This window comes from Pteronotus mesoamericanus, unplaced genomic scaffold (genome assembly GCF_021234165.1).
Source record: "Pteronotus mesoamericanus isolate MK-2021 breed Mesoamerican mustached bat unplaced genomic scaffold, CSHL_Meso_final scaffold_507, whole genome shotgun sequence".
NCBI classification, from domain to species: Eukaryota; Metazoa; Chordata; class Mammalia; order Chiroptera; family Mormoopidae; genus Pteronotus; species Pteronotus mesoamericanus.
The window spans coordinates 16,741,050-16,813,138 of NW_026555319.1; the positions used below are offsets into that span (position 1 = coordinate 16,741,050).

A 72,089-nucleotide genomic window follows, 5' to 3' on the forward strand; every position below is an offset into this window, starting at 1 on the left:
GCCTCAGTGGAAAATGCATGTTCCTTGGGAGCTCTGCCTCCGGTAGCCTACCCAGCTATTGAAACTGCTCTTGGAACCAAGGTCGATGTGGCCTCTTGGTTCCATCTCCAACACAGGCCGAACCCTCCAGTGGCATCCTGAGAATGTTTCAGGTATCTTGGTGACTGCCAAGAAATCCCTTAAAGCCTGAGCCAGCGGCAGAATAACCTTCCAATAGGGACAAGTAGCCAGTGGAGGCACCACCCACTTAGGCCAAACCTTGTGTTTTATGTAAATGGCAAGTTTGAGATTCATCAGCCTTAAACACTTATGGGTCCTAGAGCTGTGAACTCTCGACCAACACAGCTTGAACCACAGGTTTGAAACATGTAGACTTAGGGAACTGGAGGCAAGAGGAACCAGAAAGCACTGTCATTCAGATGAATATAAAGGAGGTACGAGAAGTTTTTCTCAGCCTGTTATAAACCCATGCCTTCCTTTGGTAAGCAAAGCATCAAAAACCCTGTCCTGATCTGGTAATAAACAGTTTCAACTCTGAAGTGGGGTTTTTAATTTTAATCCCAACCCATGGGCCATTTTGGTTTTGTTTTGATACAATTCTTTTGTAGAGTCCCTAACCAAGATACAGAATTACAGTCTATACAAGAAGAAAACCAACTTGGTCAATGAAGACGCTCCATCTCACTTAAACTAGTTCAAAACAACTCAAATATCCATCACTTTTCACCTTTCAGATTAGTAAAGAAGAGACTGCATGCTGGCAAGTGGGTGGGGGAAATACATTGTTGGTAGGAGTTGAAATTGGAAGTCTTTTCTGCAATGCATCTTAAAATTTTTTAATACATCCACCATCTGACAGCCATTTCTCTTTGGAATTTACCCTATATGCAGACAGATGAGTTAATGAATATATACACATTCATCATGGCATTTTTCATAAATGTTAAAGATAGAAATGTTTATAAACGGGACTATTCAGTGACAGTACATCCAAGTCATTGAAGTGCTATATGGTTGTTCAGAATGACATAGATCCATATGGGCAATTCTGAAACAGGTTCCAAGATACACTAAGTGGGAAACAGAACAAAATGGGTGCATATTTCTGTGCTCAGGATGGATACTGTCTCGAGAAAGATGGGGATCAGAATAGAAGGAAACCTTGCTTTCAAGATCCAGCCTTTTGTACTGCTAGAATTTTTACGTGTCACTTAAAAAAAAAAAAGACTAAAGAAAAACTCACATCCCGCCTACTCCTTAAGGGTTACTGCACTCATTCCTGTTTGCTGCCTTGAACTAAGTAGCTAACTTCCAGCCATAGACCAGCCACACCACCTCCCTCCTCCCAGGCAGGTCAAGCTATTCCAAGACCAAGCAAAGGAAGGGACATTTTATCTTCCCACCGAAAATGGCAGGAACTGTCCTGGTTGCAGTCAGCACAGTGGTCACATCCAGAAGTTGAAAATAAAACATTAAAGAAATTCAGTATTTCCGTTTTTGTGGGTGTTGAAGATGAAGATAGAAAACAATGAAGATGGTAGAGATGAAGAATTTGAAGACAGTTTAAAGATATCATGGTGGAAACAATGAGGAAAAGGAAGGTGCTGGATTTTACTAAGAGAAGAAATCAGACTGAGTTCAGGAGTCTTACCAGTAAAAGTTTATAGTATTGCATTTTGATAACAGGTGTGTAAATAAAAAACTTTTGAGTATTACCCTCTGATAAAAATGCAAAACCAACTTCCTTTTAAACAGGTTTGGGGGCAAAAATGGACCACATACTGCCTGGGATGGAGAGAGCAAGCTGGACAGGGGAGGAATCACCAGTTCAAAACACCCCAAGACTCTTAACCTCTCAGAGGAAGCAGTCAGGGTCGGTCTCGGCGGTATTTCCCCCTGACAACCCTCTCCCAGGGACTTTTGTTTAGGGAAGTCCAAAATCCACATGCCGTAGGTGCCTCGGGCCATGTGCACAAGTGGATGAAGTCTCCTGATTCTAGTGTGGCCTGCTTTCCTCTCCATTGCTTCCTAGTCTTATGCAGACCTCACAGGGCAGCATGTGGGCCACTGCTGTACAAGGCCTTCAGAAAGCCACAGTCCCCAAATAAAAGACAGGAGAGAAGAGAGTTGGGGGAAACCAAACCAGAACTTTTCCAATAGCTATTAAAGCAACTCTTGCTTTTGTATTTGACCCTGAGAAGTCGCTTGAGGGACACAGCTGTTAGGAGGCTGTGACTGGACAGGAGAAAAGGCATCTTATGCCTCAGGAGAACCCGGAGGCCACCTCCTGTGCCTGTGGGTGAGTGTGGCTCAGAGACTCCCTTCCATCTGCCCCACAGCAGGGACCTTGACTGGGTGTGGTGGTGCAGAACAGAGAGGAAGCAGTATAAGAAAAAGCAACAGGCCCTCTAGACCCTGCCACACCGTGGACCGAGGGCACCACCACACCAGTATCAGGGGCTCTCTCACACACAGTGTCCGTTCCTAAAAGAAATCCTCTGTAATTCAAAGATTCGGTGTAATATCCAGGTCAACAGTCTGACCAGTGTCAGATCTTTCTACTCCTCAACCTCGAGTTATTGAGGCAGGAAACCTCACTGTCAATGCTTAACTGAGGAGATCACTCCAGCAGTGAGAACTTCAGTGGTGGATGGCGAGGCTGAGTAAGAGGATCTTTCTTCTCCAAGCTATTTAAATCCCCTGACCTGAGACAGGAGCCACTCATTACCAAGCCTCCTTCTGACCCGTGGCCCCTTTGGGTGTCCCCTGGGTCAGAACACCTAGAGGAGCATTACTCCAGAGGGCTCTCTCCTTCCCCATCCTTCAGATCCCAACATTATTCATATCATCTCAGAGAGAAACCAGCCCTGCCCCTAGAGCCTCTCCAACTTCTGGATGGTGCCGGACTTGCCACATCTTGAGGAGCCAGGAGCTGAGAGAAGCGGCTCAAGCTTGACATTCTGGTTCTCTGTCCTTTGCCCCAGAGTCACAAAAAAAAAAAGAGTATAGTCTCACAGCAGGCACAGCATCTTGTTTCTTTTAAAAAATAAATATTTATAAACTTAGGGAGGAAGATTCAAAGAATCAGAGTATTTTTCCCTCCAAAAGCACAAATGTCCCATGTGTGTCAAACTAAGTCCACCAACCCACTAATGAAACAGCCCCCCCGCACCCGGGAGCTCTGCCTTGAGGAGCAGCGGAGCTGATCTCTGGCTCCAAGCCCCTTAGTCCCCCTTGGTGATCAGGTCCTCGATGTAGGCATCCAGCTCATCATCGGTATTGATGTCAATGTCCTGAAACAGAGCAGCGCAGTCAGTTGGGGATCATAAGGTGGTGGGAGGCCTGCCTCCCCACCCTTCCTGTAGCCTATGGGGCTGAGCCAAGTGCCTTCCTCTCCCTCCACTCCTTCCCGCCCCCAGCTGTTAGCCCTGTCCCCTTAATCATCCCCCTCCCACCCCAATCCTCTGCACACAGATGACGCCCAGATTTTTGCCTCTGCCCTGACTCTACCCCAAGTTTCAGGTTGCCTTAGATGTTCTGCAGGCTTCTCAGACTCAGCACATCCAAAAGAGCACACCTAGACCACCCTGTCCCAAGCTGTTCCCCATCTCAGAAAAGGCCACCACCTTCCCTCCACCCATAGGCTCAAGACAAACCACAAGAATCACCCTTGTTTCCTCGCTTTCCCTCAGATATTACAGGTCTGCCTACTTTCCACCCTCCTATCACCATCCAAGGTTAAGGCCACCAGAATCTCTTGCCCAGACAAACGTGGGAACCTCACTGGAGTTCCAGGTTCTAACCTCTGCCTCCTCCAGGCTCTCCTACAACCAACCAGAGTTAAGTGTCTTAGATTATAAACTGGATGATGCCAAACCCCTCTAGTAACGTCCCATCTCGTACAGGCCCCACAACTTCTACAGTCCCCATCTCCCTGCCTTAGGTCTAGGGTCCTGCTCTTCTCTCTGCCAGAAGCATTCACACTCACTCTCGTATGATTGGTTCCATTCCCAGCTCAAATACCTCCTCAGAGACACCACCCCTGAGCATTCTAGTAAAGCAGCCTCCCCTTTTCCAGTCTCTCATTCCATCTACTTCATGGCACTTCCCACCACCAATAATTCTATCTCCTCCACTGGAGTGTCAGACTGTGAGAACAGGGACTATTTCTTGCCTCTCTGGTTCACTGGGTATCCACAGGACAGGCACAGAGCAGGCCCCCAGTGTTTACTGCCTGAAGGAAGGACTGAGACCCTACAGGGCATTCCCCACTTTGGGGCCACCCAATCCCATCTGGGCGTCATCTGGAAAAGTGAGAACTTCTATTTTATGGCTTGAAGGATTCTCAAATCAGGTTGTACATCAAAATGTCTAAAACAAGGGCAAAAGTCTGATACCGTGGGTCTGGCTGGGATGAGGCCCAGGCAGCCGCACCACCTCCAGCCCGCCTGGTCAGGATGCTGTGCAGCCAAGGTTGGAACCACAGATTCCTGTGAGTGGGAGAAGGGAGCGAGAGGTGCCCAAGCCCCCTCCCTTAGAGACCAGGTGGTCCAGCTGCAATGAGAGGGCTGCCTGGCTCACCTCCTGCACCTTTTGCAGGAGCGCCACGATGTTGGTCCTCAGCTTCTGCAGCTTCTCCTCTGTTTCACGGAGCTTCCTCTCAGAGGCACGTAGGCTTTCCTCAGATGCCTTGGCCCGTGAGTCAGCACGACTCTGGTAGGAATGGCATAGGTTCTGAAGCCCCACTTCATACTGCCTGAAGTACTCCTTCTGTAAGGAGGGAAGCCAGAGGGTTGGTGCATGAGTCTTACCAACTCCAGCGTTTATTTACTTCTATGAGGATGTATGAGCCACCTAGCACCAGGCAGCTCCTGACTACTATTTTTAAAAGTGTTACTGCAAGTATTTAACTGTGTGTCATTTACCTTACAATTCAGAATGTTATCCCATTAAACCAAGATGGCAAAAGAAACTTCAAGTTCTACGCTTGAACTATAAAAAAATAATTATTTTGGCAGCACAAAATCAATGTTCGAACGTGCTCCAAAGTATTAAAATTTAGTATACGATGTCTTGAACCTGACTGGGATTTATATTAGTTTTTTTTTAAATAAAATTTTTTTATTTTAAAATAATTATACATTCATAAGCAGTTCTTCGTGTGTGTGTGTGTGTACATATATGGATGTATTTTTTTTTAATCTAGTATTTGCCAGATCCCTCTGGACTTTATGCAACTCCTGGTCCAACATTGTGGGAAAAAAGGTGATCATTTAGGCTGACAAAGACATAATGAACACTAGACTCTCTTGTGTCCCTGATGTTAAAAAAAAGTAAAGTTTGAGTTATTTTAAACACTACAATCAGGAGGGCATGAAGTTGATGCATAGGTGATATACCTCCTTTTACAAGAAAAGCTAACAGGCTGTTTTAGGCTCAGAAGCTCCTATGTTTCGGTTTGAGCAGTTGAGCCCACTGCAGAGATCCCAAAGCCTCCAGGCTTTTGCCTTGAGTTTGGCAACTACTTTAAGCTAAAGCAACAAATCTGACTGATAAGAAAATGCCAGGCCACCCCAGCCAGCCTATCAGCTGTTTGTTCCTGGGGTCTGCAGGGCAAGAGTTAAGGCGTGGAGCTTTCCAAGAAGCTTTAGTAAGTGTCACCATCTTCTAGCTTCCCCAGTATACACCACCCCTCTTATCTCACAGGGATTCGAGATGACACCAAGGAGTTCTAAGGAGGGACTGGGTTCAAATCTGTGCTCTATCACAATAGACTCTACCTCTCAGAGGCTTAGTGTCTTCCATTCCTAGCCTCATTTCCTTTTTTTAAAGTGGAATGGAGATAAAACCCCATGTTTTTCTCTCTGGAAAAGCTTATCAAGAGTGTAACTGCCAAAAGAGGGTCCAGCATCTTGAATATACAATCTTGCAGTTTCAATTTCATTTCTCTTCTCTAGAAAAACCACCCTAGAAAACTTAGCTATTCCTACCATAAACACATCCCACTTTAAGCGGGGATGATTCCCAGATCCCCATCTCCAGCCTGACCTTCCCACCCCCAAGTACTAGTCCCCACTCAACACCTGCCCATTGGACATCACCAGAAATTTAGTGCCAGTACTTCCAGCCTGACACAATTAAATCTCAACTAACCATCTTTCTCTGATGAAAACTCTGCTTTCGCTCCCAGTTAATAGCTTTGTCATGAACCTTCAATTCCCTCAGGCTTGAGACACAAAGAAGTACGTGGCCTCCGCCTCCTCCCCCACCACTTGCCTACAGTCAATGACCATCTTGTCCACAACCTCTGACATGGCCCTTTCACCTTCCAGTCCACTCCTACCGTTCTGGCTTCCATTCTCAGTCCCTCACCTCTGATCTTTTACAACTGGACTTGCCTCCTTGTCCCTCTATCTCCCATTGACCCATCCCACCCAAACATGCTGCTATGAGAGTTACCCTCTTAGGGGCAGGGTCAGCACACTATGGCCCATGGGCCAAATCAGCTTGTTGCCTGTTTTTGTAAATAAAGCTTTATTGGAACACAGCCACATCCTTTCCTTCATGTAATGTCTATGGTGGCTTTCAGGCTACAATAGAGGAAATGAGTAGTTGCTGGAGACTATGTAGCCCACAAAGGCGAAAATATTTGCTAACTGGCCTGCTACAGAAAAACTTTGTTGACCCCTGCCCTAGACATGGTTCAGACTGACAATTCCATCAGCTCAAACATTTTGCTGCCTCTCCCATTTCATACAGAGTATTAAGTCACTGCGCTTAAGACTGGAGATTTACAATGAATCGTATCTTAGCGCTCTGGCCCCCTTCTTGCCTAAATATTCACCCCCTACCCGCTGTCTTGACTTCTCCTACATGCCCTTTCATCCTTCTGAGACTTTATTCACATGAGAAGAGCCTGCCACCCTCTCCTCTTCTCCCAGGCTGCCCACTTTCCACAGTGCTTACTGCTCTCCAACTCACATCCAGCTACCTGGTAAAAATTCAGTTTCTACTGATTCTTAAGCCCCTTGGAAGCAGGACTTTTGGTGCTCCCTACCAGCAGAGGGCCTGCTCAGGGCAGGTACCACGTCAGCATTTGCTGGGTTAAATTAAGTAAGACTCAGGGCCCATTTTCACAAATCACGAGCTTCTCTATATAAAAGTCCCTCTGAGAGACAAGTTTTAGGAACTTTGAGACTAAGTTCTTCACTGTTGCCTGGGGTAAAGGAAAAAAGATGTATTTATTGTAAAATGTCAAACTAGGCCTACTGTCCCTAAGTGAGGACTCAGGCCCAGGGTCTCATGGGTCTGAGACGCTTCTTTTTCCACAACAGAAAGTCTTTTCTTCCATTCTCTCATCGTAAGAAAGGGAAGCTGGCTGGGAGGCACACAGCTGAGAGCTGGCAAACACAACAAGCTCCAAAGAGGGCATACAGAGTGCAAATTTAAAGGTCAGGCCAGACTCACCAGGGGAAATGATATTAGTTCATCTGAATTCATAGCACTCAGCTCCTTCTTGGAGATAGGGAAGCTTGGAGGCAGGAAGTACCGTAAACAATTCCTAAACAAGAAAGAAGAGGATAGGGATAGGGAATCAGAATGGAATAGAGGGGTAGAGAGCCGCTGCTGGCCTCGGAGCAGGATGACAAACCCACCGGAGGATCTGGACGAGCAGGTCGATGGTCTCATGGTTGGAGCTTGGGGCGGTAGTGTCAGGCTCAATGCGGACGCAATCAGAAGTGGAGGGGGCTGTCACGACCACAGCCTGCTGGACCACTGTGGACTCAGCCTCCTCTCCACCTTCCTGCTGAGTGTCAGGACTCTGGTACTCCGGGGAAGGAGGCTTCATCAGCCGCACATCCTCACTGTCTTTTTCCACCCTAGAGAGGATACAGTGCTTCTGTCACATGTATCCCCAGCTCCCCAGATGGCATACAGCTTCCCCCTGCCTTGGCCAGCTCTGTCAACCCAGCCTCTTAAAGCAGACATTACCAGCGGTCTCTTGGTGTTGTGTCTGTGGGCACGTAGTCAAACTTCACCTTCCACCGCACTACATGCTTGCCCACCTCCACAGCTGTGACACGGCCTGTGTACCACTCCCTGTTCACACGCACCTCCACGTGCAGTCCTTTATCTGAGAATGGGGATGAGGTAGAAATCAGAAAACTAGAGTCCTTTGCTCAGTCAGGGACATCTAGAGAAAGGCTGTCCCAGGGTTTCCAGGGACAAGAACCCCTAGGTGCTTGCCTGCACTATGCCAGGGACATGAAGCCCAGAGACCCTAGAATCCAAAGAGCATCAAGATGTGTGACTGCCAGAGGTGAACACCAAGGAATTAAGTGCTAAAAATACACACAAGGGTGTGCTTTCTGCAGAATTCTCAGGATTAGACTTGGAACCACTGTAGCACAGAAGCCCAAGGCCAGCAAAGCCTCCATAAGCCTTCAGGATAAGCTGACCTGCTGGCTGAGATGCCCCACTTCCGCCACAGACTGCCAGGTACATCCCAGAACTCACCTTTCTGAGCCTTCTTGAAGTCAGCTGAGTCTTCTTCCTCAGCACTGTCTGAGAGCTACAAGGAGAACAGTCTGTCAGAGGCATTCCCCAGGGTCCCCAAAGAGGAGAAATTTGCATGACTGGCTTCCCAGGGTCATCGGCTGTCACCTTTGTGCTGAGTTACACAGCAGTTTAAATCACCATGCCTGGCTGACAGCCACTCCTTAAACCACTACCTTAGGTATCTACCCTTCTGTAACTTTTATAAACAAGATAGCAGGCAAGGGGCAGATGTCACAGACACAGGAAGCAAGGGGTGTCAAGCCTCCCTGTTCTGCACCAATGTGACCTCAGACCTGTGACTAGAGCCAGAGGCCACTCTCGCTCAGGATCCTACCCAGCATGTTTCCAGTCTTCTTTGTGACCAAGAGTCCTTCAAAGGTGAACTAGGCTTCTGGAGGGCTCATGTCACAGAGCACAAATGGAGCTGGCACAGACTGCGGGTAGGCGGTGGATACCCTGGGGAAGGAGGATCTGAGACCCTCACTTTGACCACCTACCTCATTCAAGTCTTTCTTTTCCTCTTTCACAGCAATTTTGCCCCGTTTGGACCTCTCCTTCCTCCTCTCAGCCTCTTCCTCAGCCTCTTCCTCATCAGAAACCTCAAGAGTCCGCTTCCGACCAGGGGTGGCCTAGAGCAATAGCAGAAATATTAAGGAGCCAAGTCAGCCCTTGAAGTGCAAGAAGATCCCATCTGGCCTAAAGCAGCTTCAGAGAGAAGCCTGTAAGCCGATGTCAGGGCTGAGCACCCCAACCTTACTCAGTATTCAGCCATCTCCGGGCCCGTGCCCACGAGGACCTTTGCTCAAAGCTCTCACAGGGGAAGTCTCTTAGTTCACTCCATACTTGGCCTGCCTGCCCAGCCAGCTGTGAGCTCCCTGAGACACACCAATCACTACTGCAGCCTGGCAAGGATGTCTGTCACCAGACTACCAACCTATGCCCATGAAATGAGTGGAGGCACTTCAAGTTTGCGGCAAACCAAACCTCAGAGGAGCAGTAAAAAGTTCCCTGGATAAAGAATCAAACTGCTCTACGCCCCCGATCACGGCCCTTCGGCTCTCTAGACTTCCCCCCAGCAGGGGCAGCAGGTGATCTCCTCCCGGGCTCCCCCAGCACAGCTTGAACACTGCCCAACTCCACTCTTACAGCACTAGGGATGGGCTGGGGCTGCAGAAGGAAAGGCATCTCACCAGGGGAAGTTTACTAGGTGGCTCGGGCTTCTTGACCACTGGAGTCTTGATGGTTCTCGGGGCAGGGACCTCCCGAGCGCTCTTGGAGTTGGGCAGTAGAGATGGTGACAGTGGCTGCACTGGAGGCGCGGGCCGAGGCGCAGTCTTGACTGCAGTGTTAGCAGGCTTTCGGGGTGCTTCAGGTGGCTGGAGAAGCCTGGATGTACAGGCCTCCTCCCGGGCTGCCAGGACAGGAGGCTTGGGGGTGCTGCTGATGACAGAAGCCTTTCTGGGTTGGCTGGTTGGCCTGGGAGTTTGCAGGGAAGGGGGTCTGCTCGGGGCATTCTTGATCACAGCAGGTAAAGGAGGTGACCGAGGACGCTGAGGTCTACGTGCAGGTTCCTAAAAGAGGTCCAGAAAGAGTGAAAACACTGATGCTAGAACAAGACACCTGAAGAAAAAGCTCCTTTCCAGCCCCTGGGCTTTACCTCAGTGGTAGGTCTGGTGGTTACTTCCAAAGGCAATTTCTTCAGGTCAGCTTGGGAGCGGATGGGTGTGGTTTTCTGCAGGGAAAACATGATGATGAGGTTATTTGCCTATCTTGGTACAATAAGGCAAACTCTTTTTGGAACCCGCTGTCTAGGACAGTGGACAAATAAAAAATAAACAAACAAACCTGGGCCACAGTCCTACTGTTACAAGCCTCCCATTCTAACTGGGAAAACAAAACAAAACAAAAAAATACCCACAGACTACACCATTAGCAAATGACAGGATTCTATGTGATTACCCCAGCAATTGAAAGACTGGCCTAAATTCCCATAAGAAGCCCAAATGAGGTGGGAAAAGCCTAATGAACAAGGTCAACAAAGGAAAGGTAGGATTCAGCAAACAGGGAGGCATGCATAAGATGTCTGAGTCAGTGAGAGCATCTACACAGACACAGAAGCCAGAAAGCAATAAGCTTTTGTAATACAAACAACAAAGGGATGATACCACAAATAGATCTTAAAAAGGAAAAGACAAAACAAAAAAAACACCCTGACAAAGGGGAAACAAAAACAGAAATAAGAGAAGCAATTCTAAAAGAAATGTAAAAAGACACGTGAAAAATTGTCCAATTTTAGAACTATTACATTCAAATTATAAGATGTACACCTCTGCCAATCAAATTTGTAGAAACATTTAAAAACAAATGTACTGCTGGTGAAAAATAAAAATTAATCGATCTTCGGGAGGGTAATTTGGAAATAGTTTTTAAAAGCTAAAGAATTTTACAAAACCTTTTTAGTCTTTCAAATTCACTTTTAGAAATTATCCCAAAGAAAATAATTATGTACTAAAAATACATTATCTAAAAAGATATATACATGTATGTATCATATGACGTCATGATCCCCATATTTGTAAAAAAAAAAAAAATATATATATATATATATATATATATATATATATTTATGTATATGCAGGCAGTCATAAAAAACGGGAGAATATATAGTTAATGGTGGTTACCTCCAAGGTATGATATTCATTTTCTGGAGTTTTCAAACATTCATAAATTAATTGGACCACTTTTTAATATATAAACAAAATACTCTGTCTTTTTAAAAGAATCATCAGACACACTTGAGTACCAGCGTGCCTGGAGATTGGAGTTGGAAATCTCTGGTAGTACTTATGGGTGACACTGAGCCTGCAGGAAAAAGGGAGCCACTAAGAGTCCCTGTCCCATCCCAGAAAGACCACTGACACGGCCTGGCTCTGCCCACTGCCCATGCCTGCGCACCTGCAAGGCTTCCAGCTTCTCCTGCTGTTGGCGAATTTTCTCTGTCAGCTGCTTCTGCTTTTCTTCCTGTGTCTTCAGGTCTTTCTTGAATGTCCCTAGGGGAACCTTCTGCTTCTGCTCAGAAGCCTCACACCTGTACAGAGAAGGTGCTAAGGAGGCTGTGGCAAAACAGGGCTCTAGGTAGGGCAGGGTCCTTCCTCTTCAGGCAGCCCATACTGTCTTTCACGAGAGCAACCACCTCAGAATTCCCAGTGCATGGAATTAATACTCACTGCAGGACACAAATATTCTTATTTCCAGGACAGTTATTATGTGCAGCAAGACAGATGTAAAGATGTGAGCACTGACCTCAAGAAGCATAGTAAGTTATTTGCCCAAGGAGTGGAAAAAACACGGTGGGCAGATGGAGATACCCACAATCTCCTTGTTAGAAGAAAGTGCTCACCGGTCCTGCTCGGGATCAGGATTCATGGAGCAAACCCAGGTGTCAGGATAATCTTTTTCCACAGAATTCAGCTGGAAGGGGAGTGTCCGCCACTTCAGGCACAAATCTGTGACACAGAAATCAGCCCCCAAAGTCAGCCACGCCTACCAACAATACCTACATTCAGGATGCTCTCAGCTAGGCCCAAGGCAAAGATGCCCCTCTGACTTTCCATGCAAAGACCTTCACTCTGGTTCTAATTGTGCCTCTCTTACAGAACAGTAATTCTTCTCTGGGACAGTGATGCCAGCAAGGATAGAATGCTCCTAGCCCCTCCCCATCCTCCAGTAGGACCCTGGCTCAGTCATCACTCACACTATAAACAATGTAGTACCAAACCAAGTGAAGCCTGGCAGGTTAGATGACTTTCTGCCTCAATCAGGAGGGACCAGGGAAACTCAGCACGGCCCTATGACTGAGCTTCCAGGGCCATCACCAAACAGACTCATATCCCTAGTGGGACCCTGAGTTCATAAACATCAGTCCAGTCAGAAGGCCAGCATGGGGATGCAGAGAAAAAAATGGTTATGGACTATGATGGGAAGGAGTCAGAAGAAGGTTCTGACCACCAACTCACCACACTGGATGGTGATTGGGATTTCCATGGCTCTTCGGCGTTTGTAACGCAGATCACTGGATGGGGGCTGGTTCCAGTTAGCAGACAGGTAGCCAAACTCATCCCAGAACTTGATGATTCCCCGCTGGGCTGGAAGGCAAACACCCACACATCTTGTTAGAAGACAGCCTCTCCCTCTTCCCAATTTCACTCCCTCAGGCAGTGAGTGACAGTAGCATAAGGCTGGAGGTGAAGGGAAATGGCATTACCAATGGCAATGTCCTTCCAGTACTGTGCCAGGTGCTCCCCCATAGCTCGCAGTAGGTGCCGGTACTCCTTGGCATCGGCAAAGTCCTGCTTGTTGTGTGTAGGCTCCAGGACCAGGTAGGGAACATCGACAACTCCAACAACCCCACCACATGCCCTACATGGAGAAAGAAGACATAGCTCTGTCATTCCACTGGCTGAAATCCTCCCACCATTTGCCCTGGGCTGGGAAGCTCTCCTTGAGCAGTACTCACATGCCCCCTTCCAGCTGTGGGCCCACTTTCTCATACATCTTGATCAGACGGCTACAGTTGTAGATGAACATGCCATCCAGATCCCGGTGTTCAATGTTGACCCCAAAAACAAAATTTAGTTCTTTAGGTTCTTTAAGTGCTCTGAGAAGACAAAAGATAAATTCTAGTAGATCAACCCATTAACACACGAATACCATGGTATTTAAAATGTGTTAAGCTTAAAGTTGAGACATGTTTAGCAAAAGGTTTTTTATCAGTATGTAACCTGTTAGACCTGACAGGGATAGACACTGTGCAGTGACTCTAAGCACCCCTAATTAAAAGCATACAACTTTGGCTTCAAATACAAATCAGAGTTGTATTCAGTTATGAAGGGGATGCTATGACACTGCTGCATTCTGTGAATTACGTGGTAAATAAACAAAAGGTTTTCTGCATACCTACTTCACTAATGTGACAGTAATTTTGAAAAGGCAAAAATTCACAACAATGAACATGTATGTGATAGAAGAGACAATCATGTGATAAATGTCAACAAAATCATGGAAACTAAAAAACAGATGGATAAGCAATGGACTGACTCCAATGGAAGAAACCTGAAACCTATGCTTGTGACAAGGAGGCCACAAGCAAGCCAGGAATTCAAGGTCCAGATCCCAGAGAGGCTCCACACATAGAGGTGGGACAGGGAGATACTTTAATGAGCCAGGACAAACACCCATTCTAGATGAAAAAGGTCCAAAACTCAAGCTATGGCATTATTCCACAACTGTCGCCAGAGATTTAAAAAAAAAGAAAAAAAGTATGTATCACCAGGTGACAGAATTATATCCAAATTAAAAATTTTTTACATGTTCTATATTTTATAAGCTTTATGCAATGAACATTTTATAGTCCTTATAAAGAAAGAGAGGAAAGGCAGGGAGGGAATGGGGAGGAGAAAAAAAAGAGGAGAGAGAGAGGAAAAGGGTGGAGAGAAGGGAGGAAAGATACACAAATAGACAGATGCCAGTGAAAAAGGTATGGTGTTCAACTCCAGGCATTGGCACTGCCCTGCCTTTTCCTAGCTTAAGAAAGAACTGAGCTAGGAAAAAACTGTTCTACAGTAGACATTTGACCAGCATTTGGGATTACAGCTTAAATGGCTTTCTCAAAGCAATGTCTGTGACAGACTGGCAAACTTGCAGGGTGAGGAGGAATTCCTCAAACTCTGTCAAAAATCAACATAAAAGCTCCATAATTTTAAAAGATCAGCGACTAGCCCTGGCACTCACCGCTGCTTGGCATCCTTGATCCGCTTCTTGACATCAGCTTCTCTACGCAGGGTAATGGCTGTGTTTTGGACTTGCCTCAGCATCACCTGGAAACAAATGTCAGCACCCAGTGAGGGCAGGTGCTCTAGGCCATAGCAGGGAATATTACAACATATCTAAAACTTTCTTACTTTAAATCACATGGAAGCAAAACAACACCTGGAGATTTACTTCTTTTCTACAGAAAATGGGGACAAACTCAAAAGCTGTGTTTTGCTTGACCAGACTTACTGAAACCACAGGCTACGGAGGTGTGCGTCAGACTGAGAGGGTCAGCAAATTGCTCTGACCCTTACCACTGTGTGGCCTGGGGCAAGTAATACTTTTCGCTTCTATTTCTCTTTCTATAAACTAAGGATACTAACAGTGTTCATACCTCATATGGTTATTGGGATGCTGAAATGATTAGCCAAGACTGTGCCATACAGTGTGTTCAACAGTGATTAGGGAAACACCAAACCACCCCATTTTTCAGCTTTCAGGCAACGGCTTCATAACCGTTTTGGGGCTGAGGCAAGCCAGCTCTTGGATCCTACTGCCAGAAATGCTGGAGAAGAGCTGTACAGGTCTGGATCCTTACCCTGGAGTCCCGTGTGAGGTCTCCACCTAAGCGTAGTTCTAATGTCCGAGCTTTGGTCTCTGCCTCGCGGGCCTTCTCTTCAGCTGAAACCCAGAAGAAACTATGATAAGGAATTCAAAGGTTCAAAAGTCTCGGCAATCCCCGCTTGGATCCCACAGTGCAGCCCCTACTTAGGACAAGGTCAGTGGTGCGTGTGCGTGTGCGTGTGCGTGTGTGTGTGCGTGTGTGTGTACATGTACACACACTATCAAGGCACAGGTGAGCTGGTAAGCAACCTTCCTGCTTGGACTGCACATTCAGTTCAAAAAGGAAAATCAAGCAGGGTAGAAGGAAACTGGCACAATTATACCTGAGGCATGCTTTTCAAACTTTACAAATGAATCAAAACAGGTCAAAAACTGCCAAAGGCAACCCAAACTAAACCCTCAGCAGGAGCTGCGAGTTATCAAAATCTTCAGCCAATCATTCTCCATTAAGCAACCAAGAAGTCCTATTATCATGACAGACCTTGAGATTTTTGCCCTGGAGTCATAAAAACCAATTTCACAACTACATGGGCCAAAGGACAGTGTGGGATTCTTCACTCTGGGCAGGCCCAGCAGTTGACATTGTTTTAGGTAAGTTCCTACAAATGGCTGAAGAGAAAAGAGTCAGAAGACAAAATGCTAGTATTTGCCAGAGCAGGGAGGGGTGCAGGAGGAACTGCCTCAGGATATTGGATGGAGCTTTTTCCTGGATCTCACTTTGGCCACAAGCTGTGTACCCAGGCGACCCCCATCTAAGCCCTCCTACACAAGGGCAACATTACCAATCCGTGCTACGTGCTCAGCTTTCTTCACCTCCTGCTCTGCCCGAGTCTTGAAACGGCTTGATGTGTACTTGTACATCCTGAATAGGGGAAAAGCAACCTAAGGACCCAAACAGTAGGGGGCAGGGCGACGACCCAAGCAGCTCAGGAAGCACCCTGACTTCTGGCCTCCTCCCGAGTTGCTCTGTCCTGGGCCTCTCATGCTAAGTCAGAGCCAAGCTTATTTCAGTGAAAAGACTCAACTCATTCTACTTGCCCTCTGCCTCCTGATACAGTTTGAAAAGCAACCTCACTACTCACAAAGTGTCATTAACCCTACAGCATAAACAAACCTCAGTAATTAGCCAGGGCCTTTGCTTTGCTTTGCTTTGCCAGGAGGTTTGGACAGCTAACTGTGCCAGGCAGGGCGCTCTTCACATCACAGAGGGCTCTGACACTCTATCAGGTTCACCAGCCAATCTCTACAGCCCACTGACCCCCTCCGTCCCTCCCCTCAAGAGTCAGATGTTCCCCACAGTAAATCACAGGCAGCTTAAAGGTCCTAATGCAGTCAACACTGTTAGAGCATCTTGTCTAGCACCACTCCAACAGTGCCCTAGAGAAGTGTGGCCAGGCTCTGTCCTCGGCCCAAGGGAAACAGCAGGCCAGGGTGGGCAGGCCCCTACCTGGGCTTATACAGGCAGCAGGAGAGCCTCTTGGTCTGCACCTTGTGGCCGTGGATGAAGATCCTCATCCGGGGATCAATATAGAGAACGGCAGCGTAGGCTCGGAATGAGCGCCGCTCAGGTTTTCTGGAGGTGACAAGAACAAAGGGGTGCCATCACCCGCCCCACAACCAGCCTCATCAAGGATACAGTAGGACAGCCTTCCTGCAGGTCCTCCACCTTTCCGCCTTGCATCTTGGCCTCTCCTGCCACACTAAAAGTGTACTCCCACAGTGTGGGCACCACATCCTGCCCCCTCTCATGTCCCCAGCACAGGTGCCCCACAGACACCTGACCCAGCCCCCACCATTGACCTGGTAATTCTCTCCCCTCTCTAGGTCCTCAGTTTCTTCTGTCAAATCAAGGAGTTGGCGCAAGGGATCATTAGTCTTTTCTTTTGGCTTAGCTGAAGATCTACTGTCCTATTTATCCCTCTGCTCTGAGCCAAGATGTAGAGTTCTCAGCTCCATAAACTCTAATACTAGGAAATCCGGGGAATGAACTCTCCCCTCTCTCCTTAAGTCACCTCCTGAGCTTCTCCCAACTGAGAGAATGGATACCACTTCCAGGGCTTCCCTCCCTTCCCAGCCACACTCACGTGCCCTCTGGGGAAGTCTCTGCCATCTGGATATCTCTCGGATTTGAGATTATGTCTAGCTCTGGCTCTCCGTTATCCATGAGTTTGAGATTAAAGATGATCACCAGTGTTCCTAGAGAATAGAAATCCTTCCTTTGTGCCAGGCATCCCCAGCCCCTTCCCACATCACTTGTGGCTTTGGAGCTCCAGATTCCAAGCGACAAAAGCTCAAACCTACTTACCACTGTCCCCGGGAATCTTCATGAACTGAGTCATCACTTCCTCCTCATTGCGGAAGGGAGAATACTTGTAGATGAGCTCTGTCTCAATGGAGAACTTTTCCATGTTGTCTGTGACAGGCTCCCGGGTCCGAGCACTCCAGGTGGGCAATGGGACTATCACCTTTGGAGTAAACAAAGGTGGACACGTCCCCTAAAATGTACATTCATCTTATCCCTCCCCACAGTGGCTCCACACTGCCCTGGAAGTGAGGCCCAAGCTCCACAAGCCTGGCACCAGAGGCTCTGTGACTTCTGCCCCTTCCCAAGATTCAGCCTCACATCACTAGGTCCTGTGGCATATGCTGGGTTATGCCCTGGGAGCCCCTGCAAAAGGAGCTCCCTGCTCGGAATGTCCCTGGCCATTTTCTTAGTTTGGTAATAGCTTTATTTTTTCCACTAAGGAAAGTATATTTGCAATTATCTAGTGAAGCTGAAAATACACATTCACACCACTTACAACTCAGTAATTCTACTCCCAGATATACATCCAAGGAGAAACTTTTGTATACACAAGGTCTGGCAGAAGTAATGCCTACTTGAGTGTGGATGGTAGGGTAATAATATGTGCGTAATAATTTATAGTTTTAATTTGAACATTTCACTTAAAATGTCGTATGGAATGTTTACGTGTAACATTGTTATGTTACAGAATTACATGCTTATGATTTTGTAATAAAAAAGCGGTGTTATTTGTGCCAGACCCTGTATATACCAGCAAACAGGTAAGAACAGCAAAATATCCACTACGAAGTGGATAAATTAAACTGTAGTATATTTATACAACGGAATATTGTGCAGTGATGAAAATGAACAAACTATAATAGCTACTAGCATCAACACAGATGAGCCTCACAAAGTTACAGGGCAGAAGCAAAATTTTTAAAAAACTTACGTTGAGTCCATTTATATAAAATTAGTAAGTATGCAAAACTAAACTATTCATGAATGCATACCTAAATGACAAAATTATAAAGAAAAACAAGAAAATAATCATCACAAAGTCATCTGAAGGTAGTTCCGTCAGAGCTGCAATAAGCAATCTGATTGGTGAAGGGCACACTGGGGACTTCTAGCATCAATCTGTGATGGTGTCTACCAGGGTATTTGCTTTGTAACTATTCACTAAACTGTACATACATTTTAATACACTCTTCATTATGTGTGGAATTAAATCTTACATCTAAGTAATGTTTAAAAAAAATCCTGCCCTTGTTAAATAAGCCTCAAAAAAGCTGGGAAAAAATCCTACTCTTTCATTAAAAACCCTACCTCCTCGAATGCCACTCCCCCAGAAGCCTCAGTGTGCTTCGTCCCATCCTCACACAGCTTTCTCAGGGAGCCCTGCAGATGGCTGCCTGCTGGTATTCCCTCAGAAGTTCAAATCAGATGGCCCAGGATGAGGGAAAACAAACCTCTGTATTTTAACAAGTGCCATGGTGATAAACTGTTAGAGTTCTGAGAGATTTTGCTGGTTTCTAAGAAACTTCAATGCCTATAGCATCCAACCCTAGAACTGGTTTGGACACATTCCTACCCAGCCAAAAATGATCTTATTTTGAAATCTTGGCTGAGTTCGCACTACAGTACAATCCAAAACAGTGACCTTCTAGGACCAAGTAAGGAAAAAATTCCAACCTAGCTTTTCACCAGGGAATTGATTTCCATTTGTGTTCTGTGAATTTGTACCTCATCTGCACCTCCCATTCTTCACAGCAGTCCCAGGTGACAATGGCGTTATTTAAACTGTGGACATTCGTTCATTTACACTGGCGCTCATTCCTGCCATCCAAACACTTCTCCTTTAGTTTCAGTGTAACCGCTGTCCCGGTTTTCCTCCTATTATTCTAGCCACTCCTGTCTCCTCTGATGCTTTCTCCTCTCCCCAGCCTCTTCTCACTCTGCAAGCTCCTTTAGTTGAGCTCACCTGCTACCAAGAACCCTGGAGCCAGGCCTCCCCCAAGCTCCGACTTAAGAGTGCCCAGGGCAAAACACTCTCCCCCTCCAAGTTGCCCCTCTTCCACTCTTCCCCAGCTCCAGACAGCCAGCCCACTATGCCCAACTACCACACCAGAACCCGAGTCATTCAAGAACCCTCCTTCCCCTTTCCTCTCTCCACTGACCAAATACCAAATCTGCAGGTCCCACACACTAATGAGATGAAGATGATCCTTATTTCTCTCACCTCCCTACGGTGAGTCCCTTCAGGCTAAACACAGCAAGAGCTTTCCAACTGGTCTACTCCAACACCCCAATCTCTCCAGTCCAATCACTACACAATAACCAAACTGATCTTTTTAAAAGAGAAGCTGATACTGCCATACCCTTGTTTAAATTCTCTTGAACAGTTGCTTTTAATAAAGTCCCATTTACTCACCAAGGCCCTGAAATCAAGCCTGACCTGGCCTTCCCTGCTCTTTGGAGGCCACCATCTTTCTTCAGGTGGCCTCTCTGCCAAGTTCCTTCCCACAACCCGAACAGTCTATTTATAGTTACTTCAACACCCTCCTCCTACCACCCTGGTCCATAAGGCAACATTCCTGAAAACTCCAGCCTGGGCTAAGTTCTCCTGCCCCACCTTTTCCCAGGAGTCTGCTCTTTCCAGCTGCAGCACTTTCCTCATTTCAAGTACGCTGAATGAACACTCACCAAAAAGGCAAACTTACCCCACTGGCTTGCTAAGTAAAGATGGCAGAAAAAGATAGCCTTTTATTCCCAACATGAACTAATATGCTATGATTTAGGCTCCTATCTAAACAGGACTAGTACTAATTTAATTATAACCAACCAACAGAAATAAGATTGAAAACTTTAACTGAATTCACCTATCTGTTGATATGACAGCCATGCATTTCTCTCTGCAGACCCTTTCAGCCCCTTCTCTCAAGCTCTAGCCTCCATTTCTCGTATATGAAATGAAATGAGTCTAGTCTGAGACTGGACAGACCAGGGCCTTCCCTGATCCACTCCCACCCCCCCATGAGGGGGGAAAGGCCTCGCCAGACCACCTCTGAAGAGATCTGAAATCAGAGTACTGTAGATTCGTTAGGCCTTCTTCCAGCATAGCAATAACCATCTGGGGCTGAGTGTCAGCTGCCAATTTAGCAAAAATCTTATGCCAATCTCTTTCACATGCTCACCAGTTTTAGTACCTACCCAGACCCTGTGGGTATCTGACTTGTAGCTTCTGACATAGATAGAAAATGCACTCATAGAACATTCCACAAAATCATGGGAAAGACAGTGCTATTCCTGTTATTATTGCCAGCTGTGGTTTTCACCCATAGTCACAGAAGCCCCAAATACCCCCCTTGAAAAAACAGTTCTCCAACAGTGACATCCCGTGAGATGGAATTCAAGCTACAGATCCAGGGGAGCTGTAAATCCAAATCTTGGTTCCTGCCATATGATGGCCAGCAGCTTTGAGATTTTACTCCACATTAAGATATCTGCCTTAACCACTCAACCAACCCATCCAACCAGCTAACCCACTTAACAGAGGCATGGCTGCAATCTTGCAACTCCAATGAGCCCAGGATTGCAAATGACCTATAAAAACAGCCTGGGCAGACCCAGAAAGTATGGAATGGCAACTCGGACGCTGAGGATAAGACCTACTTCATCGATGCCTTCCTCCTCATGAAAGGTACGAGACAGGAAGAGGCAGGTCATAGTGTCTTCCTTTTTGGTGAAGAGGATAAAATCCTTCCCAATGCGCATTGAACCTCTGAAAAGAAGTAGAAGTGGGTTATTCTCCCAGGGATTCAAAAGCTCATCTGAAAAAGGAGCAAATCTACCCTCTGGACATGACTGAACTGCCTTTGGAGGGCCTCCTAAAGGCCTCCCTAAGGTCTCAGGACCCTGAGCTAGTAAGTTCAACAACCCTCATCTCCTCTCCTCCCTCTGACACTCCTCCCTCTGCTCTTCGACTGGTTTCAATCTTTCGTTCAAACCCTCTCAACCACACTTACTTACCATGCAGGGATCTCTCAACACCCTTGTAGGGCACATTCATTGACAATAATCAGCCCCAGGTTAGTCCCATTTCCCGACTGTTGCCACAATGATAACAAGTAACTCTGTTGCCCATGCTCCAGGTTTATCCCAGCCACACAAAGGCTGCTATATCCTCTGACTGTGCCACCTTCAGATTTCACTCCAGTAACTAATACCTTTAACATATCATCTTCAATGCTAACTACAATCAGTTCCCATCCTGTCTTTCCTTCATTGACATAAACTTCCCTCCCGCACACTCATCAAATGGCAGCACCATCAAGGGAACAGCCCACTACCTATGCTCACAAGTCCTCAAAAAACAAAACAAAACAAAAAAAAAAACCCAAAAAAACAAAAAAACACACACAAACAGCACGATCTCAAGGCTTAACCAAAATCAGGGCTAACTGTATAAAATATAATCCTTGATCGTTTCTGAAGAGGCGTATAATTGGCTCAGGTCCTGTAACTACAGCCATCTTCTGTCTCAGAATTGTTTTGCCACCTCAAGCTCATTATGACAAAGGCAGGTCCCTGCTTTAGGATGCAACTCATTCCTGGGAAATGTGCCTTGAGGCTCTCTTCCACAAGGCAAAGGTCTGAATGGAATCAACTGCTTCCTTCCTGTCTGGCTTATTGGAGGAACAGGCCAGGACAGGCAACATGGAACAGTTGCCCAGCAGAACCATGAGCACCAGTGGGAGGACTGCCCACTAAACAATGGAGCTCCTTTCTTCTGAGCAGCATGTGGGGCTTTATGGCTATTATCTCACTAGTCCTCATAATACCGCTAGGGAGGCGATGGCAATAAGAAGCCTTATTACTCTCATCTATGTACAAATACAAACCAGACTGGTATGCCAAATACACAAAAGAATGCCATGTCCCGTTTTCCCAAATGCTCAAGGAAATTCCCAGGACACTATCCAGACACACCCTAGGGGCTGCCAAGTTCTATTTCTCCTCTTGTAGTTCCCAAGGTTCTGGCAATGCTCCTTCCCCTGATAATTTCACAGTGCTCCTTCTTCCCTAAAGCTTTTGGGTAGCAAGATAAGGCACATTATCTTGTCTTCTGTCGAAGTTTATTCTTGCCCCAACTTGACAAAAACTCTCAATTTGTGCCTCTTTCTTCCCAATGTCTTTGAATCCAACCTTGGAGGCTGAATAGCAACCACCCCAAAATGCCACCATTCTGCCGGCTTCCCTGCTTCTCAACCCTCTTGTCACCATAAATCTCTTCCTCCTAAAACTCTTTTTCAACTTCTGTACTGAAAATGAAACTTCTGGTTTCAAAATGAATTCACTCTGAACACCAGATGGCTCCATCTCAATGGGTCCTTTACAAAACTCGTTGTACTAAAAATATGCTAATGACAACACCCCCAACTTCTATACACTTTCCTTCCCAGTTTTCTAAGTGCTTTCAGTCTTATTTCATTTGCTCCTAAAACTTACTATTAAGGAAGAATGCCAGAGATGAGAACCTTATTTCCTAAATTAGAAAATATATATCCAGAGTGGTAAAATGGTTTACCTGAGGCCAGAGAACTGATAAGACAGGTAAGAGAAAGCTGGCCTACAATCCAGATGGAAAGTCAGGGTTTCTTTCATCACAATGACTCTAGAGGACCTCAGTTATTGAGGACTTAGGCCACCCATGTCAGAATCACCTAAGGAACCTATGAAAAACATAGATTCCGAGGCCTAGCCATAGACCCATTGATTCAAGTCAGGAATCGGACATGGAAGGATTAAAAAAAAGAAAGAAAGAAAGAAATTAAAAATAAGGCTAGCCCTGGCTGGTGTGGTGCAGTGGACTGAGTGCCAAGCCTGTGAACTGAAAGGTCACTGGTTTGATTCCTAGTCAGGGCACATGCCTGGATCACTGGCCAGTTCCCCAGTTGGAGGCGTGTCAGAGGCAACCTAACGATGTATCTCTCGCATGTTTCTCTCCCTCTCTTTCTCACTTCCTTCCCCTCTCTCTAAAAGTAAATTGATAAAATCTTAAAAAAATAAAAAAAAGAACCTATTATTACCATTTTGTTCCTGCCCTGAGAGACAAATTGAAAAGCCCAGGAACCAGATCCCTGATGTCTTTGGAAGCACTTTCTTTCAAAGCACACTGCATGTGAGAGACAACTAATGTTGCTGACTGACCAAACCACCATACTCTCTCAAACAAAACAACACGTTTCCACAGCAAGACTGGAAACGTGGCCCAGAATTCCATTTGTGCAAACTTCAATTCTACTAAATCTTATTCCATCCAAAGGTATGTACAGCTGGAAGTGAGCATTTCAGAAATAGAAACCTTTCTCTTGGGGCTTCACTCAAAACCAGAACAACACATTCCAAACACAAAACAAGTGGGAACCAAGGGCTCAGAAAGAAGTCCTAAGGATTTAGACATTAGGTAGGTCTCTGCTACAGGCCCTAGCAGGGTATGAGAGTAGAGACCATGTCCTCCAGGAGGGAGGGTTTGGGTCTCTCCGACTATCCCTGGATCCCAGCGTCTAACACAAAGTGAGATATGTGGCAGATGCTCAGGGTACACTGCTGTGCCATGAAGCAACCTCCTCACTATCTCAGATACATCGCAACCCCAGAAAACTACCACTTAGTTTTCTAACCTCAGGGTAAAATAAGAATTTTCAACAGAAGGAGCAATGCAGTACCAGAACACAGTGCCAAGAGAAATCTACAGCTTCTCCCACCCCAACTGGTTTTGGACATTCATACTTTTTGATCTGTGAAGTACACTAGACTGAATGACAGTAAGTACCCAAACTACTCCTTTTTGACTTTCTTTCTATTCCAGAGTTACAGTGATGGACACAAGGAAGAGGAAAGTTTTCATGGGACAGAAAAAGAAGAGCATGACTTGATTTTGTTGAGTCTTGTGACAGGCTTCTAGTATACTCACGATTTTAACCCATTCCCATACTGCCCAATCTGGGTGGACTCAGGTGTTCGTTTGGCTGACTTCCCAAACTGGATCACACTGGCAGCATCACCTGAAGTGACAGGCATAAGAGAATGTGAAAAGTTTGCATTTCTTTCTCAGGCTCCTCAAAAATTGAAGATTTGAGCCTTGCTAACCACAAGCAGGGCTGTGTGTCTAGTGAAAACCTCTGTCCAAGTAAATTCACAACCATGAGGCAACTGTATGCAACCCCTGACTAGCCTGTCAGTTTAGATTTAACCATGACTATGATCTTGTTCGGTTACCCAAACATGTAATAAGGCTGGAGGCCAGGGGAGGGGGTCCTGAAGTGCTGGCTTGGGGACGTTGTGCAAGCTAATATATATAATGTCAAGAGACAGATAATCTGACTGACTTCAGGCTACCATTCTGATGCTATCTCCTATGCTCAGACAAGACCCGACAAATCCATTAGTGGAATTAAGCCTGAGATGTTGCAACAGACTCCTCTCTGTCCAGGTGGCTCTTCAAGTCACAAAAGTGAAGCAACAAAAAGAGTAAATTAATACAGTAAGTAGTTATAAAAATGGTTACATCCTCCCCAAAAGAAGCAACCACTTACTTGGATCCATTCCCGCTCCATCATCCAAAAAGCAAAGCATAAATCCTCCTCGAAGATCCTCTCGCCTTTCTGTAAAAGAAAAGGCTTCCATTACTGGGCGGTTACCCTCCAGAGTGTGGCAACATGGGTATGATCACAAGGTGGATCTATGTAACAGTCAGTCCACACAGGTCAGGTCAAACCTAGCTTCTTCTTGTAACAGACCTAAACTAGCGTTAGTTAAACATCAGGACCCTTGGAGATGGAAATTCTCAAAGCTTCTCCAATAATTTCTAGCTCATGACAAAGCTTGAAAGACTGTATACGGTGGATGAGGAATACCTGGCCCAGCACCTAAAACCACCGAATAGTCATGTATTTCACGAATACCTCAATCATCCCTCTGGCTGTCTCCACCTTGATTACTTCCACCTCTACTTTCTACTGTGAACCCCAAGCCACTAAAGTACTCTCACTGCTGCATGCTATACCTGCTCAAATCCAAGAGAGCGTCTCCTTTGTGAGTTAAGTTCAGACAAAGTGATCAAGCCAGACATGCTATGGGCACAGTGGTGGTGGCTGCTATCTAGAATATAAATTACTAAGTCTCTATGTGATTCTCCCCTTCAGACTGCAGTTTCTGGGCTATCTGTATTCACCACTGCATCCCCTGATGGCTGTGCGTCCTTAAAATGGCTCCCCAACCCAAAAGTAAGATGGCACAACGTATAGTGAAAGCCGCCTGGTTCCCAGTTGGACAGGCTTGACTGAGAGAAGGAATAATCCTTTGAGGGTAAGTTACAGAGCAGCCATGACAGAGTTTCTTGACCAACAGAAAGGGTGCACAACAGACTGTGACTGCTGTTCCAGTGAGCAGAAGATACTCTTCTTTTAGCAGCTGTCTTTTGCAGTGGCAAGTGGTTACTCGGAGTAGTCTGGGTCATATCACAGGCACTGGAAAAAGATTCCCAAATAGGGAAAGACCCATACTACAGTTTCCAAGGTGCCTTTTGATCCAATGACGAGGACTAGGTAGGCAAAGGAGGTACAGCACAGGTCTTGGAATCAGAAAAACACTTCTATTAAAAGGAAGGTCTATGTAAGGTACTACAGGAACACACCCAGGGCTACTTTGAGGCCTACTTCCTAACTAAAGAATTTTTGTCTCCCCTAAGCTGCAGCTCACCAACTTTATACTACTATTTAAGCTGAGGAATCTGTTTAAAATGCTATGTCGTCCCCTCAGGCTAAAGATTCAAGTGAGTCATGACCGCCTTCTGTTAAATGGACTAGTTAATGCAATTTAAAATACTATTTCAGAAGTATCATAAACCACAGATTTTCGAGTATCGCTCAGTGTTCAGGAAGCTAACCTTTGCTGACACATTAATAACAAGTGTTTCTTGAAAGTTCAAGAACAAGAACCTTCCTGGAAGTATTACTAGTAGATAAGAAAATCTCTGGTGGCATTTCTTGAACACTGCGTAGGAAGTTACTTTTAGGCCTTTGTGTTTCTTATAACAGGACTCACAGGTTGTTTTAGTACATAATCATCACTAAACAGTGGATCTGAGATTCCTTTCTTGCTCAAGGACCTAATTTCAAAGATTTTTCATTTTGTTTATGAAGGTAAGAAACCCACCTATTGAGGATCCTCCTAGCCACATGATGACCGACAGCCTTTAAAGCAGCTGGTAGTGTCCAGACCCATGGTCATGTGCAACACTTTTAGGGCCAAGAGAAACTAGCCAACACAGCAGTGACTTCTTCAACTTTGTAAACGGGCAGTGTGGCATCTTTACCCAGCTATAATGCTTATCCCATCACTTGTTTATTTGAAGAATATTTACTGAGCACTTCCCTTTGCTCCTGACTCTGTGATGAAGGTAACAGCAGTGAGCAATGTAGATGTGATGGAGCTTACAGTCCAATGCATGCTACTCTCTGTAGCAGATCAGGTAAGCAGGAGGATTTAAGCAGAAGAAGAAGACTATCAACTAGGGCAAAATGGAGTTTGCTCTAGCTGAAGAAGCTTGTTAAAATAAAGATTCTGGGATCCACCCTGGAGAGTCTGATTGCGTGGGTCTGAAGTGGTACCTGAGAATTTGCATTTCTGACATGTTCCCATATGATATCAATACTGTCCATCAGTGGACCACTCTGAGAATCACTGAGCTAGAGCAAGAACTACAACGTTTCCTCTCAAAACTATCTCCCCAAACAGCCCACAAGTTAGAGATACATTCCTAACACCTGATATTTACTTTAATTAGTCAACTGAGTGATATCTAAAGCCTCCAAGGAAAAGATTTTCATGAAGAGGGAAGAGGGATTCTACACACAGGAAAGCTTAAGTAGCTGGGGGTTGTATGCTCTCCCTCTCATCATACAAAGCCAAACTGCCTTCTTTGAGTTGTGCTTCAGATCCTGGCAGCAGCTATGTAAGATTATCAGAGCCAGTTTAAAAGGCTATACATCTAAGATTCCCCCAACAGGGCCAAGTCTGGCTTCTCCAAATTACCCTGACATCTCTCCACCAACTCCACTGAAAAGACAGCAAAAAGAAAGAAATGAGAGAAGGGATGTAAAGTGCAACTATAAGTCAAAAGTCAGGATGATAAAATACTGTTTTCCTTAGCAGAGACTGTAATGAAATGGCTTCCAGTTTCTTCATTGTACTTTGCAATCTGTTTGAACAGTATTTGTTTCAGTTACATTTGTTCCAACTAATTTTCCATTTACTAACCATTTACTGAGCTGACCTCACAGAAGGGATCTTTCTGTGAGGAATGGCACTCCCTAACCAAGGAAGTCAAGAAATAAAAACACAGTCTACTTCCACAGGCACATTATGGTCTGGCCCCATCTAATAGGAATGCTTTGGGTAAGTGAACACCTCTATACTTTGACAGTGTGGTTCCTTTCTCACCTTCTAAGGTTTACCTTTTTAATTATTATTTTTTTAAAAATCCTCACCCAAGGACATGCTTATTGATTTTAGAGAAAAGGGACAAAGAGAGGGAGAGAAATATCTATCAGTTGTCTCTTGTACTTGCCCAACAAGGGGCTAGAGACTGAACCGACAACCTAGGCTTGGGCCCTGACCAGGAATTGAACCTGTTAAGCTTTCAGTTTATGGGACAACACTCCAACCAAGTGAGCCACACCAACCAGGGCACCCCTCTTAGGTTTAAATACAATCTTCTAAAATGTTTAGTATTAACCTAGTTTCAAAATGGGAGATAGGAAAATACTGTCCTGTCCTGCCCCTCCACCACCAAAACTTTATATTATAGGCATGCCTTGGAGATATTGCAGGTTCAGTTCCAGACCACTGCAATAAAGCAAATCATAATCTTTTTGCTAATGGAGAATCTTGCCTTCAAATTGAAAAAAGTGCAACATCTGTGAATCACAATAAAGTGAGGCACAACAAAACAAGATATGCCTGTATTAGATATTACTAATTATGTTATTTTACTTGTAAAATGAGGTTGCTTTTATTCCTCTCATAGAAAAGCATGAAGTTAAGGACACTTCAGACAAGACTCCCAATCTTAGAGTAAATCATGTCTTTTTCCAAAATGCTGCAGTGCTTAGTGCTTCTATCACACCATCTAATCCTCTGTAGAGTGCTCTGTCAAATCTCACTCTATCTAGACTCCTCCTAAAGCAAAACAGGAGTAGCACTGAGCCCAGAATAAATGTGCACTGGGACTTTTTTCATTTAAATTGAAATCTAACTGTTCTGCTGCACTCTTGAGTGTCAAGAACTAAGTCTCCTTGCTGAAATTCACCTACTAAAGGTGCGAGAGAAGGGAGCAGGGATTTTTTAAAAGCGACTTAATTATGATGATTTGTCCCTTCAATGTCACTTGGTGTATGGGCTCCTTCTCTGTTCTGCCATTGTGCAATGATTAAAATAGCCACCATTTCTTTCACAGGTAGCTATAATTACTCCTCAGTAAAGCACCCTAAGATGTAAGATACACACTGTCACCTCCATGTGGCCTCAGAGTTTAGTAACCATCTTCTAATGGTCTTCTGCTGTGCCCCTTTTTCCTGTTTCTTCTAAAAATAAAAGAAGTCTTATTTTCACTACTCTGGTGGAGCCCTTTAAACTGAAGGCTTTTGGAACTTAAGCAATATAGCTGACTTTTAGCTGTTCTGAATATTTCTTCCCTTGAAAGTGTATCATGCATGAGAAATTATATTTGGAGAGATTCTTCATAATTATGACATTATATATCTGGGGAGGTTTCTGATAATTCTTAGTTGTATGCTTGTTCCCATTTATCAAAGGGGTCTATGAAGGAAAGAAGTTACCTGGTTAACTGTATATTACCACAACATTAAGTCTTCTCAGACGCTAGTCAATGTTATTCAAAATATTACCTCAAATGTTTCAGGACTTCAGCAAAGTTTGTCAGAAAAACAGATCATGCTATCCAAGTTAGATTTAAAAGCTATCCTCTTCTTCTATTTGGCTTCCAGACTTTTAGCACTGAAGCGACCAAAAAGAAGTAATAGTACAAACACTGAACAAGCAGAAAGCAAACTACTTAAAAAAAAAAAAAAAAAAAAAAAAAAAGGCCAATGATATTGACTAGGAGGGCACTGTCGCACCCCCCCTTACTGCCAAACAGAGCCAATAAGCAAAACAGCACATGTCTCAGTATCTTTAAATTCCAAGTAAAGCAGCCCTCCTTCCTACCTGAGACCTCTGTTTGAGAACATCTCCTCTGCAAACCTCAGTGCCAACCCAGCTATCCAGCTGTTTTTATGTACCTGACACCAGCAACTCCACAGGCTGAGACTGGTCCTCACCACGCTGCAGAAAAAACTGGACTCCAACAAGATCTCTCTTTGGCCGCAGGTGCCACAAACCTGTTCACCTGCTCACTTCAACCAGTATAATCACTAGTAGCTGGTATTACACTCCCCACTCCCCTACTCCACCATCCCCATAAATTTTCTGGTGGCTATCTGAATAGATCTGTAGATCTGGTCACCCTGTGTTAGCTTCTTTATACCAATATTCTTGGTTTCTATTATTATACATGTCTCACCAGGGTTGCCTTCTTTCTACCTATGACCTAGAGTGATTGTGCCTTATCCTCAGGCTCCAGAAACCAGACTATTTTGTACTCATTTCTTCTTATGCATGCAATGAATACATTAAAAGGAACTGGGCATTAGAAGAAAAAAGTGACATCTGTCTTACCTGCATAAATATCTATTCTGGTGGCATCAGCATCTCTGTAAAATTAAAAGAAAAAAAAAAATCAAGATCCAAATGAGAATCTGAAAAACCAACTCTTAAGTATGCATTGTATTTTGAGTGGATGGATACTAGTTTTTGAGTCTATTTTCAGGAATTCATAGTCATTCTACATACATTAAAGCTATACATTTTACACTTGGTAACACAATTATCCTTGTATGTGTGTTAAATGCTTCTGAAGCTCCAAATTATTTTAAAAAACCGCACAACACATGGAGCCTAGATATATATTTTTAAATACAAATTCATAATGAAAACATCTAGAAGATAAGTAAAAACATTCCTCTTTAGATGCTAAGAACTGACTCAAACTGTGTTGCTCTCGATTACAATCATAAAAGTGTTCCAATAACTTCCCCATTTTTCCTTTCCACCAAGATATTGAGAAAAAAGGAAAATAATAAAATGCCACAAAGCTTATGAAAAAATCAAGTCTCATTCTATAAACATTACAGTCAGCAAACTGATTCACAAGCCCATAATCTTATACTCTATAACCGTGAAAGGAAGTTTAGGTACCCCATTATAGTTTAGCCATCAACTGAAATGCAAGTTCAGTTATCAATGAAGGTTTCCCTAAAGGTTTGGAAGTAATCTAGTCCAATCTGGCAACTGTGGACAAAGAAAATGAGGCAGAGTTTCACTGGTTTTAAATGCAAAATATCCACTCAAGTCCACATAGCTCTACATGCACCTATTCCCAAAGATATAAAAACATTTTCAAATATGAGAAATTGACAAAATGTGTGTATAAGCAGGAACACATACTCCCCAATCTTCATTTCACCATATGATATATAAAAAAGCAATTTGGCCCTGGCTGGTGTGGCTCAATGGGTTGAGTGCCAGCTTACGAACCAAAGGGTCGCTGGTTCGATTCCCAGTCAGGGCACATGCCTGGGCTTCAGGCCAGCTCCCCAGTAGGGGGCACATGAGAGGTAACCACACATTGCTGTTTCTCTCTCTTCCCTTCTCTCTATAAATAAGTAAAATCTTTTTTAAAAAAGTTACTTTAAAAAAGCAGTCTGCCACAACATACCATGGTATCACTAACCTAACAAGTAATAAACATAGTTCCATTAAGATGCAACATTTTAAAATAGAACATTAAAATTATGAGTCAACAAAGATTTAAACAAAATGGGAGTTCTTTGGTTAAGAGGTCTGTCCAAAAGGCATGTGGCCATGTAATATGAAACAGACATTTACTGAAGAAGATACAAGATACAAGAAGCATTGCACACAGGATAATGACGCCTCAGTCTCCTTCAAAGTAGGCACCTTGGGATCTCACACAGTTTTCCCATTCGCCATCAGCTGCACCGTTATATTTTCCTGAATCTCACTGATGGTCTGAAATCTCTTCCCTTTCAGAGGTGATTTTAGTTTTGTGAAAAGCCAAGAGTTGCAGGCACCAAATCTGGGCTGTAGGGGGGCTGAGTCACCCGAGTGATCTGATGTTTTGCCAAAACATTCTGCACAAGACGTGATGCATGAGAGGGTGCATCACCAGTTGCCCATAGCTGTGGCCTTCTGAATCATCTGAATAGATTCGGTGGAAGAATGTTCAGACTTAAGGCAAAATTTGATGCAGATTCGTTGCTCTACTCAGTCATTTTGAATGCAATGGCCACACACTACACAAGCTCATTCAACAGGCATCTACTGTCCACACTGACTAGTACAGTGAAGTTGTCATTGTCCACACATGTGCATTCCAGTCCACTCTCCTTAGCTGCCAGGTTATATTATAGTCGCGCAAACCATTCTTATTATTATTTACAATGGATGAACTATTTCCGGACAGACCTCGTACTTCCATTAAGCAATCGAGCAAAAAATAACAATTAAAGTAACAATAGTATAGGTTTAGAGTATGAACACAGGTAGACACAGAAAATTATCAGCAAACTCATTAGCTGAGGATCTACTTAAAAGTGCTTCTGGCCTTGATTGGTGTGGCTCAGTGGGTTGGGCATTGTCCCCTCAGACCAAAAGTTCCCCAGTTTGATTCCCAGTCAGGACATGCCTGGGTTGTGAGGCAGGTTCCCGACTGGGGCATGTAAGAGGCATCCGATTGATGTTTCTCTCACACACTGATGTTTCTCTTATCTTTCTGCCTCCCTTCCTCTTTCTTTAAAAATAAATACAATCTTTAAAAACAACAAAGTACTTTGTCAACTCTTTTCCTGTTCTTTGTTAGTCGTCAATACCTAATCAATAAACATGTAAATTTTGTTTGCATTCGGAAACAAGACTGAAACATTTTCATAATATAAACAGAATCTTGCTTAGATTTGTGTTTGCTTATCTTTGAACCAACTTAAACTTTTCAGTCTTGCACAGCATCATTTGTAGACTTCCATCACCAAGAACTCAGTATAACACAGTGTTAAAGAATTTCTTCCAAGCACAGCTGCTAACAATGGAAGATGTTTTAACTGCAGTCATCTGACAACAAAATATACACTTTGGAAAGACACAGAACTGCAGTATAATTTTAAAGACATCAAATGGTGTACTCTCCTTGTAGCCCAAATTAAATCAGAGCTTATCTGTCTCATTAATTTGATTCCCGAATTTCTATCTTAATTCCCTGTGTTTCACTACAGTTATCTTGCTGTAATACACAAGTGAAAATAGCTTTGGAGGTTATAGATTCATTATTTGTATGCTGGAATACAAAGCAATGAATGAATTAAAGTTAATCAATAAAGTGGAAATACCAACTATCATGCTATTAAAAATACTCTTTTGAGTAATAGGCCTCTTAGGAGTGAATTGTAGCTGTTACAGATTTGCCTTCCTCCCATGTCTTCAAAAAGCAAAGTTCGCAATGTCCCAAAAAGTTTTCAAGCACTGACTGTATGCCCAAAAACTACATACCTTGCATTATCAACCAGTTCAGCAAGAGCACCAAACAAGAATTCATGAGTGGTTCTGAAATGATAAACACTAAGAGTCAGCCAAAGAATTATGGAATTGAACTATGACTCCTAATAAAAAGTCAAGGTTATATAATACCAAGTTCGTAGGATAAAAATCTAAACTCACCATTTGCACTGTCAATTTACACAAGTGAAATTTAAACTTCTCCACCATTAATCCCCAAGTATTAATCTATCAAGTCCTGATATCTACACAGAAATGTTTATTCTTCTATGCCGAGAAACCCATTCTAAAGTGTTAAAACATTCCTATGTGTACTATTGCTAAAAGCGGTGTTTTTCACTACTCATATTCTGTCTAGAAAAAATGCCTGCAATTTACTTTTAGTTACCTTAACCAGCTATTTCTACATATCTCTAAGCACAGTCAATGGGCAACTTGTTAGCATTTTGCTTTACCAATACCTTTGTATGATCTACTGATGAAAGAAGAAAATCCATTTGCTGTTGTGCAATTTATAAGCAAAAATACTCCATTTGAAAGTGCGGATATAGGAAAGAAAAATCCATTTCTTGACTTTCTCGTATTCTGGCTAAAAACAGAACTTTCACACCTTACAGGAATGCAAGACCCTCTTGAACAATTCCTCCTAAGACGACAAGAGCATGATATGATCTTGGGGCCCCTGTTAAAGTTAATGCCTTCAAAGAGAGAAGCTAATGGTCATCTCCTCAGAGAAGGTGCTCAAAGTTTGGGTTGGGTAATTACCACGGTATTCAGAACTCAATAAAGATGATACTTATGCATAAGGTTTATCCTTACAATTCTCCCTACATTTACACTCCCTCTAATTCTCCGTAATAGTCCTCATTAGATATAAAAGTAGGATGTGTCCACCTAGAACCACTTGGAAACAATGACTTTGGATTAAGAAAAATATAAAATCACTAACATACATACTTGCATTACCATCATCAAATTTTCGAAAATAACCAAATTATGCTGGCCAATTTTTTTTTTTTTGTATGCAAAGTTTCGGTCAATAGATAAACTGAAATTTTCTAAAAATTAATGTATATACCAGTACTAAATAAGCAACATGTAGGATGTAAGATGTTTGTTTATAAAATACTCAAAACTGAACTGTCAGGAAATTTTCACAAAAGCAAATTTTGAATTAAAACTACCAGTTCTGGGAATTTTAGAAAGAACTTTTCCATGAGATCAGTGAATATATGTTGCTAATCCAAAGGCGTCATCAATAAATAAGTTTTAACAAGAAGTAGAAAAATTGTCTCCAATTAAACTAGAAAATAGAGCTCAAAATATTCTGACTAAAACTGAATTCTTAATTATTTTACATGAAAAAAACAATTTCTAAGAAAAAAAACCTGCATAAAACATCCATGTCGTTAATTATTAAAAATATTTTGGCCTCTAGAATCATATTAAATTCTTAAAATTATCAATTGAAATACAAGTAAGTATTCTGTAGATTATTCCACTAAAAAAAAGCTAGAAAATTAACATGTTGAAAGTAACATGTTAAAAATAAATCTAACATTTGCTCTCAAGCTTTCAACCATTTTCCTGACTTAGAACTGATTTAGAAACTTACAAAATGAATGTTTTTTACTACTCTAAATCTTTAAAATTTTGAGCGCTGTTACATAAAAATATAAAATAGTTGCAATACTTCTTAATAAGAATTAGTACTTTAACTTATGTCAAGGAATCTCAGAAATATTGCTCACAGGAAAAAATAATAAAAAACTGTAATAAAAATGAGACTACAACGTGTAAGCAGCAATCTCTGGATTAATAAGGTAAAGAACGAAGTTATCTGGCCTTTGGTAGTGAGAATGGTGAATATGAATAATCTGGAAAATTAATTCTGATAGCTTTTGCCATAAGGGCAAAGAAATAAAAAAAAGAATAGCAACTCTTCTTAGCTATACATATTTCTGATTCCTTCATATAAAAAATGGGACATTGAGAATTCAACAGTAAGATCTCAAAAGAGCAAGTACAAACTCTCTCTGGCTAAGTTTTCACTACTTTCTATACAATGTTTAGCAATGTGCCTTATACCTTTAGAATTAAAAATAAACATTCCAATAATTTTCCTTGTTCCACACAGTATCAATGCTGTTCCACTTACACATTTCAGGTAAGTTAACATATCTTTAAAACGTAACTAAGGGAACTGATGTGGCTCAGTTGGTTGGAGCATCGTCCTGTAAACTGAAAAGGTCGTGGGTTAGACCCAGTCAGGGCAAATGCCTAGGTAGCAGTTCGGTCCCCAGATGGGACGCATGTTTCCCTCTCACACTGATGTTTCTCTCCCTCTCTTTTCCCTCCCTTCCCCTCTTTCTAAGAAAAAAATTGTAACTAAAGGGTACTTTTGTGATGCCTACAGACACATCATTAAAAGGAGCCTTTTGTGACAACTGTTGATAAGGTCAGAGACAACACTCAGAATCATCTCCAGTCCTCCAACAGATTATATTAACGATGGATTCTACTAACAAATGCTAAAGCCAGAGTTATAAATACCTCTTAAAATGATAAGAACCAAAAACAAACCATCTGCACAAGCTCTCCCTTTTTCAAATAATATTCAAAGAGATGCACTCATTTCTAGTTAGCATCTGAGATACAGATAATTTGAATAACTATCAAAGGAAATTCTTCACAGATCTAACAATTCCTTGCTTGTGATCCAAAAAAGATCTACCACCTGGAAAAACAAATATTTTAACAAACTCTACTTTCAACTGACAGAGGCTTTTATACCAATTGTGCTGCAAAGAAAATTGTACATCTCAGAATTTCCAGTGACAAATTCACATGTAAATCTACTTATTATGTAAGGAAATGGTCTCCCAATTCACATTCAGCCTGAATTGAAACCAGCTGAGCTCTTGGATATGTTGACTTATTTTAATTGCCCTAATCAGTTTTACATTCATATTGTTTTAATATAAAGTCAGAACCTACATTTCAACAGAATTATGCCATAAGAAATAATGTCTCTAGAGTTAACAGGTTCCTCCATATTCACTTTATGGATAAAACAATCCAAAAACATTAATGGCCAGTCCTGGTTAGTGCGGCTCAGTGAACTGAGCACCAGACTGGGAACCAAAGGGTCACTGGTTCAGTCCTAGTCAGGGCAAATGCCTGGGTTGCGGGCCAGGTGGGCAGCGCACGCAAGAGGCAACCACACATTGATGTTTCCCTCCATCTCCTTCTCCCTCCCCTCTCTAAAAATAAAAATAAATAAATAATCTTTTTTAAAAAAAGCATATTTCTTTAAAAAAAATCAATGGCCAAGATAAAAATTATTAAATGTGTTAACATGGACACAGAAAGCAAACACGTTATATTATACTTAAGCATCCTGCTCTACCATACCACTCAGTGCTACCTCAAAGAGTGACTTAAGATATACATCTTATGCCAAAGAAACATCACCACCACTTCACCTAGACTGCTCATGAACTTTTTACTATCAGTCACAAAACCCACCACCAAAAAGCAGTAACAGCATAAAACTCCTTTTACCTAAAAATCTTAACTCTTACCATCTCATACTAGCAATGTTCAATATTTAAAGAAATTACCCTAAGACTTTCATGTTATCTTGAGACTTTCTCATGCCTTTCAACCTCAATACTAACGGTAACCAAGAGAATAACCATCAGTAGTTACCACTGACTTAATATTTAAAGAAAACAAAACAGCAAAAAACAGATGTTCACTGTCTCTAATAGATGCACAAGAACCTACTAAGAATTTATCTACCCAACGACTAGCACCAAAGAGCAAATTGCTACTATGCTTCCACCAACTTTTGGTTTAGATAAGCTAATATTATAAACAGAATAATAATCACCATCTATTCAATGTTTACCATGTACCATGTAAGAACTAATTACTTTATAAATATTATCTTACATAGTACTCAGAAACAGTCAAATTTGCCACATTTTATAAATGAAGAAACAGACTCAAGAGAAGTTGATCTCCGCCCAAGGACACAGCCAAGGAGCAATCAAATCCAAGCTTGGCATGCTCCCAAGCCCATGATCTTTCCACTGCATCCCACTGATTTCCACCCTTCTAGCCTGGGCTCTGCTTGCAACTCTCCATTACCTAGGAGGTAAGGAAAGGGCCATTTCTTTCAGGATTACTAATATGGCTATATTGTAGATGCCAGACACCCTAAAATGATCTTGTTTTTAACCTAATAGAACAAAGGAGAAGGTACTGTAAGACAAATTTCCCCTTCTCTGAAGGTGACATTGTGCCACTTACTACAGACGATATATCTACCATCATTGAGTGTACCAAGTCACATCTTAAGAAAACTTAAGGCCCTGGGCAGGTACTCAGTTGATTACAGCATCTTCCTGATACATTAAGGTTTTGGGTTTGATCCCCAGTCAGGACGCATACAATAAATAACAAATGAATGCATAAATTAAGTGGAACGACAAGTCAATGTTTCTCTCTCTCTCTCTCTTCCCCTCTCTACAATCAAATAAATTGTGTTTCCTCTGGAAGTAAACTTCCAGTCAGGCACATTAAAGAAATCTCTTGAAACTAGTTACAAACCAGTAATTTTTTCGGTGTCCTAGGATTTATATTTTCTTCTGGCACGACTCGACATATTTAAAAGTAGACAATTCAAAGGTGTAATCCATATATTCCGGAGCTTCCAAAATGCTACATCCAGCCCTCAAAATTTCTATGCAAGCAGGTGGTTCCAGTTCAACATAGATAAATCGAATTCACAGAAAATTCTCCAATACCACTTTAAAGAAGTGATTTAACTGACGTTCAATTCTTTGCTTTGGCTGTGTCCACACAATGTTAATAAGCTCTAAACTAGCAAAACAAGCAGATGGAAATATCCCAGAATCCTCAAATTAGAGGCTCACTGAGATAAAATGGAAGACTTTTAAAGTGAGAAGTAGCCCTGGCCAGAGAGCTCAGTTGGTTAAAGCATCGTCCTGCCACAACACAAGGTTGTGGGTTTGATCCCTGGTTGGCGTACATCAGGAATCAACCAATGAATGCATGGATAAGTGGAACAACAAATTGATGTTTCTCCCTCTCTCTCTCTCTCTCCCTTCCTCTAAAATCAATTTAAAAAATAAAAATAAAGCAAGAAGTAAACCCTTCCCTATATAGACAAGGAAACAAGTCCTTAAAGGTAAAACAGAGCCTCAATTTCCTCAAATTCAAAATTGGAATAATCCCAGCAGTGTTACTGTAAAGATGATTTTCAACCAGGTTTAAAACAGTAACTGGCACGATCAATTATTGTCCCTATGATTTTATAATCAAGTAAAGTCTTTGGGGAAGCTGAAATAAGAATCCAGTTTCTAAAGTCCCGTTCCCGTTCTTCCAAGATTATCAAATAGTCTACCATTCCAAATTAGGGCTCTCATTCCAAAGCACAATCATCTGCAAATATCTAGTGGCTTCAACTACTGATTCATAATATGATAGTTTAAACATAAGGATAAATGAAGGTTTTGCCCAAGGCTGTATATAAACTGGTCAGCAACCTTACCTAACTGGTTTTCAGATTCAGCATCCACAGCACAAGAACTTGCCTAGGTAACCTCTACAGCACCTACTCTACAACACACTGGGTTCAGCAGTAAGCTTCCTAAACAAAACAAAATAAAATCAGGCTCTCACAGTTTGGCAATTCACTTCACTTAGAGAAATTTTATTTCCTTGGTAGGAAAAAAAAATTAGACATGATCACAAAAAGCTCTGAAAACTCAGGGGTTTTGGTTTTGTTTCTAAGTCCTTTCCCATAAACGGGTAAAAATCATTACACTATCGTTGAATAACTGAAGTCCATGTTCTCAACCCTGAAGGTGATTCTTCAGATTTCTGGGCCATCATTTAGCTGCTCATCACCTCTCCACATCCTAAAATGTTAAGACTACTTACCTTCATCTTAAAAGTGATAAATGAATGTATTAAAACACTAAGTAGTTATGACCCCAATGGAATACTTCCACGAGTGAGCATAAGGATTAACCCTGAAACACTCCAGACCAATGTAGAATGATGGTAATCGCTTCATGAACTAAAGAACCACTAACACTGTATGTGTTCTGAGATTTGCACACGTTTTGGGAATGACTATTTAAATCATGGGTTTAAACAAGTTGCCATTAAAACTAACATATTAAAACTATGTTGGATATGGGGAAGAACTTCCCAGGAATATAAAGCCAACTGTTTGCTTGGAAAAGAAATAACTTCTTCTAACAGGTTGTCATTTAAATATCTTCATTCATTTTTTTTCCTTGTTAGAAAGAATAAAAGTTGTTATAACCAAACTGTTTTGGCTGTTGTCACTAAAAAGAATATACTAGAATAGTCCAACTTTTGGTGATCCCAAGAGCAGTACTTGTTGGATTCCTATCAAACACTTGAGAAACAAGTTGATAGAGTAACCTCAAGTAACTAGTTTGCATTTGATCAAATAAATTTTGATCCAATAAATGGTCATATTCTTCTGGATTAGCAAGAAATATTTCACTGATCTCAGTTCATCCAGCGATACATCCCCAAAAGTGAAAAAGTAAACTTTTCTGGGAAGAGGATTTCCATACTAAGACCAAGAAAGGAGTTATCAGTGACTACAGTGGCACCTATAAGTACTTACGAATTTGTGTGCAGATATTCAAAGGTTAGCTGAGCTCGATTCAGACTGCTGTAATTTGTGAAAGCCATAACTGCAGTGAGGTCCAGTCCTTTACCAACTAACTGGGAAATACAACCTTACAACAGAATAGATTTTCCAGGATTCCTTCCAGAAAGGTTTGGTAATTAGGCTGCGCTCCTTACAATTAAACAAGATTACTGAGTACCTATCAAAAATATATTCAGAGATGTCTAAAACTACAATTGATTTCTCCCACAAGATTTTATCTTCTCAGACTCTGATGTAGTATCTTGAATAGAACTATGTGATAAATCTGTGGTCTCAAGGAGCTTTGGCGTTAAGTCGTCGATAGTTCAATGAAGCGAAATGTGGATGATCTTGAAGGACATGGTACGGAGTTGGCGCTTTTATTACTGCTCCATCTTCACTTTCTTCGAATTCTTTTTTGTTCTTCTAGGAAATTTACCAACCCGGAAACTTACCAATCCGGAAATTTATCAACTTCTGTTATAAAACTGGACAATCACCCATGTCTTCGCCATCAATGATCCCAGGATCCTTAAACAGATCCCACAGTGGCGACTGCGATGTCGAGTATATATGGCGATACTTCCGGCTTCACCAACTCCCAACTGAAAGATCTCTTAACCGCTGATGGTGGATTCCTGTTTTCAGGGCCCCACCCTAGTCGCCCCAGGCTCGTGGGTCAAATTACCTCACAATGACCCACTAAAAGGCCTCAGAATTAATCCGTCCTCAGGCGGGCGGCACCCCTCCCCCACTCTCCTCAGAGAGCGGCCTCAGCCTCTCAGGCCCTTCCCGGGCCTCTCCTCAGGGAAAGGAGGCCCAGCTTTCAAAGCCCAGATCGAGGGCAATGAAGAGCGCACCACCCGACCGGGCGTTTCCCAGCGCTCACGGATGCCTTTGTCCCTCCCCACGGAACTGGAACCCTACAACCGCAGCGCGCTCTTGGAACCATGTGCTGCCGCCGCCGCCGCCGCCGCCACTGCCGCCGCCGCCGCCGCGACACGAGCCGCCCGTGCACCTCGATGAATGAGATGATGACAGGACTCAGCACCACGAAATTGGGCTTTTAGGGCTGCTTCGCAGCCCCTTCCGCGGCCACCTCAGCCCCTGCTTTGTCTCCGCTAGCGCACACGAAACGGGCTGCCTCGCACACTCCCCGACGCCCCAAACCCCCGAGGCCTCCGCGGCGCATTCAGCCAATCATAGAGCCGCAGCTCCTCCCACCCCGCCCTAAAACGACGCCGCCTGATTGGTGTACAGCGTGTGTCCACGTGACCGGATCTCGCTAGCCGGGCCCGCCCCTGTCACGTGAGAGAACGCGCCTCTCTTCCTGCTTTCCTGACCCTCTCCGCCATTTAAAGAAACAGTACCGGGGGCGGGCCGAGCGACGCAGCCGGGACGGTAGCTGCAGAGCGGACCGGAGGAGCCATCTTGTCTCGTCGCCGGGGAGTCAGGCCCCTAATTCGAAGAAGCCCTGGCGCGCCCTCCCCCCCTCCCCGGTCTGGTAGGGCGAAGGAGCGGGCGCGCGGTCGATCGAGCGATCGGTTGGCGGCTCTTTCTCCTGCTCTGGCATCCAGCTCTTGGGGCGCAGGCCCGGCCGCCGCGGCGCGCGCCCGGTGGCCGTTGGCGCTCGCGCCGCGTCTTTCTTCTCGTACGCAGAACTCGGGCGGCGGCCTATGCGTTTGCGATTCGACGAGGAGTCGTCCGGGTGGTCGGCGGTGGCGGGCAGCTGCTCCGCCCCGCTCCCGGGGAGGCGGCGGCGGGATTTGGCGCGGCCGGGGAAGCGGGGGTGGCCGGGGCGGGCCTGGAGGCCTGGCGCCACCCTTCGGGGCCTGCAAGGACCCAGTTGGAGGGACAGGAAGGTGCTGGGGGATGGTTGGTGGTGGGCTTTCTACTTTGCCTTTTCCTCCTCATGCCGCCTTAGTGAGAGGCGGGAGCTCTGGCGGCAGCTCGGGGGTGGGAGACAAGCTCCGGAGTCGGAAGAACTGGGTTTGCTTCCGGGCCTAGCCACCAGCTGGCCGAGTGACCTTAGGCAAGTCACTCTGTAATCTGTCTGCGCCTCAGTTTCCTCCTTTGCCTATCGATGTTTGTGGGATTAAAATCGCTTTATAAACTATAAAGCGTCAGTGTACGTAAGGGATAATTATTGTTTGTAAATTTTTTTGAGTTGCAAGAAAACAGCAATTGCCCAATCCATGGATTTTGAAACTGGGAACCTTGGATTGGAGTTGGAGATCCCCAGACTCTCTGAAATTGTATGCAGAAATTAGTGCGAATGTGCATTTTAAGGGGATGAGGACCCATCACCAACAAGTTTTCAAAGGGCGGAATCACCCCCGAAGAGTTAACTGCAATTTGTTTATGCCATAGGGAGGAAACTGAGGCCTACATGTCATTTGGGATCCTTCACAACCAATTTGAAGCCCCTGTTTGAATCCCTGGGATATGTGAGCTTTTTTGTGCGTAATGGGTATTCGGGGTAACAACACTCCACTGCTTGGCTTCTTTTCTGAGTCTTTTCTTTCCCCATAGGGTGCCTGAAGTGTGGCTAATACATATGGTACAGTGGCACCCGTTATAAAGCAGCGGAAAACAAGAGTGGATATGTTCTCTAGTATCAAGAAGCATATTTAATCTTTGGCCCAATAACTGTTTGTTGCTGCTTATACCGGTGCCTGACTGCCTTTCTGACTCTTTCACTGACCATTTTCTACGACCATGTTTGCCATCTGTTACTTGCTCCTATTTTATATCCCTAGTCTATGTGGTTGGTAGTGAGCAGGCATATTTTTAAATGGTGCTGCCAAGTCTAGCTAATTAATAGTGCAGGTGGATTTTTAGCAAGCTGGCTCTCTGAAACAGACTGAATGAACCAGACATGGAATTCCTGAAGATGTTGGGGGTTATCTTTATTAACTGAAGGTTAACATTCTTTGAGAAGTTTTGTTAGAACCTCTGCTGAACCTCAGAATCAGTAGATTTGGAAGTGTTTCAAAGCTTAACTTTCTCCTGGACTGCTTTGTATTCTATTTGCTTGCAAGTATGTACTAAGGTGGCCAAAATGCCAGTTTTTGCTTCTCTGTTAATTGTCAGCTGCTTTTATCTAATTCCAGGCTATTGCCCAGCAAACACTATAGAAATGTTTGAACAGTTGGATTTCAAACATTTTTGTTTTGTGGAGTGGTACAGCTCTAAGCAAGCGAACACACAAGTTTAAATGTATTTTGTCTGGTTAGGTGTTACCTGGTTCTCCTATTGCATACTAATATTTGGAAAAAAATCAGTTGACTGTACCCTTTACCTAAAGGGCAGAGACAAATGATCTCACTGCCAGAGAAATAACTTTTCTGGAGAAAGATGTATTGGTTTTTTGTAATAAAATCTGGATGTACTGCAAAAGAATCATAAGACTGTGGTGATAAGATGCTTTTCTTGGCAGAAGGGGGAAAAAAAAAACAACTGGAACTCAAAGCTTGAGATTCTGTGATGAAATGTGAGATGTCCAGGATAGGAGGTTGAAAGTGTTTCACTACAGTGTTCTGCATTAGCTGGAGCAGATGTCTTTCAGTGTAGCCACGGCATGGACTCCAGATTTGCAAGACCGGGGACCTGCAGGAGCTTATGAAGATGTGACAAGAACTCTGGAGTTGGATGTCCTTACTTTTGAATTGTGGGACTATTGACCTCACTTTCAGAAGAGAGACTGACTAAGCAAGCAATGCCACCAGCGCTCTTATGGGGAATTCAAAGTCCTGAGTTTCTGCCAGACCCTCAGTTGCAAACTGGTGACACTGCATCCTAAGTGAACTACGGTACTTGCAATTTTCCAAAATGAATCATTCTTTACCATCTCTGCACTTTGGTTCATACTCTCTTCTCTACCCTGAAATGTCATCATCTGGTTCTTTACCTGACAAAACTGCCATTTTCTCAATATACACCTCAGATGCTCTCTTCTCCATGTGCCTCTTAACTTTAGCCAGAAATACGCTTATAAAAATTTTGTTATATATTTTTTATCTTTGTATATGAACCCTGTAAAGTAGTCATTTGCATGCTTTTTTTTCTTTGTCTCTTGCAGATAGCAAACCCCTTGGGGAAAAAGGGATCTTATCTTAACGAATCTTTGCCCACACATACTACCACATACGATGAAGCTTTTAATAGAAAGGAGGAATGTAGAGAGCAGGCTATCTCAGAATAAACATTCAGTAAGTGCTTGCTTAATTATTGTGTGATAACCTGGTTACTCTTGATTAGGAAAAAAAAACCACTAGTTATGCACCATGCTTCTTCCTTTGTTTTATGTTTTTATTTTTTAACTGAATTTAAAGAAGATTTCAGGAGCCCTGAAAGAAAGAGAAACTAAAAAGTTGCGTAGGTTATTACAGAACGGTGCACAGACTAGAACTTATTCCCAAGGTACTCTATTCTCCCCCATTCAAGATGTAATCTTGTTAAAATGAACGTTAAGGACAGCTTTCTTTCATAAAACAATTTAAGAAAGGCATTAGAGAAGGAAGAAGGGCAGTATCTCCTTTGCCGTGGTGTTATGTAAACTTAAATTCGGTTCTTGTGCCTCTGGTAGAGCCCTTCCCCACCAACCACTGCCCAGCAGCCTGGATACAGTCAAGTTACTCCCCTAAAAGTATGAAATTTAGGGCAGTTCCAGAGACAGTTTATTCTCAAGAGTCAGAAAATGGTCTTTCCCAGAGAACTCTATGTTCTTATCATCAGTGATTGTAAGGCTTTCCCCCCCCCCTTTATCATCTGTCAGCTCTTCAGTAAGGTTTATCAATAATTAATACCCCTCACGCAGCTAATGTGCGGATAGGCCCACCCCAGTGTTAGAGTGCTACGTAGGTAATTCCATGCCTTTGTTACCTGTTTTGTCCCTGAACCTTCTCACCATCTTCCTTGTGCTGTTTCATCAGCCTACAGATTTGGTACCTGGATTTTTACCCATGGTGATTCCGGTCACCTTACTACTGAAGAAGACACCTTTCCAGTGGACCACTGTGACCCCAGGAGCAATCAGCCATCATCATGTGGCCTTCACCTCCACTCCTGTCCTATTCTACCCAGATTGAGCATCACCCTTTATGTGAAGTCAAACTCCTGAAACCACATAGCTGAAGCTGTTTAATCACAACAAAGGCCCTTAAGTGTGTATTTTGTTTCTTCAGTTCAAACCTTCAGAGACACATAATAAATTTGGACCAGGGGATTTTTAGTTATCAACACTGAAGAATGGCAACATCTTCTTGAGAGCAACATTGGACCACATCCCACAATCTCAAATGTTTGAAGTTTATGAAGTGTCAAGAATCCCATCCATGTCACTGGACACTATTCTTTTTCCACTTCAAATCTATAGTATCCTACTGAATGAGAAAATAGATATTCTGACTTACTGGAATTAAAACAAAGGCACAGTGAAGGCCTCATAGCATCTTCTTTGGGATTACTCAGGAACCAGAACTTTTCATGCAAATGTAAGAAATTTTACAAAGGAATCCTTTACCTAACAGCATCTCACAAGGCTTCAATCAGATTCCAGAAAAGGCCTCTTGAGATATCCAGGTAGACCCTATATGGTAATCCCTTATGTTTATATCGCACTTTACAGTTTCCAAGCACTTTCACATGTATTAATATCAATTATCAAAATCACACAATAAATTATAATCCCTTTTTGCAAATGAGGAAATGGGATTTGAAAGATTGTCCAAAGTGACACTGCTACCAAGTGGTACAAGCCAAGCCTTCTGACTCCCAGTCCAGTTCTCTCCTTGGAATTAATTTAGCCTCTACTTTACCCACAATGTTAAGATGACTGCAGGTGGGGAACCCCAGGAAAGTGTTCCAACTTCCTTATCTGGTGCCCTCAACCAGGATGTCATAAACTGTACCTAGACCAGAATGCTACGGAAACACCCCTAAGGTTTAGGAGCAGACTATCTTCTATGGTGGTAGATTGTCCAGTCAACAAGACACATTTTTATCTGACAACACTATACAACATGAAACACAAAGCTAGAGATCTTTGTCCATTTTAATGGTCTTCCCAAAGATAGGCTAACTGACTAGAGATCCTTGTTTGTTTGTTTGCTTTTAAGTCCCATACTCTAGGACACGCAAGATCTTAGCTATGGTTCTTAACCCCCAAACACATATTTACACAAAATGAGCCATCCATGTAAAGCAATGAGGTTTATGTGTGCATATTTACATGTGTGACATATACATATATGTCATACAGAGATTCTGTAGTCCAGTAAGGTGGTAAAAATACTGTAAATTGTCCCCTCCCTGATTGATTATGTGGTATAGTATGTTAGAGGATCTCAGAGGGCTTGCAGCAAAAAACTCATTTAGCTGTTTGGCCTAGTATGTTTAAGACAAGCACAGGATGGTATTTTTGCATCATTTTAATGGAATGAGGCAACTGCCTTAATGTGGCATAGCCAGTGCTTCCTGAATGCCAGCAGATTGCCCTGGAAACCCAGGAATAAATTGCATCTTTGAAACCTCTCCCCTCTTATCAATAACTGCTTTGAATTAGTATGTCTTTATCATCTGAGAGTCCTTTATTTTGACCATTACCTTGATTTTTCTGTCAAGGGAACCTCTAGAAGACTTCTGGAAACGTGGGCGGGGAGAGGAGAAAAGTTAATTTATCTGAATTTGGATGGATTCTGTCATTTAGCCATGTACTTTCTGTCCCTAGAGTTGTGCTGTAAACGTAATTCAAGGGCATTGCATCTCAGGTGGGTGAGAAGATTGGGAAGGGAAGAGGAAGGGGGAAAATGGAAGAGGAGTGAGCAGGAAATATTTTCTTAGAGTTTCTGAGTTGAGGCCCACTGAGATCTATCAGTGCTTGAAGAGAAGTCTTCCAGACATGGAATTCTTGGAATAATATTTACAAAGAAATGAATGCATTTTGTAACTGTATGTTGACTGCAAATACCCCAGTGCTGTTGTCACTTAAAACCAATAGCCTTGTTCTCTGATAGTCACAAACCGAATTTCAGGCAATGAGAATTTATAGCAGATTTGAATGTTAATTTCTTAATTCTATAAATGTAGCCCACCTTTGGGGAAGAATGACTAGGAAACACCTTGGCCTGCCAAAGGCTTTGCTCACAGTTTCTGGTTTGTGACATTTTTTGTATTTCAGCATTTTGTGAACAACTTAATCTTAGATCATTGGTTTTCCAAAGGCTTTGTGGCCATGACGTCCTTTGAATGAAAACTGTGGTGAAGCCTAAAGTAAAAGTGAAGCTGCTCTGGATGAAGCAGGAATGGGGGGCCTGAAACCTGCCACAAGCATCTTCCTTTGCCACCATGGTGACACCTAAGGAGACTTTACAACACTTAAAATTCTTCAGAACACATTTTGAAAAACACTGCCCTAGATGACAATATGTTTGACCTGAATGGTATTCTGATCTGTACCTCTACCCTAACCAGTCCATGTTCAGATGGTGCTGAATATTCTTAGGAATACTTACTGTGGACAAATTCAAAAAAGTACAAGAAGATGGCTATGTCTTTGTCGTCCCCCCCTCGAGAAGTTATATAGGCCAAAAGTGGTATCAGCCGGACCTAAAATTACAGCCCTCTACCCTCGATGGACTTCCAGTGATTCCTGGTTTTGGATATAGACTGAGTAATAACTCATACATACTTTATACTGACAGACCTTGTTACCCAACTTCTTTCACAAACACCAGATGCTCTAGTGGTACTTGAAATATGTGAATTTGAAGTCTCGATTCTCCTTGAATACCTGAATTGCCAGGTATTGAAGCTGATGCCTCATTGAGGCCATAGTAGACCAACTTGTACATTTGGACCTCCCATCATCAGCTGTGGTACTCTACTTCATATGAAAGTGATAACCGTTAACTATGAAGCAGAATTCAAATACTGGCAACATAAAGGGTACCTGGTTTTATGTTCATCTTATTCTCAAACTACAAGTTGCTATGACTCAACCAGTAGTGGTTATACTGCTGCTTGGTTTTTATTCACTTTAACTGCTGTTTCCAGGATAAATGAGCTAATAACCTTTAAAAAAACTAAATTCCATTGCTATATCTGCCTGGCATAGTCTCTAAATTATGAATACCCAGCTCTAACTACATGTAAGACCTGATCCACAAGAGGCAGTCTTTAAACATCTTTTCTCATGTATGTGATTTAAAATGTGACCATTTGAAAAGTTTTCTTACACCAATGAGCATTTCTCCTTAAGATGGGTCCTATGATGTCTGGTACCATCAGCTGTAGGTATTAGGGATATTTTGAAGTAGGCCTTTTGACTGGGCCGTGATAGCTTGCTTGCTGAGAATCTCAAGTTGGTTTATCATCTACACTTTTTTTTTTTTTTTTTTTTCCTGGAAATGTGGACTGACATGAAAAAAATCTACAAAGCCTGCAGCTGATTTTGTCAGTAGACTCAAGCTTCCTGCTGCTGTTTCCTAATGTCACAAGACCACAGTCCCTTATTCTTGTGGATGTGTTCATGGAATTTTATCTGTCTTGATACTGTTTTACACTGATTCAGAGTGGCTGACTTTATTCCTTGCCATGAGATGCTCTCAGGCATTGAGACAATTTAACCTGTTTCTGCAGCAAGGATTGTTTATGAACTTCCAGACCGTATCATGTTGAACAACTAGACTTTGATTTACATCGTGAGAAAAATCTCATTTACTTCACAGTTGACTTAAGGGCCAGCTGTCCTCAACTACTTTAATGAATGCACTGGTTAAATGTTGGAAATGGTTTCTTTATATCTCTTATCCACTAGATTAATTTTGATTACATGACTTGGTATGCCGATCGTCCAAGTGGCCTAAGTGGTTACTTTTGGCTGCTCACCATCAACAAAAATAAAGATGACTATCCTGCTTCCATATGCAACTATTATTTGTGAAGAAAAAATTATCTACAAACTCAGTTTTTTCACTACCTTCAAAATATCAGCTAGATTCTTTTTTCTCCAGAGAAAAAGACATTGATCTACACTGCCATTCATTCCCTTTAATCCTGTCCAACTCAGTCAAAATGAGGGGCCTAAGGTGAAGATGATCATCTTTCAAGAGTCTAATGAATATTGTGTATAAGAATTGAAGGTTGAAAAAACAAAAGGCCTAAAATTCAAACCTAGGATCTTACCTATTATCTCCATGCCTCAAATCTCATCTAAGTCTGTCCAGCAGCACCATTCAACCAGTTTGAGGCCTTGACTTGTTTTTAATTCCCAGAGATGTACTGAATTACACAAGATGGAGACTTGATTACCAAAGAAAGTAGGGCCAACTTTGAACCCTATCACTCACAGGTGTAGCATAGACACATAAACAACCTCAAGTCTGAATTGAGAATACAGCCTTCTCTTGAGCTGAAAATTCTTGGGCAGATGAGCAGGAAAATGGAAAGCTGCTGTACCTAACTGGGTATTTAAGGTCAGAAAATTGTATCCAGAGTAAACGCTATGGATTAACCCTGGAGTGCTCAGGGTAGAAACTTAATTTACAGAGCTTTGGTATTAAACTATGTGTTCCATATCATATCCTAGTTATTGGTGTGGCTGGCCCTGCTGAAGGTACCCTACTTGTCTATCTGACTCAGCCCATGTCTTTGTTGACATGTTTGTTCAATCAGACTTGCTGTCCTCAAGACTACAAGTGATCTCAGCCTATCTTACACCCAGTTCCACCAAGATGTTTTAACAGAAGTAACCTGCACCTCACCCCACCAGGACTTAATGTTCTCAACAGGAAGGACTGTGCTGTGTACTCTGATCAGCAGCAGCCTCTTTTTTTTTTTTTTTTTTTTTTTTTTTTTTAAGTGCAGAGGAAGCATCTCTCTAAGCCTATATATATTTGATCACTTTCAGCACCTGGGACCCCTTCTACCAGATTTGAAGGAGTATAACAGGTCAAAAGCACTGTCAGTTTCTCTCTTCTGCAGTAATACAGAGGTGAGTCTCATTCACCAGTACAGAAATGAGAAATGTTCAACTTGGCAAAAAACTTGAACAAAATAAAAGTTTTCCACAAACTTAAAACTTACCACTGACTTGAATAGCCTCATATAACTATTTGCCATTGGGAGGTCAGTTGTCTTGCATTATGTCAACTAGATAGTTGGGCTCTCAGACTCATGTTACTTATATTGAAACTCCATTGAATAATCCAGAGTATGTTACTGGACATGATCATTCCAATGGATTATAAACTTCCTGAGTACAGGACATAATCCTCATGATGATTTTCTTTCAGAATACTTTTATTATCAAGAAAGTAACAATGCCAGATGTCACCATTCAACTTTATGAGCAAAGATTAAACTTTTTCAATATCTGGTCTTATCACTGATACTATTTTTAATTGACCAGCAGTTCATTCCTTCTCTTTGTAACAGCTCCCTGATGTTTCTTGGAACCATATCTATTTTCAGTCCGCGTAGTTCAGACAGTCTGACTTAACCTTAGGTTTCATGTTGGACATGTAATTCAGACCTGATCAATCAGCAATCATCTCCTTTGCCATAGTGATTGACTCAGGAATGGTCATGTGATTCAAGATGATCCAGTGATACTCGACCCTAGGAGTTTTACTGAACTGTGGAAGAGGAAAAGCTCAGAAACTTGATTTACTGAGGTTGCTTAGCTTTGTAGGATGAAAGAGCTCAAACCAACAGGGTCCACCATATCAAATGAGCCAGTCAGAAAATGAAGCCAGTGCAGAGGAAAGTGGAGCCAAATGATGGAGACTTGCGTCCTGATGACAATGTTTGTGCTCCTGATCCACCCGTGCCTGAAGCTAGTATATCCTCTGGATTTTTTCAGTTTTGTGAACCAATAAATACTCTTTTGTTTAAGTTACTTTGAGTTGGGTCTCTATTGCTTGAAATTGAGTCTTAATATACTATCTACCAATATTGAAATTTGACAGGTCCAAGTATTTATTAAACCATAGGTCATGGTCACAGTGAAAATATTAAGAAATCTCATGTCTTTGAAAATGAGTATACTCATTACGTATGGACATGGGAAAATAGCCATGTTATATAAAGTGAAACATGTGATTTTAAAAAAAGTATAGTATGAACTCATTTTAAATTTGTTTATAATTATGTAGAAAGCCTTCTAGTGGTGTTCTTTGGGCAACATAGATTATGTGAGACTTTGAACTAGATACATTTCTGTATTTGAATATTTTTCACAACTTACATTACTCAAACTATTTAAAAGTAAAGGATTCTTAAAATTAATTTTAGTGCTTACTGTTGGACCTTGGCAAGTTACTGAACAGTGAGCCTGTTTCATCAAATAATTTTAAATACCCACCTTTATCTTAGTGAATATTTTGATAAACATATTCATCATTCATTACTCAAACTGACATTTCTGCACCTTGTTTGAGAAACCCTGAGCTCAGTAATTGTTCCTTAATTTTTCAAGCACCTCTCTTTAATGTTCAAGTGTATTCAAAATACCAGATTTTTATAGTTTCAGTCACCAAAAGATTGTTTTAGTTCTCAATGGATGTTAATTTATTAAGACCTCTTGCAGTTTTCACACTAGGCAGAAAGGAAAGTCGCATTTTCTTTGAAATCTGAGTATTCTGAACTCTCACTGCAATCAAGGTCAATAATAACTTTTTTATTACTAAGTTCATTGCATATACATTGTATTTGAACTTTCAGCAGCACAGACAACTCCCACCAGCGTCTTGACGTCCTTTAGGTGCAAAAGCTCTTCCCATTTTCTTCCCATCATTTAAATATTGGTGTAGTAGATGATCCTTTATTTTTGTCTCCCCCAAATTATTTTCCTTTTCCTTTATTGATGGATCCCCATTTTGCCTTTGGACCACTACTCCTTCCAATTCTGCGGTGTTAGTGAAACTAAATTAGAGTATTCTGACCACCTAGCTGATGTTTGGTGTGTGCTCTGAGTTTGTCCAATCAAAATTCCCTTCCCCCACCAGGACTTTGAGTCTTAAGAGAGGTGACAGACAAAAATGTAGAACCTGAGTCATTCTGCTAGAAAGTATAAGAGTTCGTGTAAGGACATTCCCACAGGTGCCCTGATTCCTATTGCCTGTTACCCAGATTTGCCTTTGTGTAGACTGCCATATATCCTCCTTATGTTTCCCTTTTTTTTTGGAAGCCAAAGAGGATTTCTGTTGCTTGCAACCAAATGACTGATTATTGAAATTAATAACAATTAAGTAGTTGGCTTCAGACCCTCAGGAACATGGAGGATCTGGAATGGATTATTGTACTGAGACTGAATTAAAGGCAGTAACTCTAGCTCTATGTTCCGGGGTGGGGGCGAGGGGAGTGGCAGTGGCAGTTGAGCAATATATAGTGGCAATAGAGCAAGTAAAGAGACTTCCCCTTGTCATCTGGAATCATGTGCCTATTGCAGGCAAAATTTAGGTAACTAGGTAGCTGTTGACAATAGGACTATTGGAAGTGAATAATAAAAGCCAAGACCTTTGAGTTAGGATGGTTATTTACTTGGATTGCACTGGACAATTTAAAGACAGCAAGCTCTAACCCAGAAACTTACCTGCAGGCATGGAATAAAAAAAGCCAGCTCCTTTCTATGTCCAGGATGAATGAATCTCTGTGCTTAATTCCAAAACTACAACTCAGAGTTTGATTCCACAAATTGCAAAATCACAGTGCTGATTGAATTTCCAGCGGTGTTAATCAGAAAAGAGGCTAGCAGAGTTCTGGTATCTGGGAGGATTCAAAAGACTTGGAAAATACCAGTCCTTGCATATCTCAGGGATGAAAGAAAAACATGGAGTTTACAGAGAAGATAAATACCAACTACAGTCTTGTGACATATTGCAGAAGTAAGTTCCATAGCCTTTACCCAATAGCTCTGAATTTGCCTTGTCTTCATCCACCTCTCCTCTTTTGCCTTTTCAGTACTTTGCCCCTAAAACCTAGCTGAAGTGCAAGCATGATCCAAGTTAGTCTGATCAGATTTCCCCTCCATTTGAACTGAGTTTCTGCTGGCAGTATCCCCCTCACTAATGTATATGGGTGTGCTGGTGAAGGTTAAATATATCCTAAATCCATACATTGTAAATTATCAAGATGTGGTTAAGAACTAGGGGAGAATGACTATCGCCCAGAAATCTTAGACTTGACACTGTGATAACTGGAAATTAGATATCTCCCTCGGGGAGAAGATGAATCTATTTTATACACTATGTTGAATGGAAGCATTTACAAAATTGTTCATGATGAAGAATCCATGTTCTGGGCAGCCAAAGGATAGAACCTAATGGGTAGCTGCATTTACCTACCCAGTGTCTTTTCCTTCTGCCTGTGAGAATAACTCCTCACCTTTCTTTGAGAAGATACCCCTCTCCTGTGATACCAGAAGATGATATGTAAGAGGCATATGAGTTCCTGTTACTAAGATTTCATCCGTTGCCCAGGTTCCTGGTTAAGCTGCTCTAGTTTTTATGAACTGCCTCATGTCCTTCCAGTTAATTACATTGGCTGGGTAGGCTGCTAGATATGGCTACACAAGGTGTCCCCATACAACCATATAAAAAGATGCTGTAGCCAAGGTTCATTTTTGTTGCTTACAGCTGGAGAATGCCAACTGGCTCAGTGTTCCTCCTATGTCTTAGGTGTTCTTGCCCCATAGACTCAAAAATCTCATTCTCATGGCTTTGGTTTCCAATTTTATGTAAACTTACAGATTCTTACCATAAGATGTATTTCCTGAGCTCCAGATCTGAATGCCCACCTGTTATCTGTATATCCCTCTGCTTGATAACACACAGATGCCTCACACTAACCCCCATCGTTTTCCCCTCAAAATCTGCTCTTCTAGTGTACCCTTTTCCTGACAAATGGCAAAACCTTTGACCCTGTTTCTTAAACTAGAGCATGGCCATTGTTCTTGATGCTCCTTTTCTTTCACCCCAGGCATTCCTATTAATCATTCAATATTCTTGGTGTATCATGAAGATACACCTCAAAACCATCTTCACTTTTATCACCCTTGTCCAAGACAACGGTATCTTGCTAAGGCTACTGTGATGCCCTTCTATTGGTTTCACTGCCTCTACCATTGTCCTACTATTCTTTGCAGAGAACCTTGGAGTAGTTAGTCTTTGATACACAGATCTAGTTGGGTCACTCACCTGCCTAAAATCTTGTAGTAGTTCCCCAATTATTTCAGAATATAATACAAACTTTTATTCAGAAATCATCGTTTACAAGATTCTTCCTTATTTTCCTTCTCCAGCCCCATCTTTCACCACTTCAAACATAACAACTTGGCTTTGTATATTGGTGTTTTCTGTAATAATTTACTTGAAAAAAAAATTCCACATTTTTAAAAAGAAATTTTCATTTAAAAAGATCGAAACCCAAAACCACAAGGTGGAGGCATAAGTAAACACAACTCATCTTGCACAACCACAGCAAAAACTACAGAACAACTGTCATCCAGGATTGTCAGAAAGTCGAGCTGTACAGAAGTCCAACAACCAAGGAATTAAGTCACCTTCATTTAGACAAGTATGAGGGACAGAGATGTGCAATGGACAGTCCAGCACTGACATGTGGATAAAATTTGGGAGGGATATCTTGTGAGTGAGAAATCCCAGACCACCCAGCCCAAGGTTCCAGTGCCAGGAAGATAAGTTCCCATAACTTTTGGCTGTAAGAACCAGTGGGGGTTGGGGCAGTGGAAGTAACTGTGAAATTCTCAGCTTGTCCTCTCAGAGAGTCTGCAACACACTTAGGGCTTAGGTAGACTCACTCCCTCTGAGCTCCAGCACCCCTCGGGGAGCAACTTGAAGGGAACCAGTGACATACGGGGAGAAAGTGAAGTGTCTAACATCAGGGCGAATGCCAGGGGACAGCTTCCTCCTGGACAAAACTTCAGAGTCCAGGTAGCAGCCATTGTCCCTTCTCTGAGCCTTCCCCCACACAGAGCCACAGAGTGGCAAAACTGTATCAGAGACTCCATCAATCTTGTTCAAATGGGTTGCCTCACCCAGACAATTACCTGAGGCTCCACCCCATCCAATTTATGGTACGCTATTCCACATTAGGCTGCTCTACTAAAAGTCAAAGCAGCTCTACCTAATACACATAAATACGGGAAGTCTGCCAAACTGAGACAAAGATACATGGCCAGAATGAAAGAACAAAACTCCATTAAAAAAAATAAATGAAATGGAGATAGGCATCTATCAGATGCACAGTTCAAAACACTGGTTATTAGGATGCTCAAGGAACTCACTGAGTACTTCAACAGAATAAAAAAGACCCAGGCAGGATTGAAAGTTATACTAAGTGAAATAAAAATTCACAGGGAATCAACAGTGGAGTGGATGAAGCCAAGAATCAAGTCAATGATTTGAAACACAAGGAAGAAGAAAAAAAATCAGAACAGCGAGAAGAGCCCTGGCTGATGTGGCTCAGTGGATTGAGTGCTAGTCTGTGAACCAAAGGGTCGCCAGTTCAATTCCCAATCAGGGCACATGCCTGGGTTGCGGGCCAGGTCCCCAGTAGGGGGCTCGTGAGAGGCAACCACACATTGATGTTTCTCTCCCTCCCTCCCTTCCCCTGTCTGTATAAATACATAAATTAAAAAATCTTTAAAAAAAACAGCAAGAAGAAAAAAATATATGGGGATAGGGTAAGGAGCCCCTGGGACAACTTCAAACATACCAACATCTGAATCATAGGAATGCCAGAAGGAGAAGAGGAAGAAAAAGAATTTGACGACTTTCTTGAGAAAATAATGAAAGAAAACTTCCCTAATTTGGTGAAGGAAATAGACATACAAGTCCAGGAAGCACAGAGTCCCAAACAAGATGGATGCAAAGAATAACACACCAGGACACATCATAATTAAAATGCCAAAGGTTAAAGATAAAGAGAGAATCTTTAAAAAACAAGAGAAAAGCAGAGAGTTACCTACAAAGGAGTTCCCATAAGCCTATCAGCTGATTTCTCAAAAGAAACTTTGCAGGCTAGATGGGACTGGCAAGAAGTATTCAAAGTTATTGAAAAGCAAAAACCTACAACCAAGATTACTCTATCCAGCAAAGCTTTCATTTAGAATCGAAGGACAAATAAAGTGCTTCCCAGACAAGGTAAAGCTAAAATTTTGTCATTTCTGAGTCATAATTATATGAAATGTTAAAGAGACTTATTTAAGAAAAAGATCAAAACTATGAACAATAAAATGGCAATAAATTCACAACTATCAACAGTTGAATCTAAAAAAAAAAAAAAACCCTAAGGAAATGATCAGAACAGAAACAGAATCATGCACATGGAGATCATTTGGATGATTACCAGTTGGGAGGGGGATGGGGAAATGGGAGAAAAAGTACAGGGATTAAGAAGCACAAATTTGTAGGTACAGGATAAGCTGGAGGATATTAAGAACAGCATAGGAAATGGAGTAGCCAAAGAACTTATATGCATGACCCATGGACATGAAATAAGTGGGTAATTGCTGGAGGTTATGGGGGTACTGGGTGGAAGAGGGTAAAGGGGGAGAAATTGGCACAACTGTAATAGCATAATCAAATTATATTAAAATACATAACTTGAAACCCCGGGCCTGGCCAGGTAGCTCAGTTGGTTAGAGCATTGTTGTGATACACCAAGGTTGTAGGTTTAATCCCCAATCAGGGGACATACAAAGCAAACAGTGAATGCATAAATAAGTGGAACAACAAATTGATGTTTTTCTCTCTCCTCTTCTCTCTAAAATCAATAGATTAAAAAACGAATTGATGTTCAGAACTACCCAACTACTACCTATCACTATGAATACTGTAATTTATTTTCTTCCAAATTTCTCTTTCCGTGAAGTTTCTAAAATCTGACACAACTACTATATAAATAAAGCTATAGTAAGGTGCCAGAGAGCAACCAAAATCTCTACCTCACAATGTATACACACATACACATCAGAAGGACTACAACTTTAAATATTGAAATATTGGAAGAATTTTTGGGAGACTGTTTTTATAATAGTGATGGGAGATCATAAGCAAAATAGGAAACCTATGAGCCCTAAAGGAAATTATAGACATATTTGATTATTAAATGGAAATTTGGGGGAAAACAGAAGTCTTGGTTCTATAAAAGAAACATAGACTGGGAAATTATTTCTGACATAAGTGACAGGTTGAAGATTAATGTCCCTAATGTACAAGAGTTCCTACAAACTAATCACTACAAAACCATCACCCTAATAGAGAACACCCAATAGGAAACTCTAAAGAAATCTAAAAGGTCAACAGTAATAGCCACTAATCATTTACATGTTCACTACGTGCTACACATTGTTTCAGGCATTTTATAAGTATTATTTCATTTAATCTTCACAACTTACCCTATGATAAATGTAATATCCCTGTTGTACAGCTAAAGAAACAGGCTCAGAAAAATAAAGTAACTTGCCCAAGCCATATAATAGTCACACATCTTGAGCTATGACTCAAACTCAAGTGGTCTGACTCCAGTCTGCTTTGAACCTTTATGCTGTTCTGCATTTCAATAAGCATATGAAAGATGATCAAGTGTATACATGGTGAGTGAGATATAAATCAAAGCAGCAAATTACCATTAGTCACCTATCAGGTGGCAAAATTTAAAAAAGCAATGATCTCCAGTGCTGACAAGAATTAGGGTAAGTGAAGGCTTTTGTACATTGTTGGTGATAGTATGTATTGTTCTCATCTTTTTAGAAGGTAATCTGGCCATATCGATTAAATTTTTTAAATGCACCTTTTAACTCAGCAGTCTACATCAAAGACTCTAGAACAACTAAAAGCACTGAGATATAAGGACATCAGTACAAGAAGTTTGCTGCAGCATTGCCTGTAGTAGCAGAAAAATGGAAGTGACTGTCCATCAAAAGGGAATATTTGAATTGAGTTACAGAACAGCTACACTCTGAAGTATTGTACAGTTGTTAAAAAGAGTCAGGCCTCTAACTCTTAACCTGTGGCATGTCCATGAGGTAGTCAAGCAAAAACCCAAAGTTACAAAGTAACCAGTGCATCTCATGAGAACCCATTTTTTTGTGAAAACAAAACTTACAAATGTGTCATAATGAATGCTCATGAAAGCTGGAAGGACATACAGGAGGCTATTATCATTTAAATTGAATTTGGAGAATCTTAGTACTTTATGCATATTGGCATTGATTCACTACTTGTGGGAAGCACATGCCCTTCTTTTTAAGAGAAATCTTACTCATTTATAAAATGTTAAAGAGGCAATTAAATTACAACTGGATGTTTTTTAATTAGAATATGCTAATAGGAGAATGAATAGGGCAACAAAAACTAACAGTAATGTCTTACATATTTAGGGTTGTCTTTTGAAGGTGATTGATTTCCAGATGGCTGGTCCTTAACCTTTACATAGGTTACTCTCTAAAGCCAAGAAAGGGTTGTCCATTGTGACAAAGATTGGTTGTCTCCTTGTATCTCTTCTTCCCAAAATAAATACCACATTTTCCAACCTCCATTGCAAATAAACTAAATTTTAGCCAGTGCAGCATGAGAAACTTCTGGGACTTGTCCTTAAAAGAGTGTGTGCCTATCTCCTTCCATTCTGCTGGCTAAAACGTGGTCTTGGTGGCTAGAACTTGAGCATGGTCACTTGGACCATGAAAGAAGAACTTTGTGTAAATGGTGGTGGAGCAACAGTGAGAAGGAGCTTAGGTTCATAATGAATACGGAGCCAACCATATAGGCCTGAAAGAATCACCTCTGGACTTCTTTTACAAAATAAACATATATCCCCTTTACATAGTTCATATATGGTTTTTTTCTCCCTCACAAGTGAACTTAATTTGTCCACAAATAGTTTGATGGAAATGTTTCTGAGGAACATCTAATTCCATTTGTTCTAATTTTATTCTACTAAAGCAACCTAGCCCTAGCTAGACTCACTGACAAGAGGGAAGTGCCCTGGGTAGATGACTGTTTGGGTCATGAGCCAGTCATATATCTCCCAGCTTTATTAGATAGGAGCCCCTCGTTTATTCTCCTAAAACCCCCACTCCTATAGAAATCTGTTGCTTTTGTCCTCCCAATATCCATCCCCACTTTGTTTGATAACTGCACATCAATTGCTCTCTGGGTTTCCAACCCTCCTCTACTTTGTGTCCATAAGCTAACTATCCCTGGCTCCAGGATATTACATAACCTAGACAGACTTACCAGAGCCCTGCAAGCCCTGGATCAGGGTAACTGGATAAGGAATGAGTATACAAGTTCTGTCAGGAAAAAGTACAGCCATTGTTAATATAACAAGAACGGTTTGCATGACATCAAAGTAACCTGGCAGTGAAGGAGAGTGGACTGGAATGTGCATGTATGAACAATGAAGACTTCACTGTACTAATCAGTGTGGTCAGTAGATGCCTGTAGGGTGAGCATGTGTACTGTGTGGCTGTCACATTCAAAATGACAGTACAGCAATGAATCTGCATAAATTTTGTATTAGGCTTGAACATTCCTCTGTGGAAATATTTGGATGATTTAGAAGACCACAGCTGTGGGCAACTGGTGATTGGCATCTTCATCACAACAACGCACCCACTCAGGCATTATGTCTCACGCAGAGTGTTTTGGCGAAACATCAAATCACCCAGGTGACTCAGCACCCCTACAGCCCAGATTTGGCACCTGCAACTCCTGGTTTTTCCCAAAACTAAAATCACCTTTGAAAGGGAAGAGATTTCAGACCATCAATTAGATTCAGGAAAATACAACGGGGCAGCTGATGACAATTGGCCGAACTGTGTGAGGTCCGAAGGTGCCTACTTTGAAGGGGACTGAGGCGTCATTGTCCTATGTACAATGCTTCTTGTATCTTGTATCTTCTTCAATCAATGTCTTTTTCATATTACATGGCTAGATACATTCTGTACAGGCCTTGTATGATCTAAGCCCAACCACTCTTACACAAATAGTTACTTTTGGGAGGTGGGATGGCAGAGAGTTTTAAATAACTAAAAAACAGGCATTTCCTTTTGTTTTTGATCCACTGACTTTAGAACTGTAAGGTTATAACCCTTGCACTGCTGGCAACCATCTTGCCACCACAGATTGCCTATCTGAGAATGGAACCTTTGCAAGCACAATAAAAGAGAATCCTTAAAACATTACTGTCCCCTGGATCCAGCCATGCCTGAAGCTAAACTAACCCTGGACATTTTTTACAAGACAATAAATCCAATTTTTGCCTATTCAGTTTGATTGTCTTCATGAAGCGGAAAGTCCTGATTAAACCACTCCATTTCAACTTATTACCAGCACCTGACATAAAGTGAAATATGACATTGTGTTGTAACAGGCAGAAACTTAGAACATGTTAACTCCAGTAGACTGAGCCACAGAAACTTCTGCATTGGCAAAACTGAGGACACAAACAAGCACTTAACTTCTTTGAGCTCTTTTCTTAATTAATTTTTTTAAAAAAGGAGTATCTAACAGTTACTATTTTAAAGATTGTAAGGGTTTGAAGAGATGATGAACACACAGTTCTGAGCACTATGCCTGGCACTTAGTAAGCCGTCAGTAAATGGCAGCTGTTAGTAATGTTATTAAGGTGACAGTACCCTGGAAGCTTCTCAGTTCAACCAGCCAGCCAACCATTCTCTTGCCATCTTTTTAACCTTAATTTGCCAGTGTCAATGACACATATATTTTATCATATTCAATCTTATTTATAAGGAAGAGCAATTCTTTATTTGCTCTGTCACTGTTGGGAGTGATGGTGGCAAGAGAACATGTCTCATTCCCATGGCTCTTGTGGGTGTAGGTGCTTAGATGCTACCTGTGCCAGTTAGCCTGTTAACAAATGTAAGAAGAGGCCTAGGTTAAGAAGGTCCAATTCCCATTTATGGAAATATATTCTTTCTCACCTATATCAGAGTAAGGAGCCAGTCTGGGAGCCTGGGCATGCTCCAGATGGATGTGAGGCTCACCACTTCACTGCATGGGAGATTGAGGCCCAGCACATCCAACTGCACCTTGTTTTGAGAAGTACAAGTTTAAGTCACAAAGTTAAGAATCCTGGTCCTTCACACCAACAAGAACAAAACATTTTTTTTCGGTTCATATAATTCTGAATATCCCAGAGGATCTTAGGGACTTATCCCAGGTTGCCATCCTGAACTGCACGGCCTTCAGGGCTTGGGGAGGGTAGGTGAAATCAGACCTAGTCTTTAGGTCAGGGAAATGGACTGAAGAGGCAAGTACTGAGGGCCTTAGGAACCCTGGATTCATCCTGGCCATTCTTCTGAGGCAACAGCAGCAGAACAGAAACATCCAGTCACATTTGCAAGACTCAATGACAGTCCTTTTTAGACAGGAGTTCTGATTTCTCAATTCAGAAGACCCTTGGGACTGTTTAAAGCTGGGTATAAGAAAGTTTGCCCAGAAAAAGTATTCAAGTGCAGATGCTGCTTTATGTGGTTCAGGACTCGAGAAAACATACACAGATCAGGGCTTCAGAGCTTTTGGTGTTAGGGTGTACATAGGGTGGGGTGTGGGGGTGGGCAGGAAGACCAACAAGCCCAGACTTCACTCTGATCAAAAGATTTGCTGACATGCTCAAAAGACAACAACAACAGTCCTCAAAATGGCATTCAACTTATATCCCATCTTCAGAACACATTGTAGTGCACTGAATTAACACTTAAAAATAAATCCTCTGGTTCTCTTCTGACCAGCACAATTATACTAAAGTGTATTCTGTGTGTATTTTACAATATTAATTTTCCAATGTAATCATTGACGTTCTAGCACAAATTATGGAGAGTATATGATAAAGCAAGTAGGAGATCAGAGCCCAGGAAGCCAGCTCCAGAGGCAGGGCCTACCTGGGGTCTCCATGAAAGGCAGACTGTGGCAGAAGAGGTTCAGACTTCCTCAAGGATCATGTAGAGGAATCGAGTAGTTACAAGGCCTCTTTCCATCACTTTCTGGCCCAAAACAAGTCCCCACCACCACTTAGAGATATTTCACTATCTCTAACAATGGGTAAATTTGCGGTAGTCAAAAGTGAATGTGGAAAAGTTTGAAGAAACCTCAGGTCTATAATAGCAGACATCTTTGGCTTTGGCCTTAAAGCAAATTGATACCAAGTTGTTCTTAGCACTTCGCCAAATGGATTGCTGTTTCTTTGTGCCTGGGGCACCCAAAAAGGGAACAAGGTCTCAGGCAGTGCTTATGGCTCTTTGCCTGGATACCTCTCCCAGTTTCCTCTTTTAAGGAAAAGAGTTCTGTTCTAATAGCATTTTGTCCCCTAGAGCCTGGCCTTGCCTATGTGGACCAGTTTTATGATAATTGGATACTCTTGGCTTCACTTTATGTACTTGTCCTTGGACCTAGCAGCCTAAGAAGAAGAGGCAGAACCTGCTTGTTCCTGTCCTTCCTTGCTTCTCTCATTCCCTGGTCTTTATTCCACTAAGAAAACTTGAAGACTAGCTTCCATGTGCCTCACTCATGGGCCTTACAAGAAATCACTTCTGTTTACACATCTGTGGATACCAGGTCTATATGGAGAGTACCCCAATACACCCTCTCCAGCTCTGGCTCCATTTCCTTTTTTTTCTTTGTTTCTCTTTTTTTTTTTAAATCCTCACCCAATGATCTGTTTATTGCTTTTAGGGAGAGAGGAAGGGAGAGAGAAACATCAATGTGAGAAACACTGCTCAGTTGCCTTTCATACACATCCTCACTTGGAATTGAACCCACAACCTATGTATGTGTGCTGACCTGGAATCAAACCCTCAACCTGTATGGTGTATGGGACAATACTCCAACAACTGAGATACCTGCTCAGCCTTCTCCTTTTTCTAATCCTATAATGTCCACCTTCTCCTTCCCCTGCCTTGGACAATTTGATTTGGAGGAAGTCACTCAAGATATATCAAGGCTCATACAAGATAAAGGACTGTAAGAAATTTGGAAACTTGATGTGTGAATTTCTACTAAGAACAGTCAATGTGTGATATTAGAGAAGCAACTACATAATTTGTAGGGTACAGAGCAAAATGAAAATGCAGGGGCCTTGTTCAAAAATTATTAGGAATTTCAAGATAACAACACATCTCCTAGCCATGTGGCACTTCTCAGTAGGGGCCCTTCTGTGACTGCACAATCTCATGCCCAGGAATCTTGCCCTGGTAGTATGTTTCACTCAAATACCCTTTGGTTAACAGTCTAAAACATATCCATGACTTCCGGTCTCCCAGTTCTGGCCAGCATTTGGCATTATTATAATAACTGGTAATATCTGTTCACTTACTAGGGCTAGGAATGGAGCTAAACCCTCTACATTAACTGATTCAGTGAATACTCATAACATTCTAGTCATTATAGAGTAGGAAAGCCAAGGTTCCTCAGCTTATAGGTGGCCTTCTACCCTGGTTTCTCACCAAAGCCCCATCCTTTAAACCATGGATCTATTTCAACCTGAAAAACAAGGGGACCCACGATGGTGAATAAATAAGAACAGAAACATTAAGTGCACTCAAACTGCAAGATTTTGACATAATAGAATAACTACTTGTTTATCAAACACTTAGTATGTCTCAGGCACTGTGCTCTGCAATTTACATGCATCGTTTGACATTCTGGTGTGAATTTTATTCCATAGCTCTATGTATCCCATACTTCATAGGTAATTTAATACTTCCCTTAATCAACTTGCCCAAACACAGCCTTTCCCATAGCCGTGACCTCTTTGTGATGCCAGAAAACTGAGGCACCTTCATGATGGTCACCACGTGGAGGCTGTTCCACCTGCTCATGGAGGCCATGGCCAAGGACTACATTTTCTACTCGTGTGCAGGGACACTGGCCTGACCTCAGGTCTACACCTGGACCCTCACTTTCTCCAGCCCCCAGTGAAATATTTCAGCATCCTACAGAATGTTCTATAAGGACAAGCAAGACCTAGGTCACCTCCATGTTTAAACATCCCCAAATCCCTTTCGGATTTCAAACTCTTCCATGGCCGTGAAAACACCAAACACTAACAGCATGGGGATAGGGATATGAGGCAGCGGTTCCATCCTCCTTTTGCTGGGGCTGGGCTGAGCTGGGCTGGGGAGAGGAGCCGCTAACACCAGAGAGTGTTTTCTATTTTCTTTAAGTAACTTGCTGTGTTTTATCAAATAAACTTTGGCTGGGAGGAGGAATCACTGATCTAAGGTCTTATAGCTAGGAAGTGGCTGAAATTTGAAGCTGTTGGACTTTAAACCTTCAAATGTGGACCACCTGCTCCAGCACTGGAATCACCTTAGGAGAGCTCATTGAAACTTCCCAGGCCCCACAATGACCAACAGAACGAGAACCTCTGAAGGGAATCTGCATTTTTAAAATATCCCACATGTTACCTAGAGGCTTCTGGAATTTCTACATGGAATTCCCATCCAATCTCACAATATTAAGTATAGCAGACAGACTCTAAGGTGCCCCTACCAGGATCAGTGCTTCCTGGCATTCACACCTGTCTTAGCTCGGGCTTCCACAGACTCGGTAGATTAACCTAGTCTGTGGAATAGACTAGGTTAAGAGAATACCACAGACTAGGTGGCTTAAACAACACCAATTTATTCTCTGACAGTTCTAGAAGTTTGAGACCAGAATGATCAGTCAACTTGGCTTCTAATGAGGGCTCTCTTCCTGGCTTACAGATGGCTACCTTCTTGTTCCATCCTCACATGACCTTTCCTCACTGTGTGTGTGTGAGGAAAAAGAGAAGGTACTTTTTCTGATCTTTATTTTTGTAAGGATGCTAATCCAGTCAGATCAGAGCCCCATCTTTATGACTTCATTTAACCTTAATTACTTCCTTAGAGGCCCATTTCCTCCAAATACAGCCACACTGTAGGTTAGGGTTTCAACATTAATTCAGGAGAAACGCAAGAATTGAGTCCATACACCACCTTTGTGTAATCTCTTCTCCTTGGATTGGACTTTGTCCTGAAATGGGACATGTAATTTGCTTCTAGCCAATAACATCTAGCAAAGGTGATGGGATGTCACTCTGTCATTATCTTATATTAGTAATATAGGACTTCATCTTGCTTGCAAACTTGCTCTAGAGGTTCTCCATCATGGTTTGTTGAAGTGGCCCTGTCGGGAAAGCCCACATGGCAAGAAACTGTCGGCACCCTCTAGGAGCTGAGGGTGGCTTGCAAACAAAGGTAAGCAAGAAGCTGGGGCCCTCAGTCCTACACCCACAAGGAACTGATTTCTGCCAACAACCTGAGCGACCTTAGAAACTGATTCTTCACCATTTGTGCATCCAGATGAGAACACAGCTTTGCCAAACCCTTGATTGTAGCCTTGTGAATGCCTGAGGTCTCAATTAAGCCATACTTATATTCCCAACCCACAGAAACTGTGAGATAATGTGTGCTGCTCTAAGCCACTAAGTCAGTGGTCATTTGTTACACAACAATGAAAAACTAATGCATTAAAACAACCCACATGCTCCACTAATAAGACAGCACAGATGATTCCTCTTTTTTTTACTTCGACCTAGAAGCAAGTTGTGTATTTACTAAGCATGAGAAGGCATGTGCCAACTTCATGCCTTAAAAATAAGTTTTAATTTATTAATTATGAAAAGTAATAGATGTTCATTGTAGAATATTTGGAAGCATACCAAAAAGGAAATTAAACAAACTTACCAGGAATAATATCCTCCTACCCCCTCAGATAACCACAGATAACATTTTGGCAAACAGCCTTCCCCAACTTGGTTCTGTGCAACAAGGCTAGATAAAGTTACAAACAGAGAACGCTCTGTACTCTGCACAGACTGTTTTGTAACTTGCCCTCTCCACATGTCAGCCCACATTTTCTAAAGAATTCGAAGCATCAGAGGGGTGAATTTGTTCCTGGCATTTTGGGTTGTTGCCAGGCCCTACTTTTAATGACCTCAGGTTTTTTCCCGGCTGGGCTTTGGCAAAAGAAACTAATAAAGTGGAAACTGAGGCCAGAGAGGAGAGGACATACCCAAGGCCAGAATAGCCTGTCATCACCCAGAAATTTCTCCCCCTCCAAACTCCTCAAAACATTGTAGTTGAGCAGCTTTATCCCCAAAGCCATTACCCTTAAAATTAATATCAAGAGTTTGGTTTCTCTAAGCCACAGCCTCATCTTTAATCAAGAGGAATGATCAGAGCAGCTTGAAATAGGAGGAAGCCAGCACTTCTTTGCCTGAGAACTGGCCAGCTCACCACCCATGAGGCCTGATTCTCTCCTAGCCCTCAGAGCAGCTGAAACTTGACTGCTGAACCACCATTCCATAACTTTTAGGTTTGCCACTCTTTTAAGTGTGAGTGGAAAGCTAGCAAGGAAGGAACTGGGAAAAGAAAAGCAGGAATCATTTATTCAGTAAGCTTTATCCAGCCGCTTGTAGTCTGGGCCCTAGCCTAGGTACTGGAACTCTAAGATAGGTACAACAACGTCGCATCCTTCAAAAATACTTCTGTATTTGAATGAGATACGACCTACAGGTGTTACTTTTACAGTGAAAAAAATGTTTAGTGAAGTTTTTTTTTAAAGAATGCCTAAATTGGTTTAACATTTATAAACAGTGTGTGATTGTTCCTGTTATTTATTGCTGCATAACCAACCACCCCAAAACTCCGTAGCATAAAACGTCATTTTATATACTCATGATTCTGTGAATTGGAACTGGGCAGAGCACAGTATGGATGACTTATCACTGAGCTTAAACATCTGGAACACCAGCAAAAGATGACTGGGACAGCTCAACCAGGGCCGTATATCTAGGCACTCAGTTATCCATGATGTGTCTTCTGCAACATTTTTCATCATGCGTGCCCAAGATGGCTCTTTCACTCCCATGTCTGGCACCTGGGCTGGGAAGAGTTGGAGAACAGGAGGTAGATTTGGCATCTTTCTATGATGCTATCTTTCCACGTGGCTAGCTTGGTCTTCCTCTCAGCATGGCAGTCTCAGGGTAGTCAGATTTCTACATGTCTGCTGGCTCCTCCAGACCAAGCATTCCTGGAAAGAGGAAGTAAAAATTGCCAGTCCTCTTAAAGGCAATCAAGAAATATGGAATCCACAATGCTTTTTTTATGACCTAGTCTCCAAAGTCACACACCATTACTTCTGCTTTATTCTATTTATTACAAGCAGATCACTAAGTCCAGCCGACATTCAGGGGAAGGGGAATTAAGCTCTATCTCTTGAAGAGAAGAGTATCGACGAATTTATGGATATAATTTTTCCAAAGCACTACAACAACAATGATTTGACCTCCTATTAGGCATTAGACACCCCCTCCAGTTCTCTGCTCTTTTGAAACCAGTGTAAGTTCCTCTCCATTGTCTCACAATGAGCAATATAGCTGATTACCTTTCTCTCCTGATCTCTCCCAAACACTAGTACCCTTATCTTCTACCCAGAGCTTAACAATATATTTTTCACATTTCTTACAGTCCCTTCCCTTAAATGAATTCTGGTGCCAGTTGTTAAAATAACAAAATATCTGTTTGTTACATAAAGTTTTGTATAGAGAAAATGATTTTGAAAGAAAAGTTCATATCCAGCCATACTGTCAAGCAAATGTGAGGGCAAAAAAGATATTTGATGACAAATAGGGCCTCCAAAACTTTATCTCATTTACCCTCTCTAAAAACAAAAACAAAGCAAAACAAAAAATCCTTACTTGAGAATGTACTAAAAAAAATGATGAAGGAGTTCAGGAAAAAGACTTGGAAAACAAGAAACAGTAGAACGAAAACAAGAAAAGGTTTGAAAAAATCCCAACCCAATATCTATACAGCAGACCTAAAACAATTTGTCAAAACTATAATTGGAAGTTAGAGGTCTCTGAGACAAAGACATCAAGAATAAAAGAGGTGTCATTGCACAAGCTGGCTAAATGAAATTTTGGAAGTTCTCTTTTTTTCTTCTTTTAATAATCAATATTTACTGAGGACTGTGGGAGACACTGCCTTTCCTCTGAGAGGTCTTTCTTATTACTCATTTCTTTTTTTAAAAAAAAAAATTATATTTATTTATTTTTAAAGAGAGGGGAAGGGAGGGAGAAAGAAAGGAAAAGAAACATCAGTGTGTGGTTGCCTCTTGCGTGCCTCCTACTAGGGACCGGGCTCAAAACCCAGGCATGTGCCTGACTGGGAATCAAACCAGCAACCCTTTGGTTCACAGGTCAACACTCAACCCACTGAGCCACACCAGCCAAGGTGAAAATCTGGAAGTTCTTAAAGTGAAGAGAAAAGACTGATTACCAAAAAGAGAGAATGCGGTTAGAGACTTTGGGGGTGGGGCATAGTAGAAGGAATAAGCTGCACTGGAAAATCATGGTCAAGCTAAAATGTACGTGATTTAGGACAACTGATAGTGATTTTAAATAGTAAGGAACAAACAGCACCAAATTGCAGTCTGAAACAAAGTTGAATTTATTGCCTTCCTGGCAAGGGAAAGAGCCATATAATTGAAACACAAGTTACACAAGTCTCTCTGGGCAAAAATTAAAGCAAATAGATAAGGAACGGAGGAAGTGAACCAAAAAAAGCAAAATTTTGAATTACAGTCTCTAGTTGGCTCACAAAGCAATTTGTCATCTTTGCAGGTGGTCATCTTTAAGCTCTATGTCACTGACACAAAGAACTTGATTTCAAGCAAGTCCAAGACATGTTATAAAAGATTCCCCTGGGCCTCAGGTCATTCAGCAGAGATACTTAAATGTGCATGTTCAAAGCTTAACATGGTGTTTTGTTGTTTTTTTTAACAAGTATGAAACGGTGCCCAACTCCTATTGGATAAAAAAATTGAGGGAAGAGTAAGATTAATAATCTGAATTCATGATTAATTTTGTTGGGCTTATAATATACAGCAGATGTGTCTTCCCAGGATGTCTTTTTTTTTCTCCCTACAAGCAATATGTTACTGTTATTGGATTTTTTTCTTGGAGATCAGCCTTTCTCAATTACTTTCTTCAAGTGAGTTCAGGTTTTAAACTTTGTTCCCTTCAATAAATTTTAAAGATGTGTATGCATGTGTTTATTGTCTATTTAACCATTATAGTTGTCTTTTAATTGTCATTTGGCAGGTGACAAAATTTTATTACATGGAAATTTAAAGTTAAACCTATTAAGAAAAACAAAGTTTAACCAAAAACACAATGTTCCCATTCTCCTTACTATTTCACACTCTCTTTTTAAATATAGAAGACTTTGGGGGTGAAGGGGGACTTTGGTTTCACTTCTGTTCTGTTTCTTCTACTAAATTCTAGTAAAATAAATATTTTATTTTGAAAAAACTGAGGCTTAATAAGTCATGGTGATGGGATTAATGGTTAAAAATGAAAGGACTTAAGGATGATTTTTTTAATTTTTATTTTTATATGTTATGCTTTTCTGTAAATTTAAAATTTAAGCACAAATATAAAAGTTATTTTATAAAAGTAAGCCAAATATATGTGCAAAAGACTATTCATGACAATGTGCAAAAAAATGACAAACAACTGAAATGTTTGTCAACGAGAGAATGAAAAAGCTAAATTATGGTACCCTCAAAATAATGAGCATTGGGAAAGATTAAGGAAGTCTTATGTGAAGGGACTTGGAAAATATTAAGAAAAGCAAATTACAGAAAAATATGTTCTCATTTTTGTATGGGAGAAGGAATCCCATTTAAATAACCCAAATATAACTCAAAGGGCTTGAGGAAAGGAGAGAGAGAAGTGTGTATATGTATGTGTATATGCAAACTGATACTTTACTGAAAAAAAATATTTTTTGATGTAGGAGAACCGGGTAGACTTACTAAAAGAAAGCACAGTATATACCAAGACCACATGTATTGAACTGTATGAAACATGAAATGTTTTAGGGGTAATTTTGACAATAATAAAATTTTACATTATGAGCTGACTTTAGAAGCCATCACCTCACACCACACAAGCGATCACTTCACCCTCTCTATGTGGTCCAGGGTTTCTAGGAGGATGAAAGCCCATCATTTAACAGAATGCTGGGGGCAAGACTGTTATTTTTAAAGCTTACCCACATACAGCTCTATATCATTTGGCTTTGTTGTATTTATACACAATTTATAATTTTTTTAAATTATAAAGATTTATGTGTTATATGATGCATATTATCTTTCTGTATTAATCTATTTACATAATACTATTTTTAATGGCTGCATATAGTTGGACATTTAAGTCTTTTCTAATTTTTATCATTTTAAACATTCTTGTACCTATTAATTCACCCTAAGGGGAAAAAAAGGGAGTACACACTGTTTCTCAGTATTTTTATAAGGATAAAGTAAAATAATGTTGTAAAGAAACACACTTCTCTAATTCTCCTTGGCACGGGGGCTCAGACCCAAGTCTGAAGAACCCTGAGAATCAAATGAACATCTAGGCTCTATTTCAGTTGCCACAGCCTGGGCTGGCCCCTGAATGGGAGGGACATGGACCCTGACCCTGACCTCAGAGAACTCAGACTTTTGAAGGGAAAACAGACACAAATAATTATAAATACAATTCACGTCACAATGAAGTGCAGTGTCAGAAGTGGTATGGAACGCTTCTCAGACTTTACCAGGCACATGAATCACATAGAGATCTTTTAAAATGCAGACCCTGATTTGGTAGGTCTAGGATAAAACCTGAGATTTTACATTTCCAGGAGATGCCAAGTATTGGTCATTTCTAGACCACCCTTTGAGTAGCAAGAGTATAAATGGAAGATAAACAAAGATTTCTAGATGCCTGAGCAGAGATTTGAAAGACGCCCTGGCCGGGGGAACTGCTTATGCAAAGGTGCAGAAGCATAAAATGGCATGGCTTGCCTGAAGCACTATGTTCAAAGGGTGGGGGGAAGATTAGAAAGATCTCCCCTAAGGAGCACTGATGGTGATGGACAGAAGAGGCAAAGACCTCGGGGTGAATCCACAGACCGAATAACTAACCAGATGCAGGGGAAACTGGAGGAGGGTACGGGTGGTAGGAAGCAGGTGCCCTACCAAATAAGTGAATAAAGAACCTAGTGTAGGTTTGAGGAAGAAGGTTTGAGATTCACGGAGTTGGAAGTAGAGGTGTAGGGGCAGTGGGTCATTAGTGGAACTCTGAGGAAAGGCTAGAGCAGGAACGGGCAAGTTGGCAGCGTGTTGGCCAGTCAAAGCCATGGGCTGGGAGTAGAGAAAGATTCTCTAAGCCAGATGAATGAATAGACTCTGCTATCCTCAGAACCACCACTATAAAGATGCGAACGTGCAAATGATATTTTTCATACTACATCTGAAAACATGGATGATCAGGAGCCAAAACAAGGATCCCAAGGTTCACCAAAATTGTCAATCACATCTCACACAAAAACCTGTCTGGAAATGTTTATAGCAGCTTTATTCACAGTTTCCCCAAACTGAAAGCAACCAAGATGTCTTTCAATAGATGAATGTATAAACAAAATATGATACACCAATACAATGGTCTATTATTTAGCAATAGAGAGGTGAGCTATCAAGCCATAAAAGACATGCAAAAAATTTGAATGCATATTTCAAAGTGAAAGAAGCCAGTGTGAAAGGTTATATATTGTATAATTCTGAAGAGGTTCAGAACAGGCTAACCCAAGATGTGAATTATTTTGAGCTGAAGACAGATGAGACACTGGGGGCTCACAAAAAAAACTTTTCTCTCTCTCTTAAAGAATTTGAATCTGGGGCCTTGCCCACAAGAGTTATTACCAGAGATAACCTTTGATGACCTATATATGGGGCAGGGCAAGCATCTAATTATTTAACATCTGCTCTTCTTATGTTACTGTAAATGACCTCTTAAGCCCTTGGGCACCTTATCTTTGGCTCAGGGTGTCACATATACCCCATTTTAACTTTCTGTCTCTGTACCTCTCATGTATGTGGAGTTCCCATATGTACATACGTAATTAAATTTGGTTATTTTTCTCAATCTAATCTCTCTCATGTAAATTTAAATATTTTTCATCAAATTATATATTTGGTGTTCATCCCTGTTTAGGCACAGAGCTCCTAAAACCCTTGGAATTTCCTAAGTGTTGAGAAGATAAAATGTTTCTTTTGTTATGTTAATAGGTAACTTTTAGAAAGCTCCTAAGAAGGCTAAGTGTGGGGGCTGGTTGCCAAGGGAAGCAACTATGCCATTAAAAAGTTGGAACTTAATCCCTGGTTGGTGGGGCTCAGGTGGCTCCGTGGGTTGAATGCCTGCCTGCAA

At 42.0% G+C, this 72,089-nt stretch overlaps 1 protein-coding gene and 1 long non-coding RNA gene across 6 annotated transcripts; one reads left to right on the forward strand and one right to left on the reverse strand.

Annotated features, from left to right (window-relative positions):
- Positions 1–1,505: 1,505 nt before the first annotated feature.
- Positions 1,506–40,674, reverse strand: MORC2 (MORC family CW-type zinc finger 2). 3 transcript variants are annotated; one of them, XM_054594310.1, is made up of 27 exons: positions 39,732–40,674; positions 33,029–33,082; positions 30,083–30,117; positions 24,880–24,948; positions 24,258–24,348; positions 20,954–21,062; positions 17,300–17,459; positions 17,079–17,190; positions 16,442–16,567; positions 15,777–15,856; positions 14,969–15,051; positions 14,350–14,435; positions 13,076–13,216; positions 12,824–12,978; positions 12,576–12,704; positions 11,960–12,065; positions 11,515–11,647; positions 10,217–10,291; positions 9,750–10,130; positions 9,057–9,188; positions 8,518–8,572; positions 7,993–8,134; positions 7,656–7,880; positions 7,468–7,561; positions 4,582–4,770; positions 4,398–4,490; positions 1,506–3,293 (listed from the first exon to the last, which is right to left on the reverse strand). In XM_054594310.1, the coding sequence occupies exons 1-27, from the start codon at positions 39,797–39,799 to the stop codon at positions 3,225–3,227; spliced, it is 3,192 nt and encodes a 1,063-aa protein (XP_054450285.1). In that variant the 5' UTR covers positions 39,800–40,674; the 3' UTR covers positions 1,506–3,224. The 3 variants fall into 3 exon arrangements, with proteins under 3 accessions (XP_054450285.1, XP_054450287.1, XP_054450286.1); XM_054594312.1 differs by lacking the exon at positions 4,398–4,490 and having other exon boundaries at positions 4,591–4,770; XM_054594311.1 differs by lacking the exon at positions 4,398–4,490.
- Positions 40,675–41,705: 1,031 nt separating this feature from the next.
- LOC129087391 (uncharacterized) lies at positions 41,706–49,609 on the forward strand. 3 transcript variants are annotated; one of them, XR_008530897.1, is made up of 4 exons: positions 41,706–43,570; positions 43,840–43,969; positions 44,693–45,341; positions 46,939–49,609. It is a non-coding gene; the product is annotated as an uncharacterized LOC129087391 (long non-coding RNA). The 3 variants fall into 3 exon arrangements; XR_008530898.1 differs by having other exon boundaries at positions 46,982–49,609; XR_008530896.1 differs by having other exon boundaries at positions 41,707–43,570; positions 44,693–49,609.
- The last annotated feature ends 22,480 nt before the right edge of the window (positions 49,610–72,089 follow it).

Bases quoted from the DNA above. Each gene is read 5' to 3' on its own strand.
- MORC2 (XM_054594310.1), bottom strand. From the start codon at position 39,799: ATGGCTTTCACAAATTACAGCAGTCTGAATCGAGCTCAGCTAACCTTT. The intron at 30,118-33,028 runs GTATGTAGTTTT...TTAATTTTACAG, and splicing joins GAACTGGTTGATAATGCAAG to AGATGCTGATGCCACCAGAA. The intron at 4,491-4,581 runs GTGAGCCAGGCA...TCCCACTCACAG, and splicing joins TCCTGCAAAAGGTGCAGGAG to GAATCTGTGGTTCCAACCTT.